Source organism: Pseudorca crassidens, chromosome 3, assembly GCF_039906515.1.
Source record: "Pseudorca crassidens isolate mPseCra1 chromosome 3, mPseCra1.hap1, whole genome shotgun sequence".
NCBI lineage: Eukaryota > Metazoa > Chordata > Mammalia > Artiodactyla > Delphinidae > Pseudorca > Pseudorca crassidens.
In genome coordinates, this window is record NC_090298.1 from 158,139,717 (window position 1) to 158,211,805 (window position 72,089).

Genomic DNA, 72,089 nt, shown 5'->3' on the forward strand with positions numbered 1-72,089 from the left:
CCATAGCTGCTAAGCCTGCACGTCTGGAGCCTGTGCTCCGCAACGGGAGAGTCCACAGCAGTGAGAGGCCCACGTACTGAAAAAAAAAAAAAAAATAGACCCAGAGACAATTAGAACTGAATAGAGCCCTCAGAATTAAACCCCAATAAATGCAGGCAACTTTTATTTGACAAGAGAGTGAAGAACACCCAAGGGGGAAAGGATAGTCTCTTCAACAAATGGTGTGGTGAAAACATGAAGAAAAATAAAATTGGACTCTTATCTTGCACCACTCACAAAAATTGACTCAACATAGATCAAAGACTTAAACATAAAACTTGATACCACAAAACACCTGAAAGCAAACATGGGGGGAAAGCTCTTCAACATTGGCAGTGATTTTTTTTAATATGACACCAAAAGTAAAAAGAATGAAAGAAAAAAAATCAATGAGTAGAACAACACCAAAATAAAAAGCTTCTGCCCTGAGAAAGAAACAATTAACAAAATGAAAAGGAAACATATATGGGTAGGATCTGAATGACAGAGTAGAAATATCCTGAGCTGATTTCCTCCCATGGACACACCAAAACTACAAATACATACATATAGAATGACTGTCTCTGAGAATGACTTGAAGATTGGTAGAGCAAATATCTACGATTAAGGGTATTAAGAAAAAAACACACTGAGACAGGTAGGAAGGACAAAGGCACAATCTAGTCAGTACGCACACCCCTGGTGCAGTGACCCACAGGCATGAGAGGATATCGTGAACTAGGAAGTTTGTATCATGCATACCAGCCCTGGGGGCCTGGCCCAGAAGTTGAGCCTCCAAAATGCCAGGCTCTGAAAGCCAGCAGGGCTTACACCCAGGAGAGCCAGAAAGTTGTAGGAAACCAGGATCCTGCTATTAATGGGGTTGTGCACAAACCAACTCACTCCAAGTCCCAGTACAGAGGCAGTAGTTTGAAAGGTTCCCGGTGCTCCAGCAACCCTGACAAGGCTGCCCCAGCTTGCCTCACAGCCCGTGCCTGCTTCAGCACCAGCCACCCCCTCAAGACAACCACAGCTGGCCTGGCATGTCCAGGGACTTCTATCACTCATGCTCACTCTAGCTCCAGCCATGGCAACCTGAGCGCACAAGGCAACCTCAGGCCAGCCCAGTGCACTCTGAGAAAAGTCTGGCCTGCACTTACTCAGCTACAGCCACCCCACCAAGTTTCACTCTCACCAGGCTGGTCCAGTATACCCTGTGAAAAACCCCAGCTAGTGCCCATTCTAGCCCCAGCCATTCTGCCAATGTGACCCTGTCCCAGCTCAGCACACCCCATGAAAAACCTGGCTTGTGCCCACTCCAGATGTAATGTCCACCAAGGCAGCCCTGGCTCATTCCAGCACACCTTGAGAAAGCTCCTCCAGCCTGCACCTACTCCAGCTACATCCATCCCACAAAGGTGACCTTGGTGACCAACCCCCCATTCATAACCACTCCAGAAACAGTTGTCCTACAAAGGTGACTCAGGCCTTGCACATCCCAGGAAACACTGGCTTGTGCCTGCTCCAGCCCCATCCAGCCTGATGAAAATCAGGAACATGTAGTCTACATATGGGGTGTTCCTACACAAGGCCATGCCTTCAAGACTAGAAGAGGAAACTAGTTTACCAAGTTCATAGAAACAAACACAGAAAGTCAAACAAAATGAGGAGGCAGAGGAATATGTTCCAAACAAAAGAACAAGATAATCTAATGAAATGGAGATAAGTAACACGCCTAATAAAGGGTTTCAGTAATAATCAGAAAGATGCTCACCAAACTCAGGAGAAAATACAGGAACTCAGTGAGAACTTCAACAGAGTTAGAACCAAACCCGCTGAAGAATACAATAACTGGAGTGAAAAATACACTGTGAAAACAACAGATTGGGTGATACGGAAGAATTCATAAGCTACTTGGAAGACAATAGTGGGAAATCCTCAATCAGAACAGGAAAAGAAGAAAACCAAACTAAAATTTGAGGAATAGTTTAAGGGACTTCTGAGAGAATGTCAAAGATGTCAACATATGCATTATAGAAATCCCAGAAAGAGAAGAGAGAGAGAAAGTGGCAAAAATTTTATTTGAAGAAATAATAGCTAAAAACTTCCCTAATGTGGGGAGAATACCTAGGTCTAAGAAGCACAGAGTCCCAAACATGATGAACCCAAAGAGATCCACACCAAGACATATCATACTTAAAATGGCAAAAGTTAAAGGAAGAATTTTAAATGTAGCCAGAGAAACAGAGCTAGTCACATGCAAGGAAAAACTGATGAGGCCATCAGCTGATTTTTCAGCAAGAACCAGGCCTGGTGGAGACGTATGATGTATTTAAAGTGCTGAAAGGAAACACTTTACAACAAAGACTACTCTATTCAGCAAGGTTATCACTGAGACTTGAAGGAAAGATAAAGTATTTCCCACAAAAGCAAAATTAAAGGAGTTCATCATCACTAACCAGGCCTTACCAGAAATGTTAAGTATCGGGGCTTCCCTGGTGGCACAGTGGTTGAGAGTCCGCCTGCCGATGCAGGGGACACAGGTTTGTACCCTGGTCTGGGAAGATCCCACATGCCGTGGAGTGGCTAGGCCTGTGAGCCATGGCCGCTGAGCCTGCGTGTCTGGAGCCTGTGCTCCGCAATGGGAGAGACCAAAACAGTGAGAGGCCCGCGTACCACAAAAAAAAAAAAAGAAAAGAAATGTTAAGTATCTTCTTTAAGTGGAAAAGAAAAGACAATAAATAGATATATGAAAATGAACAAAAGAAAAAATCTCACTGGTAAAGGAAAATATATAATAAAGTCAGTGGATCAGCCACTTAAAATGCTAGTGCAAAAGTTTAAAGACAAAAGTGTAAAAGGGGCTTCCCTGGTGGCGCAGTGGTTGGGAGTCCGCCTGCTGATGCAGGGGACACGGGTTTGTGCCCCGGTCCGGGAAGATCCCACATGCCATGGAGTGGCTAGGCCCGTGGGCCATGGCTGCTGAGCCTGCTCGTCCAGAGCCTGTGCTCTGCAACAGGAGAGGCCACAACAGTGAGACGCCTGAGTACCGCCAAAAAAAAAAAAAAGTGTAAAAGAAACTGTAACTACATTAAGTAAAAAGATGTAAAATATAACATCTATTACATAAAAAAAGTGGGATAAGGGAGTAAAACTGTACTGTTTTTAGAATGTCTTTGAACTCAAGTAACTATCTGCTAAGGTAAACTAATATATGTAACTATAACTATATATATATAGGTATATATAACTGTATATGTATGTGTGTGTGCATATATATATATATACATATATACATGTATATAGAGAGAGAGAGAGAGAGAGAGAGAGAAATTGATATGTATGAACCTCACAGTAACCACAAACCAAAGACCTACAATAGAGACACAAAAAATAAAGAGAAACAATCAAACTATAACACTAAAAAAAAAAAAAAAATTTACCAAACCACAAGGGAAAAAACAGTAAAAGAAGAGGAAAATTACCAAAAAAATCACAAAGCTTTTCTTAATAGCAATAAGTTCATATCTATCAATAATCACTTTAAATATAAATGGACTAAGGAATTCCCTGTTTGTCCAATGGTTAGGACTCCATGTTCTCACTGCTGAGGACCAGAATTCAATCCCTGGTCAAGGAACTAAGATCTCACAAGCCACATGGTATGGCCTAAAAAAAAAAGTAAATATAAATGGACTAAATGTTCCAATCAAAAACATGGTGGATGAATGGATAAACAAACAAGACCCATCTATGTGCTGCTACAAGACTCACGTCAGATCTTAAACACACACAGACAAAGTGAGAGATGCCAAAAGATATTCCAATTAAATGGAAGTTAAAAGAAAGCTGGCATAGCAAAAGTCATATCAGACAAAATAGATATTAAAACTATGAATGTAGCAAAAGAAAAAGAGGGCAGTAAATAATGATAAAAGGGTCAATCCAAGAAGTGGATATAAACTTTGTAAAAATGTATTCACTGATCATAGGAGGATTAAATATAGAAAGAAAATATTAACAGGCATAAAGGCAAAAATTGACAGTAATACAATGATAGCAGTGGACTTTAACACCACATTTGTATCAATGGACTGATCATCCAGACAAAATATCAATAAGGAAACAAAGGCCTTAAAAGACAAAATAGACCAGATTTCTTTAGAGATATATACAGAACATTCCATCCAAAAACTGCAGAATACACAATCTTTTCAAGTGCAGAAGGACCATTCCCCAGGATAGATCACATTTTAGGTCACAAAACAAGTCTCAATAAATTTAATAAAATTGAAATCATATTAAGCATCTTTTCTGACCACAACAGTATGAAACTAGAAATCAATTACAAAAAGAAATCTGGAAAAAACATAAACACATGGATCCTAAACAACATGCTATTAAACAACCAATAGGTCAATGAAGAAATCAAAGAGGATATCCAAAAATACCTTGCGACAAATAAAAATGAAACACAACTTTCTAAAATCTGTGGGATGCAGCAAAAGCAGGTTTAGGAGGGAAGTTCATAGCAATACAGGCCTATCTTAGGAAACAAGAAAAGTCTCAAATAAACAATCCAACTTTCCACCTAAACAAACTAGGTAAAGGAAAACAAGGAAAGCCCAAAGTTAGTAGAAAGAAGGAAATAATGAAGATCAGAGCAGAAATAAAAGGGGATATATGTATACATATAGCTGATTCAATTTCTTTGTACAGCAGAAGCTAACACAATATTGAAAAGCAACTATACTCCAATTAAAAAAAGAAAAGAAATAGAGACCAAAATATAGGAAGATCAATGAAACTAAGAACTAGTTCTTTGAAAAGATAAACAAAATTGATTAGACTTTATACAGACTCATCAGGAAAAGAGACGGGCAAAATAAATAAAAGAGAAGTTACAAATTTACCATAGAAATACTTACAATCATAAAAGTCTACTACAAACAATTATATGCCAACAAATTACACAAACTAGAAGAAAAGGGTAACTTTTTAGAAACATGCCATCTTCCAAGACTGAAACAGGAAAGAAATGAAAACATGAATAGACCAATTATTAGTAATGAAATTAAATCAGTGATCCAAAAACTCCCAGAAACAAATGTCCAGGACCGAACAGCTTCACAAGGGTATTCTACCAAACATTTAAAGAAAAGCTAATACCAGTCCTTCTCAAACCATTTCAAAAAATTAAAGAGGAAGGAATGCTTACAAACTCATTCTACAGGGTCAACATCACCCTGATACCAAAACCAGACAGAAAAACCACAAAAAAAGATATCACAGGCCAATATCCCTGATGAACACAAATGCAAAAATCCTCAACAAATATTATCAAACAAAACAAAAACACATTATAAGATAATACAGAATGATCAAGCGGGATTAATTCCAGGGATGCAAGGATGGTTCAATATCTACAAATCAATCAATGTGGTATACCACATTAACAAAACAAAGGTTAAAATCATCACAATAATCTCAATAGATGCAGAAAAAGCATTTGAGAAAATTCAATATGTATTTATAATAAAAACTTGCCACAAAGTGAATACAGAGGGAGCCTCAACATAATAAAGGCCATATATGACAAACCCATAGCCAACATAATAGTCAATAATGAAAAGAGGAAAGCTTTCCCTCTATAATCAGGAATAAGAGAAGAATGCCCACTCTCACCACTTTTATTCAAAATAGTATTCTATGTCACAGCCATAGCAATCAGAGGGTAAAAACAAATAGAAGGAATTCAAATTGAAAAGGAAGAAACAAAACAATCACTATTGGCAGATAACATGATTATATATATATATAAACCCTAAAGACTCTACAAAAAAAAACTATTAGAACTAATAAATGAATTCAGTAAAATTAAAGAATACAAAATTAACATACAGAGAAAGGTTGCATTTCTGTACAATAACAACAATCTATCAGAAAGAGAAATGAAGAAAACCCATTTATATGTTCATTAAAAAAATGAAATACCTAGGAATAAACCTAACCAAGGAGGTGAAAGACATGTCCTCTGAAAGCTAGAAAACTTGGATGAAAAAAGTTGAATACAACACAAATAAATGGAAAGTTATGATCAGGGATTGGAAGAATAAATATTGTTAAAACATCCATACTACCTAAAGCAACCTACAGATTCAATGTAATCCCTATCAAATACCCAATGGCATTTTTCACAGAACTAGAAAAAATAATTCTAAAATTTGTATGGAAACAAAAAAGACCCTGAATACCCAAAGCAATCTTGAGAAAGAAGAACCAAGCTGCAGGTATTACACTCCTTAATTTCAAACTAGACTACAAAGCAATAATAATCAAAGCAGTCTGGTAGTGGCTCAGAAACAGACACATACATCAATGGAACAGAGTACAGAGCCCCAGAAATAAACCCACGCTCCTACAGTCAATTAATCTATGACAAAGAAAGCAAGAATATACAATACGGATAAGAGAACCTCTTCAAAAATGGTGTTGGGAAAACTTGAGAGCTACATGCCAAAGAATGAAACTAGATCATTTTCTTACAGTGTATACAAAAATAAACTTAAAATGAATTAATTACATAAATATAAGAACTGCAGTCATAAAACTCCTAGAAGAAAGCATAAATAGTAAGCTGGTTGACATCACTTTTAGCAATATTCTTTTTCCATCTCTCTCCTCAGGCAAGGGGAAAAAAGTAGAATAAACATTTAGGACAGCATCAAACTAAAAAGCTTTGTACAGTGAAGGAGATATCAACAAAAAAGTCAGTCTACTGAATAGGAGAAGTTATTTGCAAATTATATATATGATAAGGGGTTAATATAAAAAATATACAAAGAACTCATAAAACTCAACATTAAAAAAACCTGAATTTAAAAATGAGCAGAGGACCTAAATAAACATTTTTCCAAAGAAGACATACAAACGGCCAATAGACACCAAAAAAAGATGCTCCACATCACTAATCATCAGGAAATGCAAGCCAAAAGTACAATGAGATATCACCTTACATCTTTCAGAATGGCTATTATCAAAGAGACAACAAATAAAAAGTGTTGGCAAGGATGTGGAGAAAAGGGAACACTCGTGCATCATCAGTGAGAATGTAAACTGGTGTAGCCAACTATAGAAAACAGTAGAGGTTCCTGAAAATATGAAAAACAGAACTGCCATAAAATCTGGCAATCATACTTCCGGGTATATATTTAAAAGAAATGAAACAGGTTATTGAAGAAATATATGCACTCCTGTGTTTATTGCTTCACTATTCACAACAGCCAACATACTGAAACAACTGAAGAAGTGTTCATTAACAGATGAATGAGGAAGATATGGTATGTAGGTACAGTGGAATCCACTTCAGCCATGAGGAAAAAGGAAATTCCACTATTTGCAACAACATGGATGAACCTTGAGGACACGAGTGTAAGTGAAAAAGAGACAGAGAAAGACAAATACTGTATGATATATCATGTATCTTAATTCTAAAAACACCAAAGTCAAAAAAACAGAAAGTGAAATTGTGGTTACCAGGGGTTGAGGAATGGAAGATATGATGTTTAAAGGTACATAATACTTACAACTAATAAATAAATAAGTTGGAGATATAATACACAGTACAGTGATTATGAACACAGAGTTGTATTATAAACATTACACTGCTGAGAGATTAGATCTTAATTTTTCTACTACTAGAAGAAATGATAATTGTGTGATGTGATGAGGTGTTAATTAACACTACTATGGCAATCACACTGCAAAATAAATATATCGGATCAATACATTGTACACCTAAGGATGTAAGAATAAGAGAAGAGTAACTTTAAAATTCAAATGGTTCTAAAAGACTTATGACCAGGGACTTCCCTGGTGGTGCAGTGGTTGAGAGTCCGCCTGCGGATGTAGGGGACGCGGGTTCGTGCCCCGGTCGGGGAAAATCCCACATGCCGTGGAGCGGCTGGGCCCGTGAGCCATGGCCGCTGAGCCTGCGCGTCCGGAGCCTGTGCTCCGCAATGGGAGAGGCCACAACAGTGAGAAACCCGCGTACCGCAAAAAAATAAATAAATAAAAATTTAAAAAATTAAAAAAAAAAAAGACTTATGACCAGATAGAGTATTCCCTGCCTCACAATAGATTTCAACACCCACACACAACCATTTTCAACTCTTTTACTTGTTTCTTCCGGAAAGATGAACAAAATTGATAAACCTCTATTCACATTGGCCAAAAACAAAGATAGAAGACAAAAATTATCAATAATGAATGAAACAAGGGACATCAATACTGATCCCATGGACATTAAAAGGGTGATAAGAGAATACTAAGAACTGTACCCTCATAAATTCAACAACTTAGGTGAAATGGACTAATTTCTTGAGAGACATAAACTACCAAGACTCACAAGAAAAATAGAGGATGTAAGAATTCTGCATCTATTAAAGAAATTGAAATTATTAAAATTCACCATAGAATAGAAACAAAATGCCAGGCCCAGATTGCTTCACTGGTGAATCCTACCAAACATGTAAGGAAGAAATCATTCTAATTTTACAAAGCTCTTCCAGAAAAGTACGGCAGACTTTCCAATTCATTTCATGAGGCCAGTGCACTCCAATACCAAAGCCTGACAAAGAAAAGTAACACAATTACAACAGAAAACCATCAAGAAGTAATTTATCTATCTATCTATCTATATATATATGCATATATCTGCAAAAATAATGAATACAAGGTTACATAAACAATTACAGCAATATATGGAAAGAATAATACATCACAATCAAGTGAGATTCACTTCAGGAAAGCAAACCTGTTTGAACAATGGAAAAATCAATCATAATTTCACTAGATTAGCATAATAAATAAGAAAACCATATGATCATCTCAATAGGTGCATAAAAATCTTTCAATAGTATTTACCATTTATTCATGATAAAAACTTACAGAAACTAAGAAGAGAATTTTCTTAGCCTAATAAAAACAATTTATATTAAAAAAACAACCCCCACCACCACAGCTAGCATCATTCTTTTTTTTTTTTTTTTTTTTTTATGGTACACGGGCCTCCCACAGCCGTGGCCTGTCCCGCCGAGGAGCGCAGGCTCCGGACGCACAGGCCCAGCAGCCATGGCTCACGGGCCCAGCCGCTCCGTGGCATGTGGGATCCTCCCGGACCGGGGCACGAACCTGTGTCCCCTGCATCGGCAGGCGGACTCTCAACCACTGTGCCACCAGGGAAGCCCTAGCATCATTCTTAATAATGAAAGACTGAATGCTTTTCCCTAAGGTAAGGAACGAGACAAAAATACCCTCTCTCACCACTCTAAGATACATAATATTGAAGTCCTAGCTAGTGCAACAAGACAAGAAAAATAAAGATATACTTGTTGAAAAGTAGAAAATAGGAATGTCTCTGTTCACAGGGTGTAATATTCTACATTAAAAAATCCCAACAAATGCACAAAAAAACTCCTAGAACTAATAAGTGAGTGGAAATGTCGCAAAATACAAGATCAGAATACAAAAGTACTCCTATATTCCAGCAAAGAACAATTGAAATTTGTTTTTTAAAAAATTTCATTTATAATAACACTAAATAAATAAAATACTTAGATATAAACAACAAAATATATGCAGGAGATACACACTGAAAACTACACAACACAGATGAAAGAAATAAAAGAAGATTCAAATACACGTAGAGACATATTGTGTTCATGGATTGATGGCCTCGATAGTGTGCTGGTGTCAGTTTTCCTCAGTTTGATCTATAAGTTGAAAAAAATCCCGATCAAAATCCCAGCAAGCTTTTTTCATAGATATTGACAAGCTAATTCTACATTTATACAGGAAAGACAAGAGGAACAGAATAGACTAAACAATTTGAAAAAGAATAAAGTTTGAAGGCTCACACTGTAAACTTATCCTATTCCAAACTTGCTAGAAAATTTCCATAATCAGGACACTGAGGCACTGAAGAAAGGATAGACCTACAGAACAATGGAATAGAATAGTGAGGACAGAAGTTAACCCAAAAATAATCACATAATTTTTTAACAAGTTGATAAGACAACATTCAATGGAAAAACGAATGCCTTTTCAACAAATGTTGCTGCAACAAGTGAATATCAATGTGGGAAAAATGAACAAATTAACTCATTGACAGGAAAAAAAGTAGTCAATAAAAGGGAGAAGTCAAGGGAACCTAATGGAGCCCCAGATTCAGGGGGAAGTATGGTGATTACCTTACCAGTTTGCCTGCATTCCCCTCCTCATTTGTTCCCTGGAGACAGGTTTATAATGATAAATTTTTCTCCCCCAAGTTAATTTACCTGTGGCTTACCTCCTAATAAATTCTCCACTCCATGGAGCACTTTCACTGCACCATACTCCTTTCATGTAAATATTAAATCATCCCAGGACTTGTATTCCCCAAAAGGTCCTTGAGTGGGTAAGTTGATCCCCATTTTGAGGGTAAAGGGAAGCGCTTCTCAGTGATTTGCCAAAGGTTAGACAGATAGAAAGCAGCACAACCATGATCTCTGCTGACCCTCAGACTCAAACCTCCACCTGTCCACATGGCACCTCCACTCAGAGTTCCAACAGACACCTCAAGTCTAACAGTCTTTTTCTTAGATCTTGACTCTTAATTCCCCAGCCCCACCCCTACCCCCAGGTCTACTGTCCCAGAGACTTCCCCATCTCTTTGAATGGCATCCCGCTTACTTAGTTGCTCAGAAGGAATCATCAGGTGATTCTTATAGTTTCCCTCTAACATCCTCATCTAGTTAGTCAGCAAACCTGGCAGGTCTATCTTCAAAATACATCCTGAACCCAGTTTCTTCTCACACACTCTGTCTCTCTCACTGTTGTCCAAGCCACCATCATCTCTAACAAGAAGGAATGAATAATCACCTTTAGGTGCTTTAGAGCTATCCTTTCAGCCTCCACTGTAATCTATTTGCCAAGCCTAAATTAAGTCATGCCTAACACCTTCAATGTTTCTATCATACTTAGAATAAATTCTGAAGAAAAGACCATGCCCACCATCATCCTACATTCCTGTTACCTGATTACTCCTAAGCCTTCATATCCTACCACTCTCCCATTGGTCACTACTCCACCACTGGGGCTTACTACCTACTCAGTGGACATGGCAAGTACCTCCCATTTTCACAAACTTACATTTGCTATTCCCTTTACTGGGGGCACTCTCCCAACATATATGCATATTTTTTGTCTCTGCTCAAGTGTCAGGTATCCAGGAAACCATACCATTCACAGCATGCTTTTCAAAAGTGTCCCAGTGCAGAGAACCAATTTGTATCTACTAGACACTCATTTGGGAGAGAAGACAGGATAGGAACTGTTTTACCACTAATCCAGTGGTAAGAAGACAGGAAGGTGCCTTCAACCAGTAGCCCTGAGAGGCAGGGATGAGGGGAAAACAGGGGCTTCCCTTTCTCAGTAACACCAACCCTCTAGTGGTCATGAAAAGGAGTTTTGTGCTCACAAGGTAAGACACATGGTGGACCAAGGAAGTGGATGGCACAGTGAGGTGGTGTTTCAGGTTATGGGCTGCAGGCTGCTGAATGAGAGATGCTCACCCAATGCCTAACGTGGTGGTGAACCATTACAGCACCACCCACAGGAACTTCTGAAGCTTCTGCTGACAGAGTCTGGCTGGACTTCAGAAACTGCCCTTATAAGAGCCTGATGCTCACACATATTGATGTCCTAGACTCAAAAGTCTCAGTTTAGAGACACTGCACAGTTCTGTCCCCTCCTACCAGACTCTGAGACCTCTCTTCTTCTTCACAGCCTCCTCCCATTTCCCCACTCTTTTCCCTGCGATGGGAAGCATTCAGGCACTTCCTGAATATTCTCCTAGGTACATGAACCCTCCTGTTCACTCTGGATGATGAAAACAAGGCACCAGAACAGATTCTCTATTTTCCTCCTCTGAGTCCTTTCTTCCTAGAGAGAAAGACTCATTAACCCTGCCTGTCTTATTTGGGAATAAGGGAAATTTGAAAAAAAAAAACCCCACAGATGTAAATATTTGATAACTCTCATTTTGTAGCAAGGGTGTTTCCACTGGGACCCACACCAGACCCATTTGATTTGTCCTTTGCTATCTTGATGAAAGGCCACTGAAATGAAGTGAAAAAGCCTGGGGAATGTGGAGAGTCATAATTTCTGGAGAAGGGGAAGGTCGTGTGAGTCCCCATGTTGGTCACATCTGACGAACAAAAATTTTTTAATGCAATCTGTCCATAACAGAAAGTCAAGAGTTCCTTCCCTTTTATCATTTCACACATCTGTTGAATATGAGGCAGCACACATAGTGATCTGCTTCATCCCCCACTGACTGCTTCTGCTCTACAGGAGTCCTCTGCTGAGCAGTGGGGGAACAGAGAGGAGCAGGGTGATTGTGGGCCCCTCATGCCCTACTTCACATCTCAGTGCCTTCCACCCACTGAGAGAGCCTCTGGAGTGTGGGGATCTAAGGGAAGGCCTCAGCCATGTACATCTCTTAGACCATACAGCATCCACCCTATACCAGTGATATAGGGAAGAAGAGAAGAAAGTCGTACATACAATTACAGTTACAGCAGAAGTGAGAATCCCCAAAACTCAAGACAGGTACTGTTGTTGTGTGCTTCTGTTTCAGAAGTTTGATATAAAATTTTGGGTGAGAGAAAAAAACACTCTATTCTCTCATTTATCCCAGTTCAGTTAATCTTTTCTTTCCTTCCTAATTCAACTTCACTCTCTCAAATCTCCTGTCCTTCATCGTGGCCTGTTCACTGGTCTCTTAATCCATCCAGTGTTGAAAAAGTCCTAGAGATAAAAACGCTGCCTTGGTTTCCCTCCCTTTAATCTCTAACAGTATCTAGAAATATTACATTCTAAACCATTTCTCTAATCCTGTCTTCTTCTACCTGCTGTGGTTCCCCATACACATCATCAACTGTTCACTTGGCCATATTCCCATAGTTGTGTATTTTCCCTTATTTTGATGAGGATGGTATTGAAATGATGACGGGGGATAATAATTCATAAAAAGCCAATAGATAACAGCTATCATAATTATTACCAAACGTTTATTATCAGAGTAAAACTTGCAAATGAAAAATACCTTATAACACCAGGAGATTAATGAAAGTTATATGGTGCATATCTGTCATGATTAGAGCAAAATAGCTTAGAGAGTACAGAAAAGAGGTTATGGTCAAATCCCCTTTACTTAGCAGTGTAGCATCAATGTGGAGCAATTGTCTTTTTCCAACAGTGAGACAATCTTTTTACTTTAGGGTAGTGTTGGCCTTGGTGGTGGGTAGAAGAGGATCCTGCTCCCACCCAGAGAACACAAGACCTGAGGCCCTTTTGTTATTCGGTTAGGCAACTCTACCCATCTCTGCCTCATTCTCTTAGACTTCTGCTCTCTAAAGTCTTATGCAACAGCATTTTAACATCATCAGCCACCGTACTGATGAATTTCAAACGTAAAAAATACACTTTCAAAAATTGAAAGACAGAAGATCGGAGTCCTCCATTCACTGAGCAAAAGGATTCAGCGCATTTCATGGCCTTTGCTGCTATACTGTCATTCTTCACAAATAACCAGAAATCCAAGGACTTTGTGGAGCTCTTGATCTCTTGCACAGATGTGCCCAGTTTCTGGGCAATCTCTTTGACTGACTGCTCATCCAAACCAAAATAGCTTCGATAAAGGTTCAAGCACTTCTCCTGTTTAGGCAAGTCAAAGCCACTGAAGAAGGCCATGAAAGGGATGATGGCCAAAGCGGCTGATTTCAGGGCATTCAGCCAGATCTTCTCTTTGAGGATAACTCTCTTCACCTCAAGGAAAGCATCAGACAAATTGGACAACTGGAGCACAAAGGTGTAGCGCTTATGTGCAGGGAGATCCTGCAGCAATGTCTCCTGCAGTCTTGGGAAATCAAACTTATCCGGGTGAAAGTTGGAGACCAGGAAGACACACGGATTAGATACTCCGAGGTTGCTGAGAATAGCCAGGTAGTCATCTCGGATCTGCTGAAGGACTCTCTCCGTTTTGAAGGATATGGGTTTGCTTTTCTCTTCACTGTGTAATTCAACATCCACCATTGTTCTAACAAAGTAGAAATTCTTCCCCTTCTCCTTGATTTTCTGGGCCAGGAGAGCATCATTTGAGCTGAACCGTGAGGAAGAAATAATGATGAAAAAGTCATAGTCATCATCTCCCACAATTTCTAGATAAGGATCTGGAAGGGAATTGGGAGTCCCAGTTCCAGGCAGGTCCCAGAAGGTCACACTGGGATATTTCAGATGTTGATAGGGGGTTTTCTTCATGGTGGTTGGCACAACTCCAACGTGAGCAGACCCCTCCTCTTCATGACCAAGACCTAAAAGGGCATTGATGAAACTGGACTTCCCAGAACCAGATTGCCCGATCACAGCCACAGCCAAGGGAGCGTTCTCAGATTTCTGAAGTGCTTCCTGAATCTCTTCAACCACCTCTTTTAGCTTCCCCTCCTGAAAGACTCTTTGAATACGTTCAACACTTTCCTGAGAGAGGATCCCCACTGCCTTGCTGATCAAGGTGGAGTAGTGAGGGACACATTTTTGGGCCAATTGCTCAAAATTCTTTCCTGACAGGAAATAGGAGGTGAACCAATCCATGCCAGTTAACCCTGGATGATCTGTGGAAAAGGAAGGGAATAAGGAGGTAAGGTGAATGAAGCAGCAGAACAGGCAGGTTCAGCTGAGGAAACACAGTGGTCTCAACAGATCGGTCCCATCTCTCACACTTACTCATGTTACTACAGTTCATTTATTTTTCCTGATGACTTTTGTTTCCACTGCGACAAAAAAGACTACCTGTTTTCTAAGCTGATGATTTATATGTTCCAGGAGTCAGGACAATGTAGAGACAGAATAATGGCCCCTAAGATGTCCACTTCCTGAACCCCAGAACCTGTGAATATGTTACTTACATAGCGAGAAGCACTTTGCAGATGTGATTAAGTTAATGATCTTCAGATGGAAAGATTATCTTGGTTTGTCCACATGGGTTAAATATAATCACAGGCATCCCTATAAGAGTGAGGCATGGCCAACTGCAGAAAAGAAGATGGGATAATAGGAACAAAGGTCGTAGTGAAGATGGAGGGAGGGCAATGAGCCAATGAATGCCAGGCAGTGTCTCGAGCCTGGAAAAGACAAGAAAATGGAGTACCTCCTGGAGCCTGCAGAAGGAACCGGTCCTACTGACACTTTAATTGTAGCCCCTTAAGATTCATTTTGAATGCTCACCTCCAAAACTATAAAAGAATGAATGTATATTGTCTTAAGCCACTAAGTTTGTAGTAATTTGTTACAGAGCAATGGGAAACTAGTATAGACTGTCTGTATTTTCCTGAAACCTGAATACAGAGCCCAGCACCTTTCCATTCTGCAGGAAGAATCACTTAGGCCAACACATTAGTGAGCACAGACGACTTCCAGAAAGACCCTCACTTCCAATAACCTGCAGCAAATCAGGACAGGACTTGCCTTGTGGGAGAGGCAGGAGACAGAGACAAGCCCACCAGGTGGCCTGCCTGCCAGGATGTATGTTCCATAAGGTGGACAACCAAGAACATAGTCATTGTGGTAATAGTTACCCCATGGCAGCTTAATGTCTATTTACCTCACTTTATGGACCAGTTTGGGTGGAAGTTAAAACATGTGACAGGAAGTTGCAGAGGAAGTAAATAAGAGCCCTAATTTTCCCTATCCAATTCAGCACAGTTTTGAAACATGGGCATCTGATTAAACCAAGGCAATTTAAAGAAATTATTAATATGATATTGATGACACCTCCTATCATTCACTATGAGTGAGGAAAGTTATACCAAGAAACTGTGATTTAAAAAATATTTAGGGCTTCCCTGGTGGCGCAGTGGTTGAGAGTCCGCCTGCCGATGCAGGGGACACGGGTTCGTGCCCCGGTCCGCGAAGATCCCACATGCCGCGGAGCGGCTGGGCCCGTGAGCCATGGCCGCTGAGCCTGCGCATCCGGAGCCTGTGCTCTGCAACGGGAGAGGCCACGGCAGTGAGAGGCCCACAGGGGTGTGCTGAACGCCCTCCACCCCCATTCTACCTATTGTGCAAAGACAATTTTTTTTAAAAAGTAAAATCATGACTATCAAAAAATATTAAATGAATACATGTTAAGGATTTAATTTAACTGATCACTAATGAAGGAAATAAGCAGATGTTAATGCTAGTTGAAAGGCGAATACCAAAGAAGAGACATATTTATAGCTCAGGAATATTGAAATGAATGTCAAAGTGAGACAAGAGTGCTGTCTTCTAAAAAGAAAGTGGGAAGACTATTGAACCTCAACAGACAGATTGTATTTCTATATGGGTATGGACTAAATGTGTCCCCATAAATCCATAGATAAAATGTAATGCTCAAAGTGATTTTATTAGTAAATGGACCCTTCGAATGTGCCTAGGTCATGAGGGCAGAGCCACCATGAATGGATTAGTGCCCTCATAAAAGAGACCCCAAAGAGCTAGCTTAACCCTTCTGACATATGAGCTTAAACAGAAAAGACATTCATCTAGGCAGTGTGTTCTCATCAGACACCTAATCTACATGTGCCTTGATCTTGGTCTTTCATCCTCCAGAAGTATGAGAAATAGATTTCTCTTCATAAGGCACCCAGTCTGTGGTATCTGGTTATAGCCTGCACAGAGTAAGGAAATGGCGAAGAAATGAATTATTTTGCATTGCTGTTAATTACCAAAACTCAAAGAGATTTAAATATCTCTATGGTAATGAAAGGCTAGAATCAGAAAACCCTGAGTGTGCATTAAACATTACATAGTTTACTACTGGAGAAACCAGTAAACATTCTGTTGCCCCAGATTTTCTTACAACTTTCTCAAAGAAAGAAAGAAAGAATGAAAGAAAGAAAGAAAGAGAAAAAAGAAAGAAAGGAAAGGCATCTTCAGACACAGGGGTTGTCTGTTCTTCAGAGAGGTTGGCATGAACTGCTGGATGGAATTCCAGCTCTCCACCAGCCAGCCCTGTCCTCAGCCCTCCAAGTCCAAAGCTGGCCTTGGCCACTGCAGGTATAGAGCATGTTTTCCAGAGAGAAAACAGACTTCCTGTGACAGAGATCAGATCCAAATGATTCCACTAAAACAGCAGAAAATGCTGAGACTGCGCAGGGCCATTCCCCAGAACTGTTCTCACCAGGAAATGCAGACACAGTGCGCTCCTGTGCTCACTGTAGAGAACAAAGCCTCTGCTGCCTGAGTAATGAGGCCCAGAACGGGGAGGCGTCAGGAAGTACAATACCTTCTCACCTGAGCCTCTCCCTCTGGAAAATCTGATCGATATTTGAGAACCCACATTTCAAGGAGGAAATGGGAGGACCTGCCATACCCTGTATGGTATATTTTCATGTATATTTTATACATTATAAAAATAAACAAAGTATATTTAATGCTGTACTTGGGTGCTGGCTGGTATAGGGATACACCAGCTGACCCACAGAACACAATACCAAAATCCCTGTCTTGGACTCAGGCATGTGTGGAATTATGTTGAAAGGGAGACATATGGGTTGGCCAAAATGTTCATTCGGTTTTTTCCATAAAATGGCTCTAGTAGCACTTAGTTGTCTTTAACTTCATTTGAAAAAATTTTCCTAGAGTGTATGTGACAGCTGTCATATCAGTGTGCATTTAAAAAATGACATCAGGGCTTCCCTGGTGGCGCAATGGTTGAGAGTCCGCCTGCCGATGCAGGGGACGCAGGTCCGTTCCCCCGTCCGGGAAGATCCCACATGCCACAGAGCGGCTGGGCCCGTGAGCCATGGCCTCTGAGCCTGCGCGTCCGGAGCCTGTGCCCCGCAACGGGAGAGGCCACAGCAGTGAGAGGCCCGCGTAACGCAAAAAAATAAATAAAAATAAAAAATGACATCAAAATTGAATTTTTGTGTAGCGATTTTAATATTGAAGATGGAAGAAAAAAGCAACATTTTTGGCATATTATCCTTTATTATTTCAAGAAGGGTAAAAATGAAACTGAAACGCAACAACAAAAAAGATTTGTACAGTGTATGGAAAAGGTGCTGTGACTGATTGAACATGTCAAAAGTGGTTTGCAAAGTTTCGTGCTGGAGATCCCTCGCTGGACAATGCTCTACGGTTGGATAGACCAGTTGAAGTTGATAGCGATCAAATCGAGACATTAAGTGAGAACAACCAATGTTATACCATGTGGGAGATAGCCGACATACTCAAAATATCCATATCAAGTGTTGAAAATCATTTGCACCAGCTTGGTTATGTTAAGCGATTTGATGTTTAGGATCCTTACATAACTTATGCTAAAATAAACCTTCTTGACCATATTTCCACATGTAATTCTCTACTTAAACGTATCTTTTTAAAAATAAATTGTGGTGAAAAAATAAATAAATAAATAAATTGTGATGGGCGATGAAAAGTGGATACTGTACAATAATGTGGAATGGAAGAGATCGTGGGGCAAGTGAAATGAACCACAACCAACTGCACCAAAGGCTGGTCTTCATCCAAAGAAGGTGATGTTGTGTATATGGTGGGATTGGAAGGGAGTCCTCTATTATGAGCTCCTTTTGGAAAACCAAACGATTCATTCCAACAAGTACGGCTCCCAATTAGACCAACTGAAAGCAGCACTCAACGAAAGCGTCCAGAATTACTCAACAGAAAACGCATACTCTTCCATCAGGATAAGGCAAGACCGCATGTTTCTTTGATGACCAGGCAAAAACTGTTACAGCTTGGCTGGGGAGTTCTGATTCATCTGTCGTATTCACCAGACATTGCACCTTCAGGTTTCCATTATTTAGGTCTTTACAAAATTCTTTTAATGGAAAAACTTTCAATTCCCTGAAAGACTGTAAAAGACACCTGGAGCGGTTCTTTGCTCAAAAAGATGACAAACTTTTGGGCAGATGGAATTATGAAGTTTCCTGAAAAATGGCAGAAGGTAGTGGAACAAAAGGGTGACTATGTTGTTCAATAAAGTTCTTGGTGAAAATGAAAAGTGTGTCTTTTATTTTTACTTAAAAACTGAAGGCACTTTTTGGCCAACCCAGTACATGGAATGTCAGTGAGTAAAGAAGGCTCTATCAAGTAAATGGAGCTGTACAAACTGGTTTTGCATTTGGAGAATGTTACTGATTCCCTACTTATATCACTTTTGATAATCAACTCTAGAGGAAGAGTAAAGATCTAAACTTCAAATAGAAAACTCTATTAGAAAATATAGCAGATCTTAGGGTACAGAAAAATTTTTTAAACAAGATACCCAGAAGATAACTGTATAAATAAGATTGACAAATGGGGTGCCTTAGAGTACATTAAAATGAAAAGTTTCTGTTTATGAAAATAAATGCTTCAGGACAGTAAAAATTCTCCAGACATGTGGAGAAGATATTGGCACAAATGTCGTAAACTAAAAATCAATACTAAGAAGGTATTTTTAAAATGCCAGAGATCACTAAGAAGCAAAACAAACCAGTATGGAAGTGCAGGGCATGGGGGGAAATGAACAGATCTTTCTCAGGAAAACAAAAAACAAAAAAAACAGGTGTGGTCAATAAGCACACAGAAAGTTTAGCATCCTCCTTAGTAATGAGGCAAATGCAAAACTGTGCACAGTGAGATGACATTGTACGTCAATTCAATTGGAAAAATTTTAAAGTTGGACGATATTGAGTACTAGGGAGAATGTGAATCAATAGAATCTCTGAAATATAGCTGCTGGGAATGTAAAATCAATACAATCACTATGAAAAAAATATGGATTAATTTTATTAAATTGTACATTCGTGCACCTTAGGACCCAGCATTTCCACTCCTAACATGGTACCTAGGAGTCACTGTGCAAAAATGTACGGGGGACATGTAAAATGTGTTCCTAACAGTCTTCATTATTGTGAGAAAGGAGAGGATAGCCATTGACAGAGAATGGATAAATAAATTGAGCTCTACAACACTGATCCATTGTTATACATAGGTAAATAAATCTTAGTAACACAACACTGAGTTTAAAATAAATAGAATTTAGTAGAAATGGTAGAAAAAAATAGTAGGAAAAAAGAATACTCTTTAAATAAATCTTCAAGAAAACACAAAAAAATATGGCTTAGGCATGCATATGTAAGTGATCACACAACAAATGACAGAAAGGAATCGTAAATACATACTTCATGACGTTGCTGAACAAGGGCTGGTGACAGAGTATGGAGTAAATAGGAACACATAGGTAAGTATAGTTATTGAAGATGTTCTATTTCTTGGGACGGTTGTTCAGTGTGTAGGTGATCATCATATTATATAAGTAAACAAAGGACTTTAAAAAGAAAAATATCTCAGTTCTTTCAAATTGGTGCTGCATATATTCTTTTCTCTGCAGTCAGTCATGAATCTCTCCCTACTTCCATAGTTTGGGAGCATCAGAGAAATACTCTGTCTGACACATAGAGAGAATCAATGCTATGATGGAAGAAAGACAGAGAAATCATTGAGGGAGGAGGTGGGGACAAGAGAGGTTGTCATTCCAGGCAGAAAGAACTGCAAGGCAAAGATGAAAGATCACAAATGAATTTGACAGCTAGCTGTAGATGCAGACGAACACATACAGACACCCAATTAAAAACTTCAGTTTTAGGGGCTTCCCTGGTGGCACAGTGGTTGAGAATCTGCTTGCTAACGCAGGGGACACGGGTTCGAGCCCTGGTCTGGGAGGATCCCACATGCCACAGAGCAACTAGGCCCATGAGCCACAACTACTGAGCCTGCGCATCTGGAGCCTGTGCTCCTCAACAAGAGAGGCCGCGATAGTGAGAGGCCCGTGCACCGCAATGAAGAGTGGCCCCCGCTTGCCACAGCTAGAGAAAGCCCACGCACAGAAACGAAGATCCAACACAGCAAAAATAAATTTAAAAAAAAACGAAAACAAACTTCAGTTTTGGGACTTCCCTGGTGGTCCAATGGTAAAGAATCCACCTTCCAATGCAGGCGACACAGTTTCGATCCCTGGTCAGGGAACTAAGATACCACATGCCGTGGGGCAACTAAGCCTGCGTGCCACAACTACTGAGCTTGCGCACCCCAACTAAAGAGCCTGCATGCCACAAACTACAGAGCCCATGTGCTCTGGAATCCCCATGCCACAACTACAGAGCCCACGCACCCTGGAGCCTGTGCGCTACAAATAGAAAAGAGAAAACCTGCGCGCCACAACCAGAGAGAAGTTCGCGCGCCACAATGAAGAGACTGTGCACCACAGTTAAAGATCTCGCATGCCTCAGTGAAGATACCACGTGCCACAACTAAGACCCGACGTAGCCAAAAAATAAATAAAATAAAATAAAAGACACAGTATTAATTAAAAACACCACTCAGAGTTCCCCAGGGCTGGGCTGGTCCTGATTGTGAGGGTCACTCTGAGTCTGGTGCCCCATTTCATAGGCTCTGGCCTGGAGCGGCCATTGCTCAGATACCCCTCAATGCACACCTCATGGTCCATAGTCAGACTTTCTAGCCCTAAGTCCACTGAGATCACATGAACCTTCCTCAGGACAAGAGGTGACACAGCATGTCATGGTCACTACTGTGTACCTACCAAATGGAATTGTTTCTTGGACTCAAGCACGGCTTCTGCCTTTGCAGGAGAAACTCCTAACAGGTCCCATCAGAGGCCTGTGAGTCTCTGGCAAGGTGGCTTCTCCCTGCACGGAGTAGGAACCCAAAGTAGGATCTGGGCAGAGTCCACGAGAGACATATAAAGGTTGCTGATTGCACTTTAGGGCCACACTTTGAAAACCTTTTCTAGGTTTGGGTTCTGCTTTCAGGCTAATCTGTCTATCAGATGTCTGAAATCGTTTGAACCTGGGCTCAAAGGCATTCCCAAGGTCCAGGCAGGCAGCCAAATTCAGCCTCTTTCTTGGTTGACCACCTCCTCTCATCTTCTGGCAGGCCCTCAACCCATGTGATGTTTGCATGGTCATCACTTCACCACCAGGAACTGGGCAGGCTGGAGAGCTGAACAAGAGACTGTGTCAGGCCTGTATCTGAGACCAGACTAGGCCTGGGAATACTAGCAAAGCAAAACAGGGAACAGGAGAAAAGGGAAGGAGGACAGGCCTTAAATGCTTTGCCTAAAGCCCTCAGGCTGGGGTGTGGGCCAGCAGGGTTCAGGTTGAGTTCCTCCAGAAAAATCCTCTGCAAGTGGCTTAACTATAAAAGTGTTGCTAAAGTTGAAAATGGGTGTGGTCCTTCCATTACCTTGCAAATATTTACTGAGCTTTTCAGTTGCAATTCGGCCCTGTTCTGTGGATGACTGACAAGACTAGGCCTCTAATATCTCGGTCTCCTTAGGGCATCACACCTTCAGGACAGGGAAGTTATTCCTGGACATCAATAAGGTCTCTGAAATGCAGAGGCAAAGCACACATTTCCTGGTTGGAGGAGGGGAGGAATGTCTCAGGAAATATCCTGTCTCCTGGTCCCACTCACGTAAGAAAAATTCCAATTGGTCTCATAAACAATCTGCAGACTCTTACAGAGTTGAAATCTCCCCTGCCCTGGCTCAGTCCCTCCACCAAGTGAGAGAGCTGCAGCAGGGACAGGAAAAGAGTCAGCTTGTCCCTTTTTCTTCCTCCTACTGACCCTGTTACAAGGATGGGAACAATAAAGAGTAGGAAAGACACACTCAGGTGGGACAGGTTCAATCCTGCTGAAGCCCCTAGTGTGGTGACTGTCTCTCACGTAGGTGGGGCCATGTGTGGCTCACACTGACATCCCCATTGGGATCTCAGGGACAGGCACAGCCCAGACCTGCAGGCCTGCTACCTCCTCCTTAGAGTTGGGCAAGGTGGGTAGCCCCAGCCTCTTACCTCCTGATATCATCTTACCCAGAAAAGAACATCCAGCCCTCACTGTTGGCCACACCCCTTGCAACAAGTTCACTAAAGTGATCTTTGCCTCTCCCTTTCTTCAACCTTTCAACTGTCTTCTTCTGACCCAGGGAAGGAATCAATGGTGGCTAAACTGAATTCACAATCTCTTAGATGCATAAGAATTTCCTATCTTATTATTGACGTTTGCAATCTCTGCCCAAACCTTGGAAGCACTGTAAGCCTTGAAAAATTTCTAACTCTGTTACATTCACACAGTCCTCTGTCTGGGGCCTCTCTCCTGCCCACAGAAGACTTGGGGAGCTTTTCCTTCTGATCTGAGAGCGAGCACATGACAATCACTAGGATGTTAGGCAGATGCCCAGGGTCACCTGGCCAGCGGTGAGCATTGCTGGGTCTCAGGCCCCCAGCAGGTGCACTGACAGCAGGTAGGGGTCAGAGCTTGCAGTCGGCAGTGGTGGATGGAGAATATGCACTCTGAGCAAAGCTGGTGGTAGCAAGTGAACCCAAGTGCTGAGTGAGCTGGGCAACACCAGGGAGCGTCTCTGCAGACAGTGTCTTGAGCCTCAGGAAGGGGCAGGGTCTGAGTGACGGTGAAGGTGAATGTGGACATAGGACGGAGCTGAGGACCAAATCCGAGGACATGGCTCTGGAGGGAAGCAGCAGGGCTGGACCCAGGACACCCCAACTCTGTGCTTGGCCTCTGTGCACTGACTTGACATTGACGCCTTAGAGTCTAGCTCAGGCCAGTGCCCCCTCCACTACGGAATGCAGAAAGGAAACTGGCGCTCCTTTCCTGGACACCTAGAGTCATTTCCAGGAATAGAACTGAAACTTCCGCTGCCTGAGTCCCCCTGGAGCTGAGGTCCTGCCAGCATTCGGATCTAGAAACAACCCAGTGGAGAGCTCCAGTGTCCCCGAAGGGCCGCTGAAGGAGAAAACTGCAGGACAACCAACTGTCCTCGCCAGCTCCTCTTCCCTCCTTTCCCTCAGCTCTCCCTAGGACAACCCCAACCCTCCACAATTCCATTTCTTCCTTCTGGAGCAACCTGAGCTTGGATGGTCCCAGAAGGAATTGCCTCTGTTTGAGGAGAGGACTGTTCCCCAGGGAGGGATGACATGCCAGGAGGGCCACTGACATCTGTCTGATCACCGTCACCCTCTGCTTCCATGGAGTGTGTAAGGGAGAGGGCTCCTAAGATGGAACTTGTTTGATAACTGTGCTACTGTAAGAACATGAAAGGTGGAGCCCACACCAGGACAGGAGAACTTGGCATCAGGCTTACTCATTTCAGTGAGTTTTCATAGCAGGACCCCTCTCTGACATTCTTCAGGGACCACATCAGCACACAAATACTTTGCTGCTTCAAACCCATCCAGCCCTCCAGTGTGGAGGCAGTGTGCCTCTCATCTCCACGTTCCTGGCATTCGGGGTCTTCTGATGGAGACCACATGTGTAGAAGGAGGGCAGGACGTGCCACTCATACGCTCTTAGCGTCTAAGCTGGAAAAGGAGCCACTGGCCATTTCTGGGGCATCTGGAATTGTGAGTCCACTAGTTCCCCAGGGTGGACCTCCCATGGAATAGGGACCTTAGGTGGGCTTTCAAGGATGAGATGTCTAATGGGACATTTCAGTCCCCCTCAGTTTAATTGTGTATTAGCATTGGAGAAACTATCTCTATTGCAGGGTTCCAACTCTTCCCTTTACAGATGATGTTAGTGAGGTGGGAGCTTTTCAAACACCGTCTCCCCAGATGTGTCCTGTTCAGTACCAGGCCCTTTGATGATGTTGAGGCTTAGCATACTTTCCTGGAATAAACGAGCATGTTGTTTTTCTGTCAGCCTTTCATGATAACGACCAAATGGGGAACAAACTTGGGGCTTGACGTACATTGGATTCTGGGCTCACAGAAGTCCTCGATACCTCAGATTCCACATCTGGTGCAAGGTGGGCCACACTTCTGCATGGGTCCCTTTGGTTGGGACTGGGGATAATTGGGCATGTTGGGAGCTATATAGAAACCAGCATGGGAAATCCACTAATGAGTGGTTTTCATTCTGCTTGTCTGAAGTTGTGAAATCTATTGTGTGGGTTATAACAAGAGTTGTGTTTTTTTTTTTTAAAGTTACCCACTGGAATTGAATAAAGTGAAGAGATGGCAAATTCTGTGGTAAAATCTCTTTTTCAGGTATGTGCCTGTGTCTGTGCATGTGTGTTGAGTATACTTGGTTCCTAGGCAAAATGCATCTTTTACTCCTGGACTCATTCATAAGACTGGTGGCGGAGGGAGAATGTAAAGCCAGCATTAGGAGCGGTTGGGAAGGAGTGGACAATTGCCCAAACCTTCACCTAGAAGCAATCATGGAGCAGTCCTGTGAAATTAGGGATTTCTCCACATGTCACTTTCTGTCTGCTTGTTGTAAAATTTACTTTAAATGGATGTATCCCCATGCTATTTTATAACCAAACTCTTAGATGGGGATCATTCCTACTATTTCAAGAGAAATTGAATGGATGCTTAGCTCTTAAGTGGTGGCAAAGGTGACATTAGTGCTGTGAACGGCTCTGAGCTTACTGAAAAGTCCTGTATCCATGGCTCACATTCAAACTGACCGCAAACCGCAGGTATTAACTTGAGACTCTGTGTGGCCTCAACTTAGTTGTTTAAGCAGAGAGTAACTGTGCTTAAGGATAATTGTATCCCATCTTACTCCACTGCCTAAAACCTAGCCTAGCCTCCCCTCTGATGTGAAGGCTTTGGGACTTGTGAAAATATAGTACCAGTAATATTGAGTTCATATCTTCAGAAACTATCACTTCTTTACAGAAGGGCTCTCAATAAGCCCAAAGCACAGGGGAAATGAAAACAGCATGTGAACTGTCAAATAATTCCTTCCTTTACTTCTTTATTCTAGAAGCAAATCCTCCCTTTATTCTCTAAGCACAATCATTCTTTATTCTTTCCTTTATTCTCTAATCAAATTCTTATTGAGTGTCTGCTCTGTGCCAGGCACTGTCCCAGCCCTGGAGCTTCAGGAATGGAAATCATTGATTTCATAGAGATTGCTTTCCAGGGGAGAGACAGAGGAGTGAGAGAACCAAGTGAACTGTGGGCCAAGCTTGATGTGATCATCAGAGAAGATTAGATTGCTCCCCTAGAGACAAACACACAGATGGGGACAAGGGCAAGGAGATGGTGGATTGTGAAGATGGGAAGGGCCTGAGCTCTACCAGACCAAGACAAAACCAGCACCCGGCTGTGCAGTCTGCTAACCTCTGCACTGCCCTCAGAGGGAAAGAAAGCCTTCCCTGGTTCTCTGTCTCCGTGTTTGAGTCCCTCTTTTACAACAGCGTTGTCTGTACCCTACATAATACTGTGTCCTTTTTATAATTAATAAATAATGGGATATATATTTGACTGACTGCTGTGTCAGAAAATATAAAGTAGATCTATGCACATCAACATAGAGAGATGCCCCCAATAATATTGAGTTTAGGAAGTAAGAAACTGACCTTGTTAGGGGTTTTAATGTTTTGTTACATAGGCACGGTTGAATAAGTCATTGACCACTGATGATTGAACTCAAACTCCAGCCCTCCTCCACTCCCTGAAGTTTGGAGGGAGGAAGGGTAGGAAGGAACTGAAACTGCCCACCCTTTAATTCTGGCTCAATCTTTCTAGCCACCAGCCCCCATCCTGATGCTCTGTAGGCTCCCTGCCCCAATAATCTCATTATCTTAAAAAAGACATTCCTATCACTGAGGAAATTTCAACATTTTTAGGAGCTCCTTCCAGGAATTGTGGACAAAGACCAAATAGGTATTTTTGTTATAAAACAGACTTTAAGCTCAATACTTTTTGTGGACAATTAAAGGGATAAACATAAAGCATTACTATATAGCTTTCATGGGTACATACATACATTAATATACATTAATAAATATGTTCAAATGAATATCCTGGCCCATATCAAATTGAAAAGACTGCGGTAGTCTGTGATGGGAAGAGAAGTAAACTAGGGGAAAGAGGAGAGAGATTTTTAAGGTGGGTTTTAGAGTCACAAAAGGCAAGATAATTTGAAAATGGGCACTCCTATCATTTCCCTAGAAGTGAAACCACCCAGTCCAGGGGTGAAGACCTTTACAAACACTGTCTCCCCTTGGGAACCCTAAAGAGAGGTGAGACGTGTAGCCTTAGGGAACCTCCTTGTTCCGTCTACTCAGTTCCCCCACATCTCCTCCAGCCCCAACGATACAAGACCACATACTCACTGATGACTCCTAGGTTTGCATGCACATCCCACACTTCTCTCATCAACTCCACACTCCAGACTGGTCCCTCCTGCAGGTAGCCCTCTGAGAAATGCCCTGAGGTGACCCCACACAAGCTCTCTCCTGCATGTGGTCTGGATCAGGTGTATGGACCACACATCACCCGCTTCACCCCAACATACTCTCTGCCCAGCTCCTTCTTGGGCTTGCCTGCCACATCTTGCTAACCTGACTTTCACGTTTAGATATCTCAGGCTTGGGAAAGACCCAGTACCCTGTCCTCTAGCTGTTCTCCCAAAGCTCCTGCTAAAACCCTCATTCTGAGTTTGAAGTGAGGAGCAGGCATCACCCTCCATCTTTGCCCTGGGGATCCCACACCCTAACATCTCCCTCAAAATATCCCTTCACAAATTCCCTCACCCCAACCCTTTTGTACCTGCTATTCAGGTGAGAGCTTTGACAGTGGTCTAACTAGTTTGTGGCCACCTGATTTGAAATATCTATGTGGTGGTTCACCTTGAAATGGAGCAGCAATTATTGCCATGTAGGAGCCAATAGGGAGAAAGAAAGAATGAGTCCCATTCTGGTGTTACACGTAGCATCGAGGACCTCAGCCTGGAGAGAGGGTATTTTGAATGTATTTGAAATGTGACCTTTAAGTCATAAAAACGAAGGGTACTAGAGCAATGAGAAGACATTTTGTTTCAAAGGTGAAAGAAAAATCAGATGAATGACCAGCGTAGGGGATATAATTGCCACCACAAAATGCTTCTCTAATATGAGGATGATTTTAGGTTGGTTATTTTTAAGAAACAGAAGACTCAGGAAGTTGTCCTTTTTACCTTCCCCTTAACTGCTTAAAAGCATTTAGATCGGGGGGGCTTGTTCCAAGAAAGGAGCTGTCACCAGAGGTAACTAAAAAGAATATGAGCTAGACATGTAGACTGGGAAATTTACCAAGGTCTATATGTTCACGTTCCTCTCTGTGTCTCATTGCCTTTACATGGCGGGTCACACACTTGTTTACCAAACAGTTCCTCTTCCCATTACCCTGTGCCTTATCTTCCTCACCTTTGAAGCCCTACGCCCTTAGCCCCAACTCCTTTGCTCAGAATGAATATATAGCCTTGATTGCCTGACTGCCTCTGCACCCCATAATCTTCTGGAGCCCTCTTTCATAGGTATAGTAATTAAATTTGTTTTTTTCTCCCGTTAATCTGCCTCATGTCAATTTAATTCTTAGACCAGCCACAAAAACCCAGAAGCGTAGAGGAAAAATTTCTCCCCCCCAACACCATTTTGTTAAACTAAAGCAGGAAGTGGGTGTGGCCGACCACTCCTTGCTTTGTGTGCACGTCCTCCCACACAGTGTGATCTGAAATTGGGGTGCCCACAGCATAGGGGAGCAAAATTTGCTGTCCCAAAATGTATCTCTTTGGCATAGGATTATTTTAGGATGATTATCTTTAAGAAAGAGCTTTTACCTTCCCCTTAACTGCCTAAAAGAACTTAGATAAAGGGCCTATTTCAGGAAGAAGAGCTATCACCAGAGATGTCTACTAAGACTATGAGCTAGTGTGGTAGACTTGGGGAAACTTCGCAAGGCCTGTTTGATCAAAGTCCTCTCTGTTTCCCATTGTTTCTGCAAGGCATGGCAAACAATTGTTTACCGAACATTTATTTTTCCATCGTCCTGTAAATTGACTTCCCTCTTCGAAGTCCCAGACTCCTACCCCTGCTCCTGAAATCTGAATAGCATATAAGCCTCAATTGCCTGAACGCAGGTGTGCCTCACAGTATGGAACCCCTGCACATACAAAGTTAAATTTGTGTTTTTCTTCTATTAATCTGCCTCATGTCATTTTAATTCCGAAACCAGCCATAAGAACCTACAAGGGTAGAGGAAAATTATTTCCTCCCCTACAACAGGCTCAGTCCTCACCCTGCTCCACATACACGCGCCCTTTAGGTTATCTTAACCTGTCCCATGTTGTCCGGCACCCTCTATGTGCTGGCAACTCCCAAATTTATATCTCTACCCCAGGCATCTGTCTTGACCTCAGACCTAAATATCCCATTGTTTATACAACATCTCCTGTTTGTATGTCTAGGATGATCTTTAGTAACTGAACAAGACCAAACCTGTCTCAAGCCCCCATCCCTCTCCTCCCATAGACTTCTCCCTGCCAGATAGTGTCAATGCCACCCCTCATTTGCACATGGGGCTGTCTACATAATCTTCTTTCTCTCACACTTCACATCCCCAATCCTGCAACCTAACAAATGTATCCAGAATCCAGTCACTTCTCCCATTCTCACCACTATTGCCCTAGCCCTGGGCAGTTCTTAGCCCTCCCTCACTCCCTTAACCACCTGAAAAGGATGACCAGGCCTTCTGCACCAAACCACAGCTCTCCACCAGCCAGCCCTGCCCCTCAGGTCTCCAAACAAAAAACAAGCATCCCATCACTGCAAGTGCAAAGAGTTTGCTCACTCACCAGTTCAAGAGAGAAAAGACATTTCTGGTCAGAGCTCCGACTCGAATGTTTCCACTAAAACAGTAGAAAATGCAGAGTCTGCTGAAATGCTCCCCGCAGCCCCCAGCACAGGAACAATCCAGAGAACTGTCCTCGCCCAGATAAAGGCAGACACAGTAGAGAGCAAGGACTGGCAAACTTCGGTCCTGCCTGGGAAATGAGGCCCAGGATGGGAGGCAGCAGGGAGTACAATAGCCTCTGACTTGAGCCCCTCCCTTAGGAGGAAAAGATTGATAGTTGAAACTAACATTTCCAGAAATGAAAATGAAACCAGGGAAGTCGTGTTTATGTCTTTCTCTACAGCACCACATTTTCCAGTAAAGAAAATACAAGAATGTGACTTCCAGAGGATCAGTGAGTAAGGAGAGGGCAGAGAGGTACTAGGGGTCAGGAAAGGCAGGTCTCTTAGGACCCCTGGGAGGTCACCTAGCCAAGACACCCAGGGGAGCACAGAGGACAGGGAAGAAGGAAGGCTGTGAGCAACTTTTCAAAGCTTCCAGTGAATGAGGGAGAAGCATTTCTCTAACTTTTCTCTGTCTTTTTTGTTCTTTCATCGTTAGGAGACCTATACCTGACTGCCACATTGTCAACCCGGGGCCTGGATCATTCTGGTGGGTCATGGGGTCACATCTGATGAGCGAATCAAACTATCGGAAGGGCCTCTGGGGACACAAGGCAAAACCGCAAGGAGCTGGGCACAGAGAGGAGGGAGGAGTCTGGATTCCTAAATTTACATGGAAGATTAAGGAGAAAATACCAAGTTTTCTTTAGAAGAAGAAATGGGAGGGTTTGCAGTACCATATATGGTATTTTTCATGTATATTTTATACATTGTAAAAATAAAGTATACTTTAATGCTGTACTTGAGTGCTGGCACAGGGATGAATGAACTGACCCACAGAACAAAAAAAAACCGTACATTCATGTACCTTGAGAACAAGCATTTCCACTCCTAAGATGGTACCTAAGAGTCACTATGCACAAATGTCCAGAAGATATGTAGAAGTGTGTTCCTAACAGCAGTCTTCATAACTGTGAAAAAGGAGAGGATAACCAATGACAGAGAAGGGATAAATAAATTGAGCTCTACAGCATCGTAAAGAATGGGTCATAGATATAATAGATAAATAAATATTAGTAGCATAGTGCCGAGTTTTTATTTTTATTTTTTTATTTTTTTGCAGTACACGGGCCTCTCACTGTTGTGGCTTCTCCCGCTGCGGAGTACAGGCTCCAGACACACAGGCTCAGCGGCCATGGCTCACGGGCCCAGCCGCTCCGCGGCATGTGGGATCTTCCCGGACCGGGACACGAACCCGTGTCCCCTGCATCGGCAGGTGGACTCTCAACCACTGCGCCACCAGGGAAGCCCATTGCTGAGTTTTTAAATTAAGAACCAGTATAATGCCATTTAAACAAAGTTTCAGGAGAACACAACAAAATATTGTTAAGGCATGAATATGTCAGTGATAAAACAACAAATGAAAGAAAGCAATCATAAACACATACTTCATGAAGTTGTTACCCAAGGGCTGGTGGCAGAGCATGGAGTAAGTAGGACCACATAGATAGGTATAGTTACTGAAGATGTTCTGTTTCTTGGGATAGTTGTTCAGTGTGTAGGTAATCATTATGTTATGTACGTAACTAGAGGATTCTAAAAAGGAAAGTATCTCAGTTCTTTCCAAATTGGTGCTGCATATATTCTTTTCTCTGCAGTCAGTCATGAATCTTTCCCTCCTTCCATAGTTTGGGTACATCAGAGAAATTCTCTGTCTGACATATAGAGACAATCAATGCTATGACGGAAGAGAGACTGAGAAATCATTGTGGGGACAAGAGAGACTGGCATTCCAGGTAGAAAGAACTACAAGGCAAAGATGAAAACTCACAAATGAACTTGACAATGAGTTGTGCATGCAGGTGAACACAGACAAACAGCTAATTAAAGACCTCAGGAGTAAAATAAGAAATAAGTAAGAAAACCAAGTTCATGCCTTCTCCATCTTTGCTCTGAACTGTCCACAGGCTGGGACCTGATGCCCTGAATACACATCTCACAGCCCACAGTCTGACCTTCTGCTCCTAAGTGCCCTGTGATCACATGAATCTTCTTCAGGACCACAAGTGACACAGACCTGTCATGGTCACTACTGGTCACCTACCAAGTGGAATTGTTCTTTGGGCACCTGGACAGCTGCAGCCTCTGCAGGAGAAACTCTTAACTGACTCTGTCATAGGTCTGTGAGCCTCTGCAAAGATGCTTTCTCCCCGCACAGAGTAGGAACCAAAGTAGAATCTGGGCAAAGTCTACAAGAGACATACAAAGGTTGCTGATTGCACTTTGGGGCCACCCTTTGGAAACCTCTTCTAGGTTTGGGCTCTCCTTTCAGGCTAATCTGTCTATTAGATGCCTGAAATGGTTTGGAACTGGGCTCAAGGGAATTCACAAGGTCCAGGAAGCAGCCTCTTTTGGTTGTACCACCTCCTCTCATGTCCCTCCACCTCTGGTAGACCCTCAACCCATGTGATGCTTGCATGTTAAGACTTTCACCACCAGACACTGAGCAGGCTAGAGTGTGGACAAAGAAGCTGAGTGCCAGACCTCCATCAGAGACCAGGCTAGGACTGGGGATGCAGGTAAGCAAAGCAGGGAACAGGAGTAAAGGGAAGGAGGACAGGCAGAAAATGGGTTGCCTAGCATGGCTGAGTGTGTCCAGAAAACCCTCTGAAAGTGCCTTAACTCTAAAAGCAGTAGCTGAAGTGGAAAATGGGTGTGGTCCTTCCTTTACCTTGCAAATGTTGACTAAGCTTTTCAGTTGACATTGGGCAATGTTCTGTGGTGACTGACAAGACTAGGCCTCTAATATCTTGGTCTCCTCAGGGCATGACATGTTCAGGATGGGGCAGGCATCCCTGGATATCAATATGGTCTCTGAAATGCGAAGAGGCAAAGCACACATTTCCTGGTTGACAGAGGGAAGGAACAGCTCAGGAAATATCCTGTCTTCTAGCTCCACTCAGGTAAGCAAAATCCAGTTGGTCTAATAAACGATCTCCAGACTCTTATAAAGTTGAAATCTCCCCTGCCCTGGCTCAGTCCTTCCTTCAACTGAGATAGCTGCAGTGGGGCTAGGGAAAGAGTCAGCTCCTTCCTCTTTCTTCATCACACTTGACCCCATTACAAGGATGGGAGCTAGCTGAGAGGAAATATAAAGGGTAGGAATGACATACTTGGGTGAGACAGTTACAATCCTACTGATGACCCCTGGTGTAGTGAATGTCCCTCTCATAGGAGGGACAATGGTAGGGGTGGGAGTGGCTCACACTAACATCCCCACTGGAATCTCAGGGACAGGCACAGTCCAGACCCACAGGCCTCTTACTTCCTGTTCAGGGTTTACAAATGGTGAAGAAATCCAGCTTTTATTGGATGAGAGTATCTTACCCAGGAAGACCAAGTCCAGACCCATAGCTGGCTTAAAATGAAAGCACATTCCCTTGCAAAGGGCTCACTAAAAAGTGATCCTTGCCTTCCCTTCTCCTCACCTGTCAGTCATTGTTTTCTGACCCAGGGATGGAATCAAGGGTGGTAAAGCCAGGTTCACATTCTCTTAGCTGGGTGTTTCCTAACCTGTTATCGACATTGCAGTCTCTGCCCAAATCTCGGTAAACAGACCCACTCTATCACCCTGTTACGGTGGAAGCTCTCAGAACATGTCCAGCAGCTACCTGAGCACCTTTGGCTCAGGGACAGCCCCAAGCACTGCCACTGACCAGGCATCACTGGCCCACAGTGCTTTCAATTCCAGGGTGAAAGAAACAAGGTCCTGGTCATGGTCTGGTCTATGATATGTCTCTGGTAAGTGGTGGAATCTCGCATGTGATGACACCAGGGTATTCTGACTTACTGGTTGCCTTGATTGGAGGTTTCCTTTGGGGGGGAAAGGCATAAAATTTGGTCATCTGGTTTTGAACATACTGCCACTTTAATTGGACTTTTCCTTCTGGGTCAAGGAGTCCCTCGCCATCTGACGCTGCCTGATTGGTAACGGGGAAACTCCCTGTTAGACCAAGTCTTGTTGGTACCCGCATCTGCAGTGGTAGGTAGACAATCCTCCATTCTCTTGCTAGGGAACTGTGACCCTGAGAGACTGCTGAGTATTGGTTCATCTGGTCCTGGTCTGTCTGTTTCTGGTAATATTGACCATAAATAAGAATAATGGATAATCAGAGCTCTGTTCCATCTTGTAGTCCTATTGGGTGTATCTTACACAATTAGAAAATTTTCAGCTATGCTCCCAAGGAAAAAAAGATTATTATTTTTTTAACATGCATGACCATAGTATTCTTTAGACACTGGAGGAAAACGGGCAACATGAAACTCTTCTGACATTCCAAAACTGTTTTTTTGTGGGTTTTTTTTTTTTGCAGTATGTTTAGAGAAAGCTGGCTTGATAAAGTATCTTTTCAAAATCCTGACCCTAAAAAAATAAAAGTATTCCTAGGACAAAAGTTGCAGTTATAACTCTATGTCATGTTCTTGAAATGCAAACACAGCCCACATTGCCTGAGACTATGGCCTTGGCTAAATTTGTAGAAGTTGAACTTAATAAAAGAAAAAAGAATCCTTTTAAACTCAAGTGAATAAACAACTTATTTCATCTGTTATTTTAAATTAATAAGCTTTATACTGAAATACCTGATTCATGACTAACTTTTTAAATGAAGCTACGAGATCTCTGGTTCTGTCTGACTTCATGTAAAAATTAATTTGTAAATGGGCCCTATTTAACTGGCTTTAAGGAAAGTAAGTGTTTACAAATCAAATATTTTTAAATACAACAGAAACTAATCCAAATTTTTAAAGGAGCACATGACCTAGGACTAATTTTTAATGAATAAAAACAAGTTTAAGATTGTAGGTTTAATTAATAATGTCTTTAGAGTCATCAATGTCAAGTATAATAGGTTTACTGAAAGTCAAATAAGTTCATACTATTTCTGTGGCAAATTAAAAAAAATAACTTGATATGATGAAAAATTAAATGTAAATAAGTGTTCTGGGGTGAACTCTTTGGAAATCATTATGTTTGGGGAATGTCTTCTTAAAAATAATCTTGTTACCAAACCAAACTTAGGTCCGCTCACCCACGTGCAATAAAGCCAATCTACAGACACTGGGTTGTGGTGAAGGAAAGTGCAACGTTTATCTCAGGGCACCAAGCAAGGAGCCAGGAAGCTAGGGATTAAAAGACCTGAACTCTCCAATGGCATTCAGGGAAATGTTTTAAAGACAGGGAATGGGAGGGGGGCTGTGAGGTTCATGATCATCCTGTGGACATTCTCCTGATTGGTTGGTAATGAGGTAATCTGGAGTCAACATCATCAGCCTTTTGCTTCCAACCAGTCTGGGGTCAGACTGGCTGTGGGCATCATACAGTTACCTAAAAAACAGCTCAAAGGGCACCACTCAGAATATTATCTATACCCCTCAAGGATGAACTAAAGGTCTTTGACTTTGTTTAATGACTAAACTATTATTATTTTGTCTGCTTGACTGTTTTCCTTTATCTCTGCCTTTTCTCACCTCTCTGATGAAATGTATTCTTTGGAACTCAGGGAAGGCCTAGGAGGCTAAAGTTTTTCTACAGATAAGAGACAGGTAGCGGACATTGGGGGGGATGTGTTCTGGGCAGGCCCAATAGGGTCCTGCTCAGTTACAGTCTCTCCAGATTTTTAGTACTTGGAACTTCAGAGTTTTGCTAAATTAAATTAAATAATAAGAATTCATTGAGTGTCTAGAAAATTCTTAAATAAGATAAAATACTGAAACATTGATTTCTAGACAAGTCTAAATTTACCTACATTTGTCCTCTTATGAGAAAAAAAACTAGAGATGTTTGGGTTTATTAGACACATGTCTTGTACCACATAGAAGAAAGAAATTATGCTATGAGACAATGTATGTTTTCAGAGGTTATCAAATATGTTCATAAAGTTGCCAATCAGAAAATGCTGGTATGACAAATAGTTCACAATGACATACTTCTTGGTTTTCACTAGAGATTAAAGTTTTTAAGTTTAAAAAGTTTCATATATAGGGCTTCCCTGGTGCTGCAGTGGTTGAGAGTCCACCTGCCGATGCAGGGGACACGGGTTCGTGCCCCGGTCCGGGAAGATCCCACATGCCGTGGAGCGGTTAGTCCCGTGAGCCATGGCCACTGAGCCTGTGCTCCACAACGGGAGAGGCCACAACAGTGAGAGGCCCGCGTACCGCAAAAAAAAAAAAAAAAAAAAAGTGATATAGATAGAGAATCAGTAACCTTTTTCCATATGGATAACTAGTTTGTCCAGCTCCATTTACTAGACAGTGCCTTCTCTACCCACTAACATGCTATGTACTTCTTCCATTCAACAGAATTTCATTCATGCCAGAGTCTAACACAGGGCTCTGTGCCAGGACCCACCTATAGCATTAAAGGATACTTTGTTTATTTTTATAATATATGAAATATACATGATAATGCACCATGTACCTTATAGGAAACCCTCCCATTTCTTCTTCTTCTAAAGAAACTTTGGTCTTTTCCCCTTGATCTTCCATATAAATTTAAGGACCCAGGTTCCTTCCTCCCTCTCTGTGTCCCCCTCCTTGCTGTCTTGCTTTGTGTCCCCAGAGCCCCTTCTGATAGTTTGATTCACTCATCAGATGTGACCCCATGACCCACCAGAGTGATCCATGCCCATTCAAGTATAAGTATAAGTCTCCTAACAATGAAAGATCAGAAAGACAAAGAAAATTTAGAGAAATGCTTCTCCCTCATTCACTGGAAGCTTTGAAAAGTTGCTCACAGCCTTCCTCCTTCCCTGCCCTCTGTGCTCCCCTGGGTGTCTTGGCTAGGTAACCTCCCAGGGGTCCTCGGAGACCGGCCTTTCCTGACCCCTAGTACCTCTCTGCCCTCTCCTTACTCACTGAGCCTCTCGAAGTCACACTCTTGTATTCTTCTTTTTTGGGAAATGCTTGTGCTGTAGAGAAGGATGTAAATATGGTTGCTATGGTTTCATTCTCATTTCCTGGAAATGTGGGTTCTGAACTCTCAACCAGATCTTCTTGCAAGAGGGGTGCAAGTCAGAGGCTGTTGTACTCCCTGCTGCCTCCCATCCCGGGCCTCATTTCCCAGGCAGGACAGAGGTTTGCCAGTCCTTGCTCTCTACCGTGTCTGCATTTCCCTCGATGAGAAGAGGTCTGTGGAGTGTCCTGTGCTAGGGGCTACAGGGAGCACTTCACCAGACTCAACATTTTCTGCTGTTTTAGTGGAAACATTCCAATCTGATCTCTGACACCAGAAATGTCTTTCCTCTCTGACAGTGGTGAGTAAGCAAACTCTTTGCACTTGCAGTGATGGGATGCTTGTTTTTTGTTTGGAGGCCTGAGAGGTAGCCTTGGCTGGTGGAGAGCTGTGGTTTGGTGCAGAAGGCCTGGTCATCCTTTTCAGGTGGTTAAGAGAGTGAGGGAGGGCTAAGAACTGCCCAGGGCTAGGGCAATAGTGGTGAGAATGGGAGGAGCGACTGGATTCTGGATACATTTGTTAGGTTGCAGGATTGGGGATGTGAAGTGTGAGAGAGAAGATGATGCGGACAGCCCCATGTGCAAATGAGGGGTGGCATTGATATTACCTGAAAGTGATAAGACTATGGGAAGAGAGGGATGGGGGCTTGAGACAGGTTTGGCCTTGTTCAGTTACTAAAGATCACCCTAGACATACAAGCGGGAGATGTTGTATAAACAATGGGATATTTGGGTCTGAGGTCAGAGGAGAGGCCTGCGGTAGAGATATAAATTTGGGAGTTGCCAGCACGTAGGTGGTGCTGGACAACATGGGACAGGTTAAGGAACTTAAAGGTGCAGCAGGGCTGGGACTGAGTCTGTCATAGGGTCAGGTAATCAAGGCTTATGTATTCATTCTGACCTAAAGAGCTGAGGCTCGGGGTCTAGGACTTCAGAGCAGAGGAAGACAATTCACAGGGTAATGGGAAGAGCAAATGCTTGGTAAACAAGTGTGTGACCCGCCATGTAGAGACAATGGGACACAGAGAGGAACGTGAACATATAGACCTTGGTAAATTTCCCAGTCTACATGCCTAGCTCATATTCTTTTTAGTTACCTCTGGTGACAGCTCCCTTCTCGGAACAAGCCCGCCATCTAAATGCTTTTAAGTATTTAAGGGGGAGGTAAAAAGGACAACTTTCTGAGTCTTCTGTTCCTTAGAAATAACCAACCCCAAATAATCCTTACACCAGAGAAACATTTTGGAGTGGCAATATGTGCTCCCCTACACTGGTCACTCTTCTGATTTTTCTTTCACATTTGAAATGAAATGGCTTCTCATTGTTCAATTTGTTACTGAATTGCTTGCCTGGACCCTAGCCTGGGTGAGACCCCTTGAATAGCACAAGCTTTATTCAAGGGCTAAAGAATGGAGAAGCAGCAACTTAGCTTGCAAATCAACTTCTCAACCCAATTTGGGTGGAGATACCATATGTTTTGGAGGGTCGAGGTGAACAGGAGGGAACTGGAAAGAGAGGGAGGAATATTCATTACTTACCAGAGAACAAGGATGTGGTTTGGATGGGAAACTGAGGCAACACTCCTTTTCAGTCCTTGTATGGGCTTTTCCGGTTGTTGTTATGGCAATAGTCAACTGTCCTGTTGCTGGTGGGTGTGTCATTTAGCATGCTAATGCATTACAATGAGCACATAATGAAGCTCAAGGTCCGCTGGAAGTCAAATCTTTTGCCATCTTGGGCCTAGTTGGTTCTAACCAGATCTTGTATTTTTCTTTGCAGCTTCCTCCAGAAACTTAGATAAGAGCAATTGGTTTCCATTCAAGGGAGGGGCAGGGATATGATTCTGGGGGACCAGTCTGGCGTGCGGAGTTGATGAGAGACGTGTGCGATGTGTATGCAAACCTAGAAGTTGTCGGTGGGTATACGGAACAAGTACGCTTCCTTAAGGCTGCACATCTCGCCTCTCTTTAGGGTTCCCAGGGGGAGACATTGTTTGTAGAGGGCTGTTGGGAAGGCTGTGCTTAGCCCCTGGATTGGCTAGTTTTTTCTAGGGAAATGACGGGAGTGCCCGTTTTCAAATTACCTTGTTTTCGTGACTCTAAATCCCACCTTGATGATCTCTCTCCCCTTTTCCTAAGCCCATTACTCTCCCCATCACAGACCACCACAGTCTTTTCAATTTAACATAGTTCTCCACAATTCATCTTCAGTATGTTTATCGGTGTATATTAATGTATACATGTATCCATGAGAACTATATAGTAAAGCTATATGTGGATCCCTTAAGGTGTCCACAAAAGGGATTGAGCTTCAAGTCTGTTATAATAAAAATACCTATTTGGTCTTTGTCTGCAATTCCTGGAAGGAGCTCCTAAAACCCTTGAAATTTCCAGAGTGATAGGAATTTCTTTTTTAAGCTAATGAGATGACTGGGGTGGGGAGACGACAGAGCATCAGGATGGGGGCTGGGGGCCAGAAAGACCAAGCCAGAGTTAGGGGGTTGGAACTTTCAGCCCCTTCCTTCCTTTCCTTCCCCACAACCTCCAGGGAGGGGAGGAGGGCTGGAGATTGAGTTCAGTCATCAATGGTCAATGGCTTCATCAACCATGCCTGTGTAACGAAACCCCTAACAAGATCAGTTTCTGACTTTCTAAACTCAGTATTATTTGGGGCATCTATGTGGATGCTCATATGTCTACTTTATTTTTTCTGACACAGCAGTCAGTCAAATGTATATCCCACTATTTATTAATTATAAAAAGGACATGGTATTACCTAGAATACAGGCAAAGCTGCTGTAAAAGAGGGACCCAAACACGGAGACAGAGAACCAGGGAAGCCTTACCCTCCCTCTGAGGGCAGTGCAGAGGGGAGCAGACTGCACAGCCGGGTGCTGGTTTTGTCTTGGTCTGGTAGAGCTCAGGCCCGGCCCATCTTCACAATCCACCATCTCCATGCCCTTGTCCCCATCTGTGTGCTTGTCTCTAGGGGAAAAATCTAATCTTCTCTGATTATCACATCAAGCTTGGCCCACATTTCACTTGGTTCTCTCACTCCTTTGTCTCTCCCCTGGAAACTAAGCTCTATGAAATCAAGGATTTCTATTCCTGGAGCTCCAGGGCTGGGACAGTGCCTGGCACAGAGCAGACACTCAATAAGAATTTGATTAGAGAATAAAGGAAAGAATAGAGAATGATTTTGCTTAGAGAATAAAGGGAGGATTTGCTTCTAGGATAAAGAAGTAAAGGGAGGACGAATTTGACAGTTCACATGCTGTTTTCATTCCCCCTGTGATTGCTTTGAGCTTATTGAGACCCCCTTTGTAAGCAAGTGATAGTTTCTGAAGATATGATCTCAATATTGCTGATACTATGTTTTCACAAATCACAGAGCCTTCATGGTAGACGGGAGGAAAGGCTAGGTTTTAGCCCGTAGAGTGAGATGGGATACAAATATCCTTAAACACAGTTATTCTCTGTTTAATCAGTTAAATGGAGGCCACACAGAGTCTCAAGTTAATAACTGTGGTTTTCAGTCAGTCTCAATGTGAGTCATGGATACAGGACTTTTCAGTAAGCTCAGAGCCATTCACAGCACCAGTGTCATCTTTGACACCACTTGAGAGCTAAGCCTCCATTAAATTTTTCTTGAAATAGTAGGATTGGTCACCATCTAACAGTTTGTTCATAAACTAACATGTGGATACATCAATTTAACGTAAATTTTAAATTTGGTTCAGCCACTATGGAGAACAGTATGGATGTTCCTTAAAAAACTATAAATAGAGCTACCATATGATCCTGCAATCCCACTCCTAGGTATATATTCAGAGATAAACATAATTTGAAAAGATACATGCACCCCAGTGTTCATAACGGCACTATTTACAATAGCGTAGACACGGAAGCAACCTAGATGTCCATCAACAGATGAGTGGATAAAGATCTGGTATATATACACAATGGAATATTACTCAGCCATAAAAATGAATGAAATAATGCCATTTGCAGCAACATGTATGGACTTAGAAATTATCACACTAAGTGAAGTAAGCCAGACAAAGACAAAACATCGTATGATATCACTTATAAGTGGAATCTAAAAAATGGTACAAATGAACTTATTTACAAAACAGAAATAGACTCACAGACATAAAAAATAAACTTATGGTTACCAGAAGGGAAAGGGTGGGAGGGATAAATTAGGAGTTTGGGATTAAAATATACACACTACTATATACAAAATAGGTAACCAACAAGGACCTACCGTATAGCACAGAGAATTATAGTCAATATCTTGTAATAACCTATAAGGGAAGAGAATGTAAAGAAAGACTATATATTCATATACATATGTATAACTAAATCACTTTACTATACACCTGAAAGGAACACAACATTGTAAATCAACTATACTTCAATAAAAAAAATTTTTAAATAAATTTTACAACAAGCAGACAGAAAGTGACATGTGGAGAAATCCCTAATTTCACAGGACTGCTCCATGATTGTTTCTAGGTGAAGGTTTGGGCAATTGTCCACTCCTTCCCAACTGCTCCTAATGCTGGCTTTACATTCTCCCTCAGCCACGAGGAAACTGGGTCTAGAAGAACCCAGCTGAACTCTGACCTAGCCAGTGGGCATTTCCTTTCTCAGAGTCCACCGGGCAAACCTCTGGGCTGTGCTTTGGCATGGGCATCCTTTCATGGCCACAATCTACAGAGGTTGCTTCCCCCTGCAGAGAGCCACTCGCCTCAGTCAGCTGCACATTTCTAACAAGGCCTGAGAAGGCTCAGTATCACCCAAGGGGCCCCCAGGCGAACTGTCCTGCAGGCTGCGCTGTATGTCCTCATGATCACATGCCCATCACCAACTTCCTTAAGATATATCAAAATTAATTTTTCCCCTCTGAACTCACTTCCTTCTCCTGTGAGCCCGACGAGATGGATCTTTTATTTAACTTTATATAATTTATATTTTACTGAGATGATAATTGACACATAATATTCAGATGTACAACATAATGATTTGATATTTTGTATATTGCAAAATGATCACCGCATTGTCACCACACAGGTACAATTTTTTCCTTTGTTGAGAACTTTTAAGATCTAGTCTCTTAGCAGCTTTCCAATACATATACAGTATTATTCACTATAGTCACCATGCAGCACATTACATAGCCATGGTTTATTTATTTTATTACTGGAAGTGTGTACCTTTTGACCACTTTCACCCAATTTTACTGGCCCGTAGTGACCATCCCAGGTCTGTTCTCAGACTCCTGTCCTGACAAAGGCTCACGTGATCACAGGGGACCTAGGACCAGAATGTCTGACTGTGAGTTATGCATTCAAGGGCATCAGGCCTCAGCCCACACTGGGCACTGCGGCCACTCCAGCCCAGAGCCTATCAAATGGGATGCCAGACTCAGAGTGACCCTCACCATGGGGAGCAGCCCAACCCTGGGGAACCCGAGAATGGGTGGAGCTTTCTGTCACCCACCACAAATGTCCTCATCACTGCAAGCGTCCCCTAGATTTAGTGGTATTTTTTATTTTACTACTAAGATCTTTAATTGAGTGTCTATAAGTGTTCATTTGCATCCACAGCTAGTTGTCAAGTTCATTTGTGACCTTGTGTCTTTGCCCTGCAGTTCTTTCTACCTGGAATGCCAGTCTCTCTTGTGCCCACCTCCTCCCTTAAGGATTCCTCAATTTTTCTCCCATCATAATATTGTCTCTACACGTCAGATCAAATATTTCTCTGATGTCCCTAAACTAAGGCAGGAGGGAGAGATATATGACTGACTGCTGACAAAAGAATATATATACATTTGGAAAATACTTAGATTAAAAAAAAAAGAAAAGAAAACACTTTAATTATATGTATAATATAATGATCACCTACACAGTGAACAACCATGCCCAGAAATAGAACATCTTCCATGACTTATACCTACTAATGTGTTCCTATTTATTCCATGGTCTGTCACCAGCCCTTGGGTAACAACTTCATGAAGTATTAATTTATGATTCCTTTCTTTCATTCATTGTGTTATCACTTACATATGCATGCCTAAACAATATTTTGTTGTATTTTCTTGAATATTTCTTTAAAGAGTATTCTACTTTTTACCTCCTATTTTTTCTACTAGTTCTACTAAATTCTATTTATTTTAAACAGTACTGTGTTACTAAGATTTATTTATAAAAATGGATCATTCCTTTCAATGCTGTAGAGCTCAATTTATTTATCCATTCTCTGCAATGTCTATCCTCTCCTTTTTCACAATTATGAAGACTGCTATTAGAAACACTTTTTACATGTCCCCTGTAAATTTTTGCATAGGGACTCATAGGAGCTATCGTAGGCGTGCAAATGTTCCAAGGTGCATGAATGTACACTTTTACACAGTTAAGCCATAATGTTTTTCCAAAGTGATTGTATTAATTTACATTCCCAGTAGCTATATTTCAGAAATCCTATTGATCCACATTCTCCCTAATACTCCAGTTGAATTGAAGTACAATGTCATCTCATTGCCCACAGATTTGCATTTGCCTCATTACTCAGGAGTCTGGTAAACATTTTTTTTAACATCTTTATTGGAGTATAATTACTTTACAATGGTGTGTTCGTTTCTGCTTTATAACAAAGTGAATCAGCTATACATATATATATATATCCCCATATCTCCTCCCTCTTGTGTCTCCCTCCCACCCTCCCTATCCCACCCCTCTAGGTGGTCACAAAGCACCGAGCTGATCTCCCTGTGCTATGCGGCTGCTTCCCACTAGCTAGCTATTTTACATTTGGTAGTGTATATATGTCCATGACACTTTCTCACTTCGTCCCAGCTTACCCTTCCCCCTCCCTGTGTCCTCAGGTCCATTCTCTACGTCTGCGTCTTTATTCCTGTCCTGCCCCTAGGTTCTTCATAACCTTTTTTTTTTTTTTGTAGATTCCGTATATATGTGTTAGCATACGGTATTTGTTTTTCTCTTTCTGACTTACTTCACTCTGTATGACAGTCTCTAGGTCCATCCACCTCACTACAAATAACTCAATTTCGTTTCTTTTAATGGCTGAGTAATATCGCATTGTATATATATGCCACATCTTCTTTATCCATTCATCTGTCGATGGACACTTAGGTTGCTTCCATGTCCTGGCTCTTGTATTAGAGCTGCAATGAACACTGGTACATGACTCTTTTTGAATTATGGTTTTCTCAGGGTATATGCCCAGTACTGGGATTGCTGGGTCATTGCTGTGTTTAGTTTTCTAAGGAACCTCCATACTGCTCTCCATAGTGGCTGTATCAGTTTACATTCCCACCAACAGTGTAAGAGGGTTCCCTTTTCTCCACACCCTCTCCAGCATTTATTGTTTGTAGATTTTTTGATGATGGCCATTCTGACTGGTGTGAGGTGATACCCCATTGTAGTTTTGATTTGCATTTCTCTAATGATTAGTGATGTTGAGCATCCTTTCACGTGTTTGTTGGCAATCTGTATATCTTCTTTGGAGAAATGTTTATTTAGGTCTTCTGCCCATTTTTGGATTGGGTTGTTTGTTTTTTTGATATTGAGCTGCATGAGCTGCTTGTAAATTTTGGAGATTAATCCTTTGTCTGTTGCTTCATTTGCAAGTATTTGCTCCCATTCTGAGGGTTGTCTTTTGGTCTTGTTTATGGTTTCCTTAGCTGTGCAAAAGCTTTGAAGTTTCATTAGGTCCCATTTGTTTATTTTTGTTTTTATTTCCATTTCTCTAGGAGGTGGGTCACAAAGGATCTTGCTGTGATTTATGTCATAGAGTGTTCTGCCCGTGTTTTCCTCTAAGAGTTTTATAGGGTCTGGCCTTACATTTAGGTCTTTAATCCATTTTGAGTTAATTTTGTATGGTGTTAGGTGTTTTTTTGGTTTTTTTTCTAAAAGGTTTAACTCTATATTTGGTCTGTGCAGGGGCTGCGACAGGGCCTGGGGGCCTCGTCACCCGTCACGTTACCCTGACACCAGGCCACCTGGGCCACTAGACCCGGTGCCACCCCAGCTCAACCGCACCCCCCACGGAGGGCGGGGACAGCCTGTTCGCTCTCAGCCAGACGCTGCACCCAGTGCTGAAGCCCCGTCAGGGGCCACCGCGGAGGCTCTGTCCTCTTCCCTAGGCGGCCGGTTTTTTTAACAATTTTTTTTTTTTTTTTTTTTTTTTTGTGGTACGCGGGCCTCTCACTGCTGTGGCCTCTCCTGTTGTGGAGCACAGGCTCCGAACCCGCAGGCTCAGCGGCCATGGCTCACGGGCCCAGCCGCTCTGCGGCATATGGGATCTTCCCAGACCGGGGCACGAACCCGTGTCCCCTGCATCGGCAGGCGGACTCTCAAACAATGCACCACCAGGGAAGCCCTAGGCGGCCGTTTTTAAACGCAGCAAGCTCAGGTGGATGCAGGCTGCGTGCACAGCCAGGCGGGGAAAAGGCACGCTCTGCCCTGAGAGGATGGTACGGCCCCAAACAGGTCCCTGATAAAACGTAAGAAAAACACTTGTGAAAATGTACCCATGTGTATGGTGGGTATGGTGTTAGGGAGTGTATGGTGTTATGTGTATGGTGTGAGGGAGTGCTCTAATTTCATTCTTTTACATGTAGCTGTCCAGTTTTCCCAGAACCACTTATTGAAGAGGCTGTCTTTTCTCCATTGTATATTCTTGCCTCCTTTATCAAAGATAAGGTGACCATATGTGCATGGGTTTATCTCTGGGCTTTCTATCCTGTTCCATTGATCTATATTTCTGTTTTCGTGCCAGTATCATACTGTCTTGATTATTGTAGCTTTGGAGTATAGTCTCAAGTCCAGGAGCCTGATTCCTCCAGCTCAGTTTTTCTTTCTCAAGATTGCTTTGGCTATTCAGGGTCTTTTGTGTTTCCATACAAATTGTGAAATTTTTTGTTCTAGTTCTGTAAAAAATGCCATTGGTAATTTGATAGGGATTGCATTGAATCTGTAGATTGCTTTGGGTAGTATAGTCATTTTTACAATGTTGATTCTTCCAATCCAAGAACATGGTATATCTCTCCATCTGTTTGTATCACCTTTAATTTCTTTCATCAATGTCCTATAGTTTTATACATACAGGTCTTTTGTCAGATTTTTCATCATTAGTGTATAGGAATGCAAGAGATTTCTGTACATTAATTTTGTATCGTGCTACTTTACCAAATTCATTGATTAGCTCTGGTAGTTTTCTGTTAGCATCTTTAGGATTCTCTATGTATAGTATCATATCATCTGCAAACAATGACAGTTTTACTTCTTCTTTTCCGATTTGGATTCCTTTTATTTCTTTTTCTTCTCTGATTGCTGTGGCTAAAACTTCCAAAACTATGTTGAATAATAGTGGTGAGAGTGGACAACCTTGTCTTGTTCCTGATCTTAGAGGAAATGGTTTCCATTTTTCACCATTGAGAACGATGTTGGTTGTGGGTTTGTCATATATGGCCTTTATTATGTTGAGGTAAGTTTCCTCTATACCTACTTTCTGGAGGGTTTATATAATAAACGGGTGTTGAATTTTGTCAGAAGCTTTTTTTGCATCTATTGAGATGATCATATGGTTTTTCTGCTTCAATTTGTTAATATGTTTTATCGCATTGATTGATTTGCATATACTGAGGAATCCTTGCATTCCTGGAATAAACCCCACTTGATCACGGTATATGATCCTTTTAATGTGCTGTTGGATTCTGTTTGCTAGTATTTTGTTGAGGATTTTTGCATCTATGTTCATCAGTGATATTGGCCTGTAGTTTTTTTTCTTTGTGACATCTTTGTCTGGTTTTGGTATCAGGGTGATGGTGGCCTTGTAGAATGAGTTTGGGAGTGTTCCTCCCTCTGCTATATTTTGGAAGAGTTTGAGAAGTATACGTGTTATCTCTTCTCTAAATGTTTGATAGAATTCGCCTGTGATGTCATCTGGTCCTGGGCTTTTGTTTGTTGGAAGATTTTTAATCACAGTTTCAATTTCAGTGCTTGTAATTTGTCTGTTTATATTTTCTATTTCTTCCTTGTTCAATCCTGGAAGGTTGTGCTTTTCTAAGAATTTCCATTTCTTCCAGGTTGTCCATTATATTGGCATATAGTTGTTTGTAGTATTTCTTCCAGGTTGTCCATTATATTGGCATATAGTTGTTTGTAGTAATCCTTCATGATCCTTTGTATTTCTGCAGTGCCAGTTGATATCTCTCCATTTTCATTTCTAATTCTATTGATCTGGTCTTCTCCCTTTTTTTCTTGATGAGTCTGGCTAATGGTTTATAAATTTTATTTATCTTCTCAAAGAACCAGCTTTTAGTTTTATTGATCTTTGCTATTGTTTCCATCATTTCTTTTTCATTTATTTCTGATCTGATCTTTATGATTTCTTTCCTTCTGCTAACTTTGGGGGTTTTTTTTCTTCTTTTTATAATTGTTTTTGGTGTAAGGTTCAGTTGTTTATTTGAGATGTTTCTTGTTTCTTGAGGTAGGATTGTATTGCTATAAAGTTCCCTCTTAGAACTGCTTTTGCTGCATCCCATAGGTTTTGGGTCATCATGTTTTCATTGTCATTTGTTTCTAGGTATTTTTTGATTTCCTCTTTGATTTCTTCAGTGATCTTTTGGGTATTTAGTAGTGTATTGTTTAGCTTCCATGAGTTTGTATTTTTTACAGACTTTTTCCTGTAATTCGTATGTAGTCTCATAGCGTTGTGGTCAGAAAAGATACTTGATGTGATTTTAATTTTCTTAAATTTACTAAGGCTTGATTTGTGTCTCATGTTATGATCTATCCTGGAGAAGTTCCTTTAGCATTTGTTGTAGAGCTGGTCTGGTGGTGCTGAATTCTCTTAGCTTTTGCTTGTCTGTAAAGCTTTTGATTTCTCTGTTGAATCTGAATGAGATCCTTGCTGGTTATAGTAATCTTGGTTGTAAGTTTTTCCCGTTCATCACTTTGAATATATCATGCCACTCCCTTCTGGCCTGCAGAGTTTCTGCTGAAAAATCAACTGATAACCTTACGGGGATTCCCTTGTATGTTACTTTTTGCTTTTCCCTTGCTGCTTTTAATATTTTTTCTTTGTATTTAATTTTTGTTAGTTTGAGTAATATGTGTCTCAGTGTGTTTCTCCTTGGGTTTACTTGTATGGGACTCTCTGTTCTTCCTGTACCTGGCTGACTATTTCCTTTCCCACTTTAGGGAAGTTTTCAACTATAATCTCCTCAAATATTTTCTCAGACACTTTCTCTTTCTCTTCTTCTTCTGGGGCCCCTATAATTCTAATGTTGCTATGTTTAATGCTGTCCCAGAGGTCTCTGAGACTGTCCTCATTTCTTTTCATTCTTTTTATTTATTCTGTCCCACTTTATTTATTTCCACCATTCTATCTTCCAGCTCACTTATCCATTCTGCTTCAGTTATTCTGCTATTGATTCCTTCTAGTGTATTTTTCTTTTCAGTTACTGTATTGTTCATTTCTTTTTTTCGTCTTTAGTTCTTCTATGTCCTTGTTAAACATTTCTTGTATCTTCTTCATCCGTGCCTCCATTCAATTTCTAAGATCTTGGATCATATTTACTATCATTACTCTGAATTCTTTTTCCATTAGATTACCTATTTCCTCTTCATTTTTTGTCTTGTGGGTTTTTACCTTGCTCCTTCATCTGCAAAATATTTTTCTGTTATCCCATTTTGTTTAACTTACTCTGTTTGTGGTCTCCTTTCTACAGGTTGCAGGGTTGTATTTCCTCTTGCTTCTGGTGTCTGCCCCCTGGTGGGTGAGGTGGGTCAAGGGGCTTGTGTAAGCTTCCTGGTTGGAGGGACTGGTGCCTATGTTCTGGTGGGTAGAGCTGGTTCTTCTCTTTCTGGGGGCCAGTGCCACAACAGAGGGTGTGTTTTGGGTGTCTGTGAGCTTAGTACAACTTTAGGCAGCCTGTCTGCTAATGGGTGGGGCTGTGTTCCTGTTTTGCTGATTGTTTGGCCTGAGACATCCAGCACTGGAGCTTACAGGCTGTTGTGAGGAGCTGGGTCTTGGTGCTGAGATAGGACCTCTGGGAAAGCTCACACCAATTGATATTACCTGTGGCCAGGAATTCTCTTGTGGTCCAGCAGCCTGGACTCAGCACTCCCACCATGGGGGTTCAGGCTTGACCCCTGGCCAGGGAACAAAGACCCTCCAAGCTGTGTGGTATGGCAAATAAATAAATAAATAAAATAACAAACAAAGAGACAAACAAAACCCAAGACAAATAATAAAAACAAACTAAACAAACAAAAACAGAAAAACAACAACAAAAAAGAAAAGAAAACAAACAGAAAAAACCCAAGACAAATACTAAAAACACAACCAAACAGAAACAACAAACAAACATACCACACAAAAAAGAAAACAAAAATCAAGCAAACAACTAAACACAAAGACCAAAACAAACAATAAAAACAAAAATAAAAAAATAAAAAACAAACAAAAAATTTTTAAAGCAAACCAAAAAAACACACAAAAACGACAAAAAAGTTGAAAACAAAACAAATACAAAAAATTTTAAAACCCAAAAAACAAAGCAACAAGACAAGAAATAAATAAAAATAGAAAAATAAAAAATATATTAAAAATAAATAAATAAAACAACCACAGCAAAACAAAACAAAATCAAAAAGTAAAAATTTTAAAAATAAGAAAAAAAATTCCCTGGGACCTCTGCTATCAGTGTCCTTGACCTCACAGGAGCCACAGCCAACCCCTTGCCTCCCCACGACACCCACCAAGACCTCTACGTATGTGTCTAGACCCACTGTGGGTACTTTGGGGGCAGCTCAGACTCTGCCCTGACCCAACTCCAGCATGTATGTGCCACCAAAATCCACAGCTGCTAAAGCTAGACCAGTCTCAGTTGTGAGAATACTCATTGTCCATTCATATATTCAGCAGATGCTGGGTTTACCAGGCCAATCATTTGGGTTTAATCCATGGCTTGTACAGTGGTGCCAAGAGATTTTAGTTCCTCTTCCTTAGTTGCACAGCTGCTGAGCTTGGGGCTTACCTTTGGTTTTGGCCCCACCTCTGCATGTGGGTCACTCTCAGGCCTCTCTTCCCTGCCCAGGTGAGAAGGGGTCAAAGGCAGCAGATGACTGGGGCACACTTGCTTGCTTACGTGTGAGGGTCAAGAGGCTGCTACAGACAGGGTCATGCATGCTTTCTCACATGGGAGAGGGATAAGGCAGCCACGGCTGGGGTGCACACGCTCACTCCAATGGGATTCCCCCTCTAGTGCCTGAGGAGGCAGGGGCTGGTTGGAGGCTGAGACAGACTGAAGCATGCTCACTCTGGTGGGAATCTCTCCCAGTGCCTGCAGAGGTGGGCTGACATGTGGGGAGAGAGTCTGCAGTGGTGGCTGCATCCCTTGTGCAGCATTCAACAATGGTCCCTTACTCCCAAGGCAGACATCACTTCCTCCAGGAGCATTCCCAGCTGTGGAATTCCTCACTCCTGATGCCTCAGGCTCTCTCCGTGCTGCCAATATCAGTCCTCTCTCTGGTCCACTCTCCTAATCCCACATTTCAGCACCCAGTCCCTGCCAGCATTGGCGGACAACCATCTCAGGCTGGGGCACCTAGGGCTGTGGCACAGACTGCCTGTGCAAGTCTCACTCTGTCCTGTCTGCCACAGACTGGCCTCTGTACTTTCTTACACTAGCCCCCAAAGCCCCCTCTCTATTTCAGCGTATCTCGCCACTGGTGAGGGTGTCTCTCTGGGTGTGGTGACCCCTCCTTTCCTTCAGCTTCCCACCAAGGGTGTGGGTCCCATCCTGTTTCCTCTTTTCTTTTTCTTCCCTTTCTCTCCTTCGTCCTACCCAGTTATGCTGGGATCTTTTCCTGTCCTTTTAGGTCTCCAAGGCCCTCTGCTAGTGTTCAGCAGGTGCTCTGTGCAAATTTTTCCACTTGTAGTAGTATTCTTGATGTATTTTGGGGGAGAGGTGAACCCCAGGTCCTCCTATTCTGCCATCTTGATCTCCTTGAATTACTACAGCTTTGAAATCAGGAAGTGTGATGCCTCTGTTTTGATTCTTCTTTTTCATGATTGCTTTGGTTATTTGGGGTCTTTTGTGGTTCCATACATATTTAGCATTTTTTTTCTATTTGTGTGATAAATGTCATAGGGCTATTTGATTTTGGATAGCTGAGACTGTCAGGAAAGCAAGTGATGAGGAAAAAGTTGGTAAGAAGGTGTAGGCATGGCAAGAGAGACAGGTGGCAAGAAGCAGGAAGGCAAGGAAGTTCCCAAAGTTTACTTTCCTTCCAGTCACCCATTTCTGGTTCTGATCCCCATGCATCCCTCATGACCATTTCCAGTGGCCAAAGTCTGTGTTTCTCATTTCCACTCAGCCTCAAGTCAGTGTTTTTCAACTTGACCCTTCTCAGCTGCTCCTGGCTCAAGCTGGCTTGTCTCCTGTGGCTTGGATGCATTAAAGAAGACCTTTCTAATTTTTATTGGAGTAGAGTTGATTTACAATGGTGTGTTAATTTCTACTATACAGGAAAGTGAATCAGTTATACATATACGTATATCTATTCTTTTTCAGATTCTTTTCCTATTTAGGTTATTACAGACTACTGAGTTCCCTCTGCTATACAGTAGGTCTTTGTTGATTATCTATTTTATACATAGTAATGTGTATATGTTAATCCCAAACTCCTCATTTGTCCATCCCTCCCCCATCTTTCACCTTTGGTAGCCATAAGTTTGTTTTCTAAGACGGAGTCTGTTTCTGCTTTGTAAATAAGTCAATTTGTATCATTTTTTTAGATTCCACATAGAAATGATATCATATAATATTTCTCTTTGTCTGTCTGATTTACTTCACTTAATATGATAATCTCTAGGTCCATCCATATTGCTGCAAATGATATTTACTTCATTCTTTTTAATAGCTGAGTCATATTCCATCGTATATATGTATCACATTTTTTTCTATGTATGGTAATGTCAAAATATGTAATACATTTTCTCACATATTATTTTTTTTAATTTTTAAAAATTTTTATTGAAGTATAGTTGATTTACAATGTTGTGCTAGTTTCAGGTATACAGCAAAGTGATATCATGATATTTGTCTGTCTCGGACTTACATCACTTAGTATGACGATCTCTAGTCCATCCATGTTGCTGCAAATGGCATTATTTCTTTTTTTCTGGCTGACTAATATTCCCTTGTATACATGCGTATATTCTTTATCCATTCCTATGTTGATGGACATTTAGATTGCTTCCATGTCTTAACTATTGTAAATAGTGCTGCAATGAATATTGGGGTGTATATATCTTTTTGAATTGTGGTTTTCTGCAGATATATGCCCAGGAGTCAGATTGCTGGATCATATGGTACTTCTATTTTTAGTTTTTTAAGGAACCTCCATACTGTTCTCCATAATCGGTGTACCGACTTACATTCCCACCAACAGTGTAGGAGGGTTCCCTTTTCTCCACACCCTCTTCAGCATTTAATGTTTGTAGATTTTTTTATGATGGCCATTCTGACTAGTGTGAGGTGTTACCTCATTGTAGTCTGGATTTACATTTCTCTAATGATTAGTGATGTTGAGCATCTTTTCATGAGCTTTTATCCATCTGTATGTCTTCTTTGAAGAAATGTCACATAGATCTCAGACCATTTCTTGATTGTGTTGTTTGTTGTTTGTTTGTTTTTTATATTGAGCTGCATGACCTGTTTGTATATTTTGGAGATTAATCCCTTGTGGGTCACTTCATTTGCAAATATTTTCCCCCTTTTTGTGGGTTGTCTTTTTGTTTTGGTTGTGGTTTCCTTTGCTGTGCCAAAGCTCTTAAGTTTCATTAGGTTGAATTTTTTATTTTTGATTTTATTTTCATTACTCTAGAAGGGGGTCAAATAAGATCTTGCTGCAATTTATGTCAAAGAGTGTCCTGCCTATATTTTCTTCTACACTATAAGTGTTTATAGTATCTGGTCTTACATTTAGGCCTTTAATCCATTTGAGTTTATTTTTGGGTATGGTGATAGAGAATATTCTAATTGCATTCATTTACATGTAGCTGTCCAGTTTTCCCAGCACCACTTATTGAAGAAACTGTCTTTTCTCCATTGTATATTCTTGCTTCCGTTGTCATAGGTTAGTTGACCATAGGTGCATGGGTTTATCTCTGGACTTTCTATCATGTTTCATTGATCTATATTAATGTTTTTGTTCCAGTACCATACTGTTTTGATTACTGTAGCTTTGTTGTATAGTCTGAAGTCAGGGAGCCTGATTCTTCCAGCTCCATTCTTCTTTCTCAAGATTGCTTTGATATTTGGGGTCTTTAATGTCTCCATACAAATTTTAAGATTTTTGTTCTAGTTCTGTAAAAAAGTCCCTTGGTAATTTGATAGGGATTGCATTGAATCCATAGATTGCTTTGGGTAGTATAATCATTTTGACAATATTGATTCTTCCAATCCAGGAACATGGTATATCTCTCAATCTGTTTGTGTCAACTTTGATTTCTTTCATCAGCATTTTGTAGTTTTCTGAGTATAGGTCTTTTGCCTCCTTAAGTAGGTTTATTCCTAGGTATTTTTTTCTTTTTGATGTGATGGTAAATGGGATTGTTTCCTTAGTTTCTCTTTCTGATCTTTCATTTTTACTGTATAGGAATGCAAGAGATTTCTGTGTATTAATTTTGTATTCTGCAACTTTACCAAATTCATTGATGAGCTCTAGCAGTTTTCTGGTAGCATCTTTAGGATTTTCTACGTATCCTGTCATGTCACCTGCAAACGGTGACAGTTTTACTTCTTCTTTTCCAATTCATATTCTTTTATTTCTTTTTCTTTCCTGATTACTGTGGCTAGAACTTCCAAACTATGTTGAATAAGAGTGGCAAGAATGGACATCATTGTCTCGTTCCTGCTCTTAGAGGAAATGCTTTCACTTCTTCACCATTGTGAATGTTTGCTGTGGGTTTGTCATATATGGCCTTTATTACATCAAGGTAAGTTCCCTCTATGTTCACTTACTGGAGAGTTTTTATCACAAATGGGTGTTGGATTTTGTCAAAATCTTTTTCTGCATCTACTGAGATGATCATATGCTTTTTATATTGCAATTTGTTAATGTGATGTATCACATTCATTGATTTGCCTATATTGAAGAATCCTTGCCTCCCTGGGATAAAATTCCACTTGATCATGGTGCATGATGCTTTTAATGTGTTGTTGGATTCAGTTTGCTAGCATTTTGTTGATTATTTTTGCATCTATGTTTATCAGGGGTATTGGCCTGTACTTTTCTTTTTTTGTGATATCTTTGACTGGTTTTGGTATCAGGGTGATTACGGCCTTGTAGAATAAGCTTAGGAGTGTTCCTTCCTCTGCAATTTTTTGGAAATTTTCAGAAGGATAAGTTTTAACTCTTCTCTAAATGTTTGATGGAATTCATCTGTGAAGTCATCTGGTCCTGGACTTTTCTTTGTTGGATATTTTCTAATCACAGTTTCTATTTTAGTACTTTTGATTGGTCTGTTCACATTTTGTATTTCTTCCTGGTTCAGTCTTAGAAGGCTGTACCTTTCTAAGAACTTGATTTCTTCTAGGTTGTCCATTTTATTGGCATATACTTGCTGTGGTTGTCTCTTCTGATCCTTTGTATTTCTGTGGTGTTTGTTGTAACTTCTCCTTTTTCATTTCTAATTTTATTGTTAGTCTATTTCATTTATTTCTGTTGTGATCTTTATGATTTGTTTCCTTTTACTAACTTTGGGTTTTGTTTGTTCTTCTTTCTCTAGTTGCTTTAGGTGTAAGGTTAGGTTGTTTGAAACTTCTCTTGTTTCCTGAGGTAAGATTGTATCACTATATATTACCCTCTTAGAATTGCTTTTGCTCTGTCCCATAAGTTTTGGATCTTTGTGTTTTCATTGTCATTTGTCTGTAGGTATTTTTTTATTTCCTCTTTGATTTCTTCACTTATCCATTGGTTGTTTATTAGCATATGTTTAGCCTCCATATGATTGTGTTTTTGTAGTTTTTTTCTTACAGTAGATTTCTAATTTCATAGTGTTGTGGTTGGAAAAGATGCTTGATAGGATTTCAGTTTTCTTAAATTTACTGAGGCTTGATTTGTGGCCCAGCATGTGATCTATCCTGGAGAAAGTACCATGTGTACTTCAAAAGAATATACATTCCGATGTTTTTGGATGGAATGCTCTATTAATATCAAGTAAAAGTCCAACTGGTTTAATGTGTCATTTAAGACCTGTGTTTCCTTATTGATTTTCCATGTGGATGATCTGTCCATTGATGTAAGTTGGGTGTTAAAGTTTCCCAGTATTATTGTCTTACTCAGTTTCTCCTTTTATGTCTGTTAGTATTTGCCTTATATATTGAGGTGCTCCGATGTTGGGTGTATATATATTACAATTGTAAGATCTTCTCCTGGATTGATCATTTTGTTGTGTCCTTCTTTGTCTCTTGTAACAGTCTTTATTTTAACATCTATCTTGTCTGATGTGAGTACTGCTACTTCAGCTTTCTTTTGATTTCCATTTGCATGGAATAACATTTTCCACCCACTCATTTTCAATCTGTATGTTTCTCTAGATCTGAATTGGGTCTCTTTAGACAACATATATCTTTTTGTTTGTTTTTTGTTTTTGTATCCATTCAGCCAGTCTGTGTCTTTTGGTTGGAGCGTTTCATCTGTTTATATTATGGGCAGAGCTGTGTGGGCCCTGTTGGTTGTTTGGCCTGAGGTGACCAGGCACTGGAGCCTGCTGGGTTTTGGGGGAGCTCAAGCCGATGACTACTCCCTGATACCTCCACCACCAGTGTCCTCGTCCTTAGAATGAGCTGTAGCCGCCTCCCACGTCCCCAGTAAACCCTGCAAGAATAGCAGGAAGGTCTGGTCCAGGCTCCTGTGAAGTTACTGATTTTTCCCTGGGTCCCAGTATGCATGAGACCTCGTGTGTACCCTCCAAGGGCAGTCTCTGTTTTCCGCAGTTCTATGGAGCTGCTGCAATCAAACCCCGCTGATCTTTTAAGTCAAATGCTCTGGTGGCTCCTCTTCACAATGTCAGACCCCCAGCTTGGGAGCCTGACATAGGGCTCAGAACTCACACTTGTGGGAGAACTTCTGCAATGTAATTATTCTCCAGTTTGTGGGTCACCCACCCAGGGGTATAGGATTTCATTATATCCTGAGTGCTCCCTTCCTACCATCTCATTGTGGTGTCCTCTTTATGTCTTTGGATGTAAAATATGTTTTTGGTATGTTATGGTCTTTTTCATCGATGGTTGTTCAGCAGTTATTTGTGATTTTGGTGTTCTCATGAGAGGAGGTGAGTTCAAGATGCCTCTACTCTGCCATCTTGTCCCTTCTCTCCACAAGGGCTTTCTTTGATCTTTTAAAATTATATTTCTTTCTTCTCTTCTAACTGTGTATTTCAAAATTCCCATCCTCCAAGTTACTTACTCTTTCTTCCACCTTGTCTGCCCTGCTTTAGATACTCCCTATTGCATTCTTCTTATCATTCATCGAATTTTTCAGCTGCAGGCTATCTGTTTGGTTCTTTTTTTTTTTTAATTTCCATCTCTTTGGCAAATAACCCACTTAGTTCATATATTTTATTCCTGAATTCATTGAGTTGTCTTTCTGAGTTTTCATGTGACTCACTGAGTTTCTCACGACTGCTGTTTTGAATTCTTTATCACTTAGATCACAATATTCTGTGCCTTTGAGTTTGTACGCTTGAGAATTATCAGTTTCTTTTTTGATGCTATTATTTCCCTGCGTGGTTATTTTCATTTTAGTTATGCAATGCTGCTTTCATATTTGAAGTAGTAGACATCACCTTCACTCTTTGCCTTCAGCAGATGTGGTGTTATGTTCTGTGGTGTTATTATCTCAGTTTTCTTCTGTGCTTGTGAAGGATTATTTGCTCCTCTCTTCTTGCTTCCCTTTGTAGACAAAATTTTAAGCTTTTATCTTTTCTCTGGTCCTTACAATACACCAGGCTGACTTTTGAAACCCCTCTTTTGTTTTCCACTATAGACAAGTTTGTGATGTCCCTCTTGCCAACCATCATATCCTGTCTTCAGACCCCACTCCTTGCCTACCAGAACTTGTTCTCCCAGATGCACTTGGGAGCACACAGGAGCCAGTAGCAGAGTGGGGACGTGTGGGTTTGGCATTCGTGCCCACCTGGGTTGCCAGTGGACCTGGTAGGGAGATCCCTGGGGATGGTACTCCAAGAGGCTCATGGGATGACTTCCTGCTCAACACAATCCCTTTAATATACCTTAAATTCTTATCCCCACCTTAGTACTAGAGGTGCTGGTGCAAAAAAAAAGGATTTCTCCGACCCTGACTGATCAGATGAAGTAGCTGGGTACTCACTCACTGCTTTCCTTTTACCCTACAGGAGCGGTCACCTCCACCAGATAAATCATTCCCATTCAGTGTCTTCTTGGGGGAGGCCAGCACAGGAAAACTTTCTCTTACCATCTCTGCTGCAACCAGACTTGTATTTTTCTTTTACTTTTCCTTCCAGTGATGTACTGGATTCTCCCCTCAGGAATACCAGAGTTCTGTAAGTTCTTCCATGGGTGAGTGCCTGCCCAGCTCAGCATCACCTCATTTTTTGCTTGCTAGCAAACTGAGGAGTCTAAGCAGTTTCTCTGGCTCTGCTAATTCTTCAGCCATATAGAGGTTTTTCTGTTCCTACCAGCTTTGCTCAGGAGTGAATTTCCTCCCAAGTCCTTGGGAGTAAGGTGCTAGGTCCCAAGGTCCCGGATCCCAGGAACCTGGAGCCCAGAATGGAGTAGGGGAGGCAGTATTCTGGTCCATACAAGACCCCTTATTTCCACTGGGACTTCCTGGACCCTCTGTCATGTCTCCCAGGTGGTGGTGTAAACGAGGCAAAGCAGGAAAGGCAGCATCCTCCTTGCTTGTGTTAAGAGTCTGCAGCCTGCTGGTTTATGCTTTGATTTGTAGGAGCAATAGAGGTAGCAGCTGGTGTAGGGATTGCAGCAAGTGTGTAAGCAAGTGCTTTCTAAGAGTTAGAGCAGACAGAGAGCTAGATATGAGCAGAGAAGAAAAGGGGGGTCATGGACGGAGTGGCAGGAAACCATACATCTTGTGAATGACGGGGGTTCTTGGGCAGACAAAGAAAAGCAGAAACCTCTGGACTGACAGGAAACCATATATCTGTCGTGACAGGGGTCCTAGAGGCAGACAAAGAATGGTGGCAAAAGGTGAGAATCCCTGGTGTTGGAATGTAACTTTTTGCTCATTACAATAAAATGAACCTTGCAGATAAGAAGTTCCCATCATGCACCAAGGCCGTGACTCTTCTAATCAAGACCAGATAAGAACAAAAATCCCTCCTCCCCTCAGGAAGGTGTAGCTGGGATAAATAATCAGGAAATACCCCCCTCCCTCCCCAGTGAATATTCCACCCAAACGTTTTTAACCAGTTTGCCAAAGGAACTCAGGGCAGCTACTCACATGAGCCTGCTTGCTCTCCTTTCTGAGAGTGTATTATCGCTTAATAAATCCTCACTTTGCTTTCTTGGCCTCCGTGTCCTGTCTCTGAATTCTTTCTTCAACGAGACAAGAACCTACTTTCTGGTAATATAAGTGGCACAATGTTACATACACAAACACAAGGTTGGTTTTACCATCCTCTAGTTCAGAAGTCGTTCTTTACTGGTAGCGGGGATGCTGTGGAATGTGGGTGACGTGCAGACCTGATCCTACTACACCACTGTCACTCAGCAACAGGTTCTGCTGTGGTTATGGACAAGATGATGGGTCATCTGAGAGGAAACCAGGCCACTACACTTCTCAACCTTGTGCTGAGGCCAGGCCCAGAGCCTGCTCTACTAATTGCAGGACCCCTGGGGACTGAGGGATAAATATAAGACTGGTGGGGGAGGGAATGCGGACCACACCTCCTGAAGAGGGTTAAGTGCATCCTTCGAGCAGCTGGAAGCACTCGAGGCAGAAAAATAACAACCTATTACCACTTGAAATAAAAGTCACTTGTGTATTTGCCCTAGGCCTGCCTTCCTAAAAACTACATTTGCTTGTCAAAAGCATTTGTACTTAGAAACATTTCAAACAAGCATTAAAGTAGAAAAAAGAATATACGGACCTCTCCTTATATCCACCACCCAGTTGCACAACTACCACATTTGCTTCATCTCTGTCCATTTCTTTGCTGAACTCAATCCCAAAGCAAATCCTAGACAACTTGCCATTCCACACCTACATAACTCAGGAAGGAGTTTCTAAAAAACATGGGCATTTTCTTACAGAATTTCAGGACCTTGTCACATCCAACAATATTAACAGTAATCCTTGGTAGTGCTTAATGCCTGGTGCATAATTAAATCTCCATGATGGATGTAAATATATCTATTTAGTGCTAGTTTTTGGATTTGGAAACTAAATAAGGCCCACTCAGTCCCCTTGCTGTCTGTACCTCTCCCCATGCCAGGGATGCATTCTCGTGGTATTTCCTTCTGGTAGAAATGAGCTCTAGAGTCCACTTTTGCTTTCTGTTTTCTAATCATCATTGTAGTTGAAGGACACTGCATTTGCTTGTTATTTACTCAGATGCTGTTTATAACTCAGAGGACAACATTCTTGTCCCTGGAAATGCCACACATAGAATTTGGGATGTTTCCCTTGTTGACTGAACAAACATTGCACAACCTAAAAGTGAAGAATTATGTTTTATTTGGTGGTCTTACTGAGGACTAATAGCCAGGACACAGCCTCTCTGATAGCTCTGAGGAACAGTTCCAAAGGGGTATGGGAGGAGCCAGGATATATAGAAGATTTTGTGGAAAAAAAAACAACATGTAGTCGAACATCAAAAGATTACTGCTAGGGCTTCCCTGGTGGCGCAGTGGTTGAGAGTCTGCCTGCCGATGCAGAGGACACGGGTTCGTGCCCTGGTCCGGGAGGATCCCACATGTGGTGGAGCGGCTGGGCCTGTGAGCCATGGCCGCTAAGCCTGCGCGTCCGGAGCCTGTGCTCCGCAACGGGAGAGGCCGCAACGGTGAGAGGCCCACGTACTGGAAAAAAAAAAAAAAAAAAAGATTACCGCTAATCACACAAAAAATGCAGACAACTCAAGTTAATAATTTTAGTGCTTTTCTATGTAAGGGCACATGCAAGAGTCTGGGCTTATTGAAATCATTCTTTTGATATGCATCTTAACTATCTAGGGCCATTATCCCATTTTCCCCATTTTTCTCCATCCTGAATTCCCCTTAGGGTGCAGCTGCAGTGGCTGATCGCTTTAAGGCCCCAACATCCTTTGTTTACTGAAATCGCAGGTGACATTCTTTGTCTACACCCTCATGTGAGAAAAACAGAAAATGGATTCAGACCAGGTCTCCTGGGTTCTGTGGCTCCAGCAGATTTAGGAACCCTCTATGACTGTGTGTGAAATGTTTTGAGAGTGTGGCCTTTTCTTGGGTGGTGCGGGGGCGGGGGGGATGTTGCTTAAAGATTTAATAAAATTCTCAAAGTCCCAGGACTTCCCTAGTGGCTCAGTGGTGAAGAATCCGCCTGTCAATGCAGGGGACATGGGTTCGAGCCCTGGTCGGGGAAGATTGCACATGCCGCGGAGTGACTAAGCCCGTGTGCCACAACTAGTGATCCTGTGCTCTAGAGCCCGCGAGCCACAACTACTGAGCCCAAGCGCCTAGAGCCTGTGCTCCACAACAAGAGAAGCCACTGCAATGAGAAGCCTGTGCGCCATAACAAAGAGGAGCCCCTGTTCGCAGCAACTAGAGAAAGCCCAGGCGCAACAACGAAGACCCAATGTAGCCATAAATAAATAAATAAATAAATAATTTTTTAAATTCTCAAAGTCCCTTTGTTGAAGGAAAGGTAAGTGACAACTGGCTTAGAAGGGCACTCCCCCAAATCTTTTGAATGAAACAATTCTGGGATCTTACTGCCAAAGCAGAGAAGAAAAATGAGAAGACAGAAGTGGGAGAAGAAGGAAGGTAAGGACAGAGACAAAGACTGAGCAGAGAGAGAGAGTTATGGGGAAGGCAGGTTCTGTGACATAGCCCCTCAAAATGGGTAGAAGTAAAAACCTGATCTTAATACCAAGCCCCTTGCACCTGGCCTGTATTTTCAGTCCAAACTCAAATGGAGACTTCAGTCTGGGCAGGATCATTCAGGATTGGCCCATTTGGAACCACAGTGTCCAATGAAAGTCAAGGCCAAACTGATCATGCATCATCAGTTATCAGGCAGATTACTCCTGTTCACTTTGCGTTAGTGAGGTGTAAACACCTCACCAGTTTTCATGTTGGATTGGTCTTAACAGTTTAGAAAAAAAGAGGGTGTAATTCAAGTTTGTTAGTTTACTCATTTACGTGAATACTCATTAGGTCAGCTGGCCACTTAGTCTGCCAAGTAAGCGAGCAAGAAATGAACCATTACACATTTTGAGCCATTATACATTTTGGCTCTGATACAGCAGTCTGACACCTCAACTCGCATAGAATTCAACTTTTTCTCCTGACATACACTTGGCTCTGGAGTATTTGTTTTTATCCTTTATGTGACCAAAAAAATATCTATAATACTGGAAACGGAATGGGAATGGAGGCAGGTAATGGGAATGGGGGCAGGTATCCAGCCATACAGGAAAGCACGGGGAAGCATGAACACCTCTTCCCCAATCCATCTTCAACTCTTCACTCCTTCTTTCATTTCTTCCTCCACCTACAGCTCTGATCACTTCTGGTTTGAGAAGGACAGCAGTGCATTGCCAGGAACAGCCTAGACAGAAGGGTGGGTGGCAGTTCTGGAGAGGGGAGGGACAGTGAGCCTGGTCTTCCCAGGTGCTTACCTGCCCTGTGCTGCAATCCCAGACACCTCTCTCTTCTCCTTTATTCTCTTGCCCTTCCTCTCACTCTCCACCTCAAGTTTCAGAGACGTTCCCACAGGCCTGTTGTGTCACCATGCAGGTATATCTCTGCTCCTCCCCAGGGATGGCCTCCACTGACGTTCACTTCTGTGAGTCTCATGTCTGGAAGTTCCTCCCAGGCCATGTCATCAGTGTGCTCTGTGTCTTAGGTCAGCTCTTCCCTGTCCAGTAGCCATCCAAGCATTGATTTCTTGAGGGAAATTTAGACAAAATGTCACCTGCCATTTCAGTAATCAGTGAATGTTGCAGCTACCAAGTCATCAGCCTCCACAGCCAATCTGGATGGTGCAACCTGAGAGGAACTAAGGATGGAGATAAGCAGGATACTGGCCCTAGATGGTTAAGGTGCATATCAAAGGATTAATTCAATAAGCCCAGATTCTTGCATCTTCCCATACAGAGAAAAGCACTAAGTTCATTAACTAGAGGTGTCAGATTGTCTTTAATTAACAGTAATCTTTCCATGTTCAGACTACCTGTTTGGGGTTTTTTGTTTTGTTTTGTTTCATTTTGTTTGCAAAACCTCTTATATATCCTGGCTCCTCCCTTACCTCTTCAGAACAGTCCCTCAGAGCTATCTGAGAGGCTGTATCCCAGGCTAAAATCCCCAGTAATGCCCAAAACAAAATATAATTCTCAGCCTTTACATTGTACATTCTTTTTTAGTTGACAGAAATAGCTAAGAGCTCAGCACTTGAAAATGGTTTCTTTTGCACCTTGGTGAGTGTGTGACTGTGTGTGTGTGTGTGTGTGTGTGTGCGTGCATGTGGTCACCTGTGCTGATGGGGAACTGGAACTGGGCCAGTGGAAATGGGGTTAGGGTGACACAGAGACTGAAGGTGCTATATCCTGGAGCCTTCTCCCCACTCCCATGAGCTGGAAAATGGGGGGCTTGTTTGGGAGAAAACTCTTCCAGAGACAGACTCTGTTTTGAGCTTCTAGGCTATATTAAGTTGGGATCACACACACCAGGTTAAAGGAAGAGTGGGGAGCCAGAGCTGGCTGCTCATATATACCCGTGAATTTGCAAAGTGGTATACATCCAACATCCTTCATTACAGCTTCACCATAGATGGAAATATACCAGAAGTCCATCCATGGGGACTGTTAGTTATGTGATGATACAACCATATATGTAGACTATTATGCAGCATGAAAGAATGACAATGATCTCTATGTACTGACATGGAAAGATCTCTACAAAAGATTGTTTAGTGAAAATGGGTGTCTATTATGCTACTTCTCCAGAGAAAAATAAGAATCCATACTATTTCCTTGCATATGCATAAGGAAACTATAGAAAATATATCTACAAGAAATTCAGCTGTCATATAAAGAAGACTTATGTAAAATATAAATAAAGAAATATAAAAATTTTTAAAAGAAAACATGTAAAAGACTTATGTAAAGAAGACGTATTCACAGGTCAGAACTTCACTATAGTAGTGGTCAGTTCCTCTCAATTATCCTATGGGTTCAATTCAATCTCAGTCTAAACTCCAGAAGGATGGATGGAGAGATGGATGAATGGATGGATGGATGGACGGATTTATTTATTTATTATTTAAAATTTTAAAATAGAGGTAAATTCACATAGCATAAAAATCACCATTTTAAATGACCATCTTAGTGGCATTCAGTACATTCACAATGTTGTGCAATCTCTATGTACTTCCACATATTTTTATTGGCAATGAAAATTTGGCAAAATTTCCAAACATTTTCAGCACCCGAAAAGGAAACCCTGTACCATCAACCAGTTGCTCCTAATATCCCCCTCCCCATAATGCTGGTAACCACCACTATTAGTTTCCTATGACTGCTATAACAGAGTACCACAACCTGGTCAGCGTATAAAAAAGAAGAGCAGAAATGGATCCTCTCATGGTCCTGAAGGTCAAGGGTCTGAATTCAGAGTGTTGGCAGGGCCATGATCCTTCCAAGGCTCTAGGGGAGACTTCTTTTGTTGACTGAAAAAAGATGCTCAACCTAAAAATCGACAGTTATGTTTTACTCAGCAGACAAAACTGAGGACTTAAGCCTGGGACGCAGACTGTCAAATATCTCTACGGGAACTCCTCCGAAGAGGTAAGGGAGGACACAGGATATATAGGAGTTTTTGCAACACAGAGCAGGTAGTCGGAACATCAAGAGATTACTGATAATTAAAGAAAACCATACATCTCAAGTTAATGAACTTAGCACATATCTATGTATGAGAAGATGCAAGAGTCTGCTCATTGAAATCATTCCTTTGCTATGCACCTCAGCTATCTGAGGCCAGTATCCTATGCTTTCTCATCCTGAGTCTCCTCAGGGTACATCACTGGGGGTGGCTGCAGTGTGATGGCTTGAGGGTTCAATATCCTTTGTTTATTGATATGGCAGGCAGCCTTCTTTCATCGACATTTTCTTGCCTCTTTGAGCTCCTGTTAGCCACATGCATTGCTTGATTTGTGACAGCCTCACTCCCATGTCTGCATACATCCTACCTCACATGGCTGCCTTCCCTTTGCGTCTCTTCTTTTCTTCTTAGGGACACATGGTTGGATTATAGCCTACCCAAATTCAGTGCATCTGCAAAGACCGTATCTCCAAATAAAGTCACATTCATGGCCACTGGAGGTTAGAACTTCAGCATATCTTTTGGGGGATGTAATTCAACCCATAGTGCCACCAGTCGGCATTCTGTCTCTATGGATTTACCTTTTCTGGATACGGGATTTGGATTTTTATTGTAGATTGTCATGCTGATTCTAAAATTCACATGGATGAGCAAGGGACCCAGAATAGATGGGACAATTCTTGGGTTCTCAAGCCTGGGTTCTCTGCCTTCCTCCTAGGAACCAAGAACCCACTCCCTTTTGCCAGCTCCATGTGGGTGAGGAAGGGGGCCTGGGAGAGGAGAAGTACAAGGAAGTCAGAGGCTGGGGAACCTCTCCGAGGACCAGGGAGGGTGACACTGCCTGCCTTCTTGTGTAGGTAGGCTGCAGACCTGGAAGACAGCGTGGGAACTGAGATTATGGGAAGAGCTGCAGAGGTGTGGCTGGAAGCAGATTCCAGGGCTATGGAATGGGGGGAGACACAGCCAGTTTTGTTGTTATTCACTGTGCTGTTTGTCATCCTGGGGTGCCTGTTTCCGGCGCTGGGAGGGATTACAGGGCATTGGAGGTCGGCGGGGTGAGGCTGGTACAGAGAGATATGGAGCGATCACTCGTTGACTTCTTTACTGAACAAATTCACAGTCGGGGTACCAGCACCCCACTCTGGAGGAGCCCAACTCTTGCTCCTCATGATGCAGTTTTCGGCAGAGCTGAGAGACTGTCCAAAGTCCTGTGAATTGGCTACCTACATCACATCAGACCAAATCGTTGGGCAGGCCTGTAGTAACCATGCTTCCTTTTTATTTTTCACATACATCTAATCCATGTTATCTCATGTTTTGCCTTAAATAAGTTTTCAAACAAAGTAGAAGCGTAAATATATGATAAACACTAAGTGCTTTTAAAAAATTCAGCTATGTTTATGGAATTTCCCACCCTGAGGGTAGACATGGGCAAACGCCTATAATAGACAGTTCCTTCACTTTCGCCTGGCATAGGCACGTTGGAATTGTGTCTTAATCCAGTTTCCAAAGAAAACAGAGCCTGAGGCAAACATGTGCTGACACTTTAGCATATCCCTTCCGTGAGGGCTTCTACATTTTTGTCTTCTATCAACAGATGATTAGAAACTCCCTTCAAGTGTACCACCACTACAAGGGTGGTCTCAAACTTGGGCTTATATGTGAATTCCACAGAGGATGAGAGCTCCTAAACACTGGTTGCTGGGCCCATCCCTGCATCTCTGATTCAGTGGGGCCTAGAATTTGCATTTCTAACACATCCTCAGGGCATGCTGATACTGAAAGTATGGGACCATGCCCTGAGAACCACAAACCATCCTCCTGCCAATCCTAAATTCGACCTCAGCAAGTGTCACCTCCTCTGCAAAGTTTCTGGGCCCTTCAGCTTCAAGGCCCTAGCACCCTAAAAGAGCCTTATCTGTGGCTCCCTCCTTCCAGCATTGTCGATAAATGCAGTGTTTCCTTTCTGTTTTTGATAGTTTTACTTTTAAAAACTAAGGTGTGGAGAGTCGAAGTTGAACCATTGTTTACTGATTGGGCCTGTGGGCCGCTGGTCATCACAGCACAGAGCTGATTATGAGGAAGTTCAAAGGTTCCTTTTGTGTTTCTTTCAGAAGCCAGCAGAAAACTCGGTCTGAAATTTCCAGGGAAGGGGAGAGGGGATGGAGAGGTTGGTGGTGGGGCGGGAAATAATCCACACACCTCACAGCCCCTGTCTCCTCCTGTCCTGCTAACTCCCAGCACTCAGGGGACCCAGGTGAGTTGGTGATTATGGGGGAAAGAGAAGTGACCCTGCCCTAGGCCCTTTCTTCTGGGTCCTAGGTTGCAGGCACCAAGGTAGCCATAGCTGGTCTCCTGTGTGATCCTCTTTCCCGTCCTCTTCCCCTTGGTCCCATGGACCCCATGCTCTCCACATTCCCAACCTCCCAGGTAGTCAGATCACAGACTTTTGCAGGGGGTTCTCATTGCTCCACAAAGGACATTTATGCTCCAAGGCTGCAAAGGCCACAAGCATTAGTGCCTGGGTGGGGACCAGAACTGGAGTTCCTATCTCCTTGTCACATTCATGACCCTTTGGTTCCCTCCACAGGGCCTCCTCCCTCAACACCCACTAGCCCCACGTGGGTAGAACTAACATTTCAGAAGATCCCGTGTTAACCCTGGGGAAGTTCCAGGGGGGAAGCTGTGAGTAAGAGATAAAGGAGGAATCTGGGAGAGGAAGAGCTGAGGATATAGGAACCAGATGTGAGATCAGAAGAGCGTTTTATAGCCCAAACCCACCCTTGCCTTGGAAGGGGCCTGGGGTAACAGAGGGGTGGTCAGTGGGAATGTCCCCTCTGAGAATGCTGAAGGAAAGCCCATGTGCCCAGGCTCTTAGTTTCATGTCTGGTTGGCATGGCAGTTGACAATCCCACTGGCCACTTCACAGAGAAATCCTCCCGGCTCATAGCAAGGGTTTGGATGCAGTCACCACTGGGCTTCACAGCCCCAGATAATCCTCTCCCTCCTTAACTTTTAAGCTTATTTTTTTTTCTTTTAAAACTGTTACCAAATTTGGACATATGGACCCCCCACTCAGCCATAGACTGGCCAAGGCCCCCTGTCTCTCAGTGGAGAACGTACTTTTTCCATGTGAGTTTGCACAGCCAAAAACGAAGCCAAAGCTTAGATTGGAGTAGTGCAAGCTTTATTCAATGGCCAGAGAATGGAGAATTGGGAACATAGTTCACAAATCGACTTCTTACCTTAGTGGCAAAGGGGATTTGCTTTTAAGCGGTAAGAACAATGAGGGGTGAGACTAAAGATGGGAAGGCATAGGCATTAGTTTTCTGGGAAAGAGGCAGGACTTTCCTGGAGCTGGGATGCCACTCCTTTTCTGTCCTTTTTTGGCCTGTGACGTCATGGCCACCTGTAGGTGTGTCACTTAGCGGCTAATGCAGTAAAATCAGCGTATAATGAGACTCAGGGTCTGTTGAAGGTCAGATTTGGCCCCATCTTGGTTTCAGCTGGTTCTATCTGGTTTTTGTCTTTCTCTTGCTATGGCTTCCTTTCTCTGTGTTCTGACCTTATGACTTAAAGATATATATTAGTTCTTGTTCAACGGAGGTGTTGGGGGGTTTTTAGCAAGGGTCTGTGGTGACTCTGGTAACAAAATCAATCAACTTTTTTGGGCCTGCTGTCCAGATTAAATTGGCCCTGTTGTCCAGATCATGGCAAAGCACTGTCTTTGTTTTGTGCACAGCACACCTGTTGTTTTTAATATTAGCTCATTGGTGAATCAGGTCCCATTCCCGTCCCATGCCCTCATTCTGCTTCTCTCCCACACAATGGCAATCGCTTCCTTTGATAAAAATCGTTGAATTCAATTTCATCTTTAAAAATTCTGTGCTGTGTTTTTATTTTAAAGTTACACAACTAGTGCTATCCTCTGGAACAGACTGTTTCTTACTTTTTCCTCACAGCATTGTGTCCACCTTGCCGTGTGGACAACTACAGGATAATCCGCAGCGGGTTCTTGCTGCATCCTACTCACATCCCATCCCTCTCCCGTCCCCCGGGCTGCCTCCCAATCTCTGCTACCAACTCTGCTGCAACGCACATTTGGGACACGTTCCCGCCTGTGCCTGTGTGAGAAATTCTGGCACTGATGACTTCGCCTGACTGCTCTCCAGAAAAACTGCGCTACCTGCCCTGGGGCCAGCAGAACCAAGATCTTGCTTCCCTGTATCTCCCCCCACACGTGGCCCTCCTCTGATTTCTCATATTTGATAGGCATGGAGAGGTGTCCCTCTTTTGTCTTCATTTCCATTTTTACTCATGGCACTTGATTTTGAGCAACCTTTCACCTATCTGTTGGCCGTTCATTTTTCAATTTCTATAAATTACCTCTTCACAATTTTATTTTTCCATAGTGATTCCTGTCCATTTCTTCTCAGGTTGTAGAAGTTGCTGGTATATTCTGGCCATTGACAGCTGTTGTAAATGTATTTTTTCATCGGTTCTCTTCTGTGGTGTACGTGGTGACAACCTTTGAAGAGGTATCTTCCTTTTCGCTGTCATCAAAGCTAACAATTTTCTTCCTAGGTTTCTGCTTTAGAGATTTTTTAAAAAATAATATCACCTATTCTTTTCATAAGACTTTTTTATTGGTAACATCTTACGGAAAAATGCGAATGAACTTTTTGGCCAGCCTAATATTTTGAGATAATTGTGTATTCACACACAGGGGTTTTTTTATTTGTCATTTAAAAATATGTAGCAGTGTGTACATGTCAACCCCAAATCTATCCCAAATACCAGTCTATCCATTCCCCACACCCTTCCCCCCCGGTAAGTCCGATCTTTAAGTCTGTGAGTCTGTTTCTGTTTTCTAAATAAGTTCATTTATATCATTATTTTTAGATTCTACATATAAACGATATCATATAATATTTGTCTGACTTACTTCACTTAGTAAGATAATCTGCAGGTCCATCCATATTGCTGCAAATGGCATTATTTCATTCTTTTTTATAGCTGAGTAAAATTCCATTGTATATATATGCCACATCTTCTTTATCCATTCCTCTGTCAATGGACATTTAGATTGTTTCCATGTCTTGGCTATTGTAAACAGCACTACAATGAACATTGGGGTGCATGTATCTTTTCGAACCATGTTTTTCTCTGGATATATGCCCAGGAGTGGGGTTGCTGGATCATATGGTAGCTCTATTTTTCATTTTTTAAGGAACCTCCATACTGTTCTCTATACTGACTGCACCAATTGACATTCCCATCAATAGTGTAGGAGGGTTTCCTTTTCTCCACACCCTCTCCAGCATTTATTTATTTATTTATTTATTTATTTATTTTTGGCTGTGTTGTGTCTTTGATGCTGCATGCGGGCTTTCTAGTTGCAGCAAGCGGGGGCTACTCTTTGTTGCGCTGCGCAGGCTTCTCATTGTGGTGGCTTCTCTTGTTGCAGAGCATGGGCTCTAGGCATGCAGGTTTCTGTAGTTGTGGCACGTGGGCTCAGTAGTTGTGGCTTGCGGGCTCTAGAGCACAGGATTGGTAGTTGTGGCACATGGGCTTTGTTGCTCCATGGCATATGGGATCTTCCCAGACCAGGGCTCGAACCCTTGTCCTCTGCATTGGCAGGTGGATTCTTAACCACTGTGCTACCAGGGAAGTCCCCTCTCCAGCATTTATTGTTTGTAGATTTTTTGATGATGGCCATTCTGACTGGTGTGAGGTGATACCTCATTGCAGTCTTGGTTTGCATTTCTCTAATAATTAGTGATGTTGAGCATCTTTTCATGTGCCACTTGGCCATCTGTATGTCTGCTTTGGAGAAATGTCTATTTAGATCTTCTGCCCATTTTTTGATTGGATTTTTCTGTTTTTTGGATATTGAGCCACATGAACTATTTGTAAATTTTCGAGACTAATCCTCTGTGGGCCACATTGTTCACAAATATTTTCTCCCATTCTGTAGGTTGTCTTTTCACTTTGTGGTTTCCTTTGCTGTGCAAAAGCTTTTGAGTTTAATTAGGTCCCATATGTTTATTTTTTTTCCATTACCCTGGGAGACAGATTTAAAAAGATATTGCTGCAATTTATCTCAGGGATTTCTCTCCCTATGTTTTCCTCTAAGAGTTTTGTAGTATCCGATCTTACATTTAGGTCTTTAATCCATTTTGTGTTTATTTTTGTATGGTGTTAAAGAATGTTCCAGTTTCATTTTTTTTACATGTAGCTGTCCAGTTTTTCCAGCACCATTTATTGAAGACACTGTCTTTTCTCCATTGTATAGTCTTGCCTCCTTTGTTGTAGATTAATTGACCATAGGTGCATGGGTTTATTTCTGGGTCTTCTATCCAGTTCCTTTGATCAATATTTCTGTTTTTGTGTCAGTACCGTACTGTTTTGATTATGGTAGCTTTGTGGTATACTCTGAAGTCTGGGAGCCTGATTCCTCTAGCTCTGTTTTTCTTTCTCAAGATTGTTTTGGCTATTCGGGGTCTTTTTTGTCTCCATACAAATTTTATTTATTGTGGTAAAATATGTGTAACAACAAACTTACCATCTTCTAAAAAATCTGAGGTATAATTGACTGACAATATTATATCACTTTCAGGTGTACAACAAAATGATTTAGTGTTTTTATACATTACACAATAATCATCATGATAAGTCTAGGTAACTTCTATCACCATACAATGTTATTACAACATTATTGACTATATTCCCTATGCTTTACATTACATCCCTGTGACTTCTTTATTTTATCAGCCAAAGTTTGTATCTTAGTCTAACTCACCTATTTCATTCATTCCCCTACCCCCTCCTTCTGGCAGCCATGAGTCTATTCTCTGCAGTATCTATGAGTCTCTTTCTGTTTTGTCATGTTTCTTCATTCATTTTGTTTTCTAGATTCCACATATAAGTAAAATCATATGGTGTTTGTGTTTTTCTATCTGACTTTCACTTAGGACAATACCCTCTAAGTCCATCCACATTGTCACAGATGGTAAGATTTCATTATTTCTTATGGTTAATATTCCATTATGTGTGTTTGTGTATATATATATATATATATATACATACACACACACATACATACACATATATGTAGACATATATATGTGTATATATATATGTGTATATATATATATATATATATATATATATATATATATGCCACATTTTCTTTATCCATTCACCTATCAATGGAGACTTAGGTTGCTTCCATATTTTGGCTGTTGTAAATAAGGAAGCAAAGAATTTTGGGGTGCATATATCTTTTCAAATTAGTGTTTTTATTTTCTTTGGAAAAATACCCAAAAGTAGAATTGCTGGATCGTATGATAGTTCTATTTTTAATATTTTGAGGAACTTCCATACTCTTTTCCATATTGGCTGCACCAATTTACATTTCAACTCACAGTGTACAAGTGTTCCCTTTCTCCACATCCTCGCCAATACTTTTTATTTGTTGTCTTTTTGATAAGAGCCATTCTGACAGGTGTGAGGTGATATCTCATTGTGGTTTTGGTTTGCATTTCCCTGATGATTACTGATGTGGAGCATCTTTTGAGGTGTTTTTTGTCCACTTATATGTCTTTGGGTAATGTCTCTTTAGGTACTCTGTCCTTTTTTTTTGGTTGTTGTACGTGGGCCTCTCACTGTTGTGGCCTCTCCTGTTGCAGAGCACAGGCTCCGGACACGCAGGCCCAGCACCCACGGCCCACAGGCCCATCCGCTCCGCGGCATGTGAGATCCTCCCGGACTGGGGCACGAACCTTCGTCCCCTGCATCGGCAGGCAGACTCTCAACCACTGCGCCACCAGGGAAGCCCCCTCTGCCCATTTTTAATCGGATTGTTTGTTTTTTTGATGTGTATATTTTGAATATTAAGCTTTTATCAGATATATGGTTTGCAAATATCTTCTCCCATTCAGTAGGCTGCTTTTTTGTTCTGTTGACAGTTTCCTTCACTGTGCAAAAGGTTTTTAGTTTGATGTAGTTCCATTTGGTTTTTTTTCTTTTGTTTCCCTTGCATGAAAAGACATATTCCCCCCAAGTTGCTAAGATT

At 41.9% G+C, this 72,089-nt stretch overlaps 1 protein-coding gene across 1 annotated transcript; it reads right to left on the reverse strand.

Annotated features, from left to right (window-relative positions):
- Positions 1-13,110: 13,110 nt before the first annotated feature.
- Positions 13,111-29,992, reverse strand: LOC137222175 (interferon-gamma-inducible GTPase 10-like). The gene is made up of 2 exons (XM_067733018.1): positions 29,776-29,992; positions 13,111-14,729 (listed from the first exon to the last, which is right to left on the reverse strand). Exon 2 carries the CDS (start codon positions 14,707-14,709, stop codon positions 13,450-13,452), a length of 1,260 nt encoding a protein of 419 aa, XP_067589119.1. The 5' UTR covers positions 14,710-14,729; positions 29,776-29,992; the 3' UTR covers positions 13,111-13,449.
- Positions 29,993-72,089: the final 42,097 nt, after the last annotated feature.

Bases quoted from the DNA above. Each gene is read 5' to 3' on its own strand.
- LOC137222175 (XM_067733018.1), bottom strand. From the start codon at position 14,709: ATGGATTGGTTCACCTCCTATTTCCTGTCAGGAAAGAATTTTGAGCAA.